The sequence below is a fragment of the Diospyros lotus genome, chromosome 14 (genome assembly GCF_014633365.1).
Source record: "Diospyros lotus cultivar Yz01 chromosome 14, ASM1463336v1, whole genome shotgun sequence".
Taxonomy (NCBI): Eukaryota; Viridiplantae; Streptophyta; class Magnoliopsida; order Ericales; family Ebenaceae; genus Diospyros; species Diospyros lotus.
The window spans coordinates 34,302,261-34,372,630 of NC_068351.1; the positions used below are offsets into that span (position 1 = coordinate 34,302,261).

Below are 70,370 nucleotides of genomic sequence, written 5' to 3' on the forward strand. Positions count from 1 at the left end.
TTGACTTAAAAATGTGAACATAAGAGTGTAATTAAAATAACAAAAAGTTTAGATTGTAAAATAAAAAAAAAGTTAAAATATAAAAGTTAAATTAATTTAAAAATATAAATATAAGAATGTAATCCAAATAATAAAAAATTTAAATAATTAAACAAAAAAATATAAAAGTATTAAGGTAAAAATATAAATTTGGCAGAATTTATTTCCATTTTGGAGTTAGACTAAAAAACCGACGCTCCTCAAACAAAACAAATTCAGGGACTGGACATCCATCCACTGTATAAGACGTTCAAAAGCTTGTCTTCCAAACCCTAACTTCGCTCCTTCGTCATCGTCTTCTCTATCCGAACACCCCCCTCCTTCTCTCTCTCTCTCTGTTCGTCAAACTGTTGTCAAGTTCATCAGTTCTCACATATATGTTGACACTATAGACAAATATACACATACGTCTCCGGGGGAGGAGCAAGGATAAGGATCATAATCCAGTAATCTGGTAAGTTCTATTGAGAATTGCTTTCCTTTTAGTACTGTAATCTGAAATTCGCCATGCTTGATTGAAATATGGCTGATACTTGGACGACCACATCCTTTACTGTGGATAAAGTGTTCTCTTTTGAATTTTATTTCCAAGTGAATTATTGTCTTCTAATGACTTTACCGTGCTAAATTTGGTGCTTAATGTGTTGAATTTTTACATTTTAATTGGACCAGGGAAATGGTTGCGTCTATGGACTAGAGATAATGGCGATGGTTGCCTCTCTGATGCAGGTAAATAATGCGTTACCCTTGGCCTGTCATTTTCCATAAGCAGTTCTCGGTACCGGACCTTTCAGTTTTCCCGTAAACTGTTACTGTATATGCATAGAAGTTATTATTTGAGGAAATTAAGGGAACACTTCTGTATATATGATGATTGCACTCTTGAGTAAATGGGTCATGTCTCTAACCTAATGGGTATAGATTGTAGATCATCATTATAAGCCTTGATTCCAATAGATCAGGTTGCCCATATGAATTTTAACTCTATTCATAGCTATATATGTCGTTCATGTGTAAAGGACTCTCGCTAAGTTTACTATGGTCTTTCTCTTCTTGTTTTGATACAATTTTTTTTTTTTTGTCATTCAATTGGCACCTCATGGGTGTCACGACCCAAATATGGGGGACATGACCAGTGTTGCCCACTAATAGGACCACGGGCCCTATTAGAGTGCGACAAGCCTCAAAAGGAGAGAGGGGAAGATTTTTTTGAAGTTATTCAATTAATATGGAGAAAAGATGATGTGTGAGGGCATCTTTGTAACTTTGGAAAAGATAGGACTTAGATGTTTTTCAGATGTATTTGTCTAAATGAAATAAAACAAGCTATGAAAATGATTGAAAATGGTAAATATTTGGACTAGATAATATCTTGGAACAAACATGGAAATGCATGGGAGAAGAGTTTTCTTTTTTTGTTTAACGAAATTATTTAATGTGTCCTTTAAATTGAAAAGATGTCAAACATGTGGAAAAATAAAAATCTTTAGTGTGTATTTGCCAGAATAAAAGAGATGATTAAAATAGTGAAAATTATAGAGGGAAAAACTTTATGAGCCATGCTACGAAACTTTGAAAGAGAGAAATTTAGCAAGTTAAGGAGAGAAACCAAAGTCTCTTTCAATTTTTTTTATGCCCAGTAGGTCAGTTATGAAGGCTATCTGTCTATTGAGGCATCTAATAGAAAGTTCCAAAGATAAACAACAAGATTTGCACACGATTTTTTTAGACTTGAAAAATGTCTGACTGAGTCCCCAGAGAAGTCTTGTAAGAGGTTTCTGAGAAGAAAACAAAACCAAATTGCATATATATGTTATTAAGAACATGTGTCATCAAGCAGATTTGTGTGTTAGGATTTGTACAAGTGATATTCAGGCCTTTTCAATTATGATTGAATTACATTAGGGATCTGCATTGAGCCCTTTAACTCTTTGCTCTTGTGATGGATGAAATCACTAAGCATTTCTAAGAAAAAATGTTTTGCAATATGTCATTTGTAGATTATGCTGGCCTGATGGGTGAAACAAGAGAAGACATGAATATTAAGTTTTGATTTTGAGGAATGCCTTAGAATGCAAAGGTTTTAACTTGAGTAGGTTGAAAATTAAATATATGGCATTTATGTTTAGTAAAACTAGAAGTGTGGATGATGCCGTTGTGCAACCCAAAAATCAAGTTATTCCAAGAAAAAATTAATTTGGATATCTTGGATCAATTGTTTAAAAAGGATAAGAGATTGTTTAGAATGTTACTCATAGAATAGGATGGTTAAGGTATAGAAGTATGTTCGATATTTTATTTGATTATAACTTTTAAAGCTAAAAGGAAAGTTTGTATTGAACAAATATAAGATCATCTTTTCGTGGCAACATAAGAAAAGACAAAATAAGATATGAGATTATACATAAGGATGGAGTAATGTTTATTAAAGATACAAACACAAGATATACAATTAAGATGGTTTGAACATATGAGAGGAAGACTGGTAAATGCATTTGTGAGGTGAGTGGATGAAATAGAAGAAGTTTGTATCCAAAGAGCCAAAGAAAGATGAGAGAAAACTTGGTGGAAAACTCTTAAATATAAAGTAGGATATAACGGCTTTTTAGAAGATATGGGCATGGATAGAGATGGCTGGAGGTTTATTATGTAGTCGAAACCTCGCCTAATGGCATGAAGTTTATGATTCTTGCTAGTGTCAATCGTTATATAGAAAATTTTTTCCTTGTTTTCATTTTTTATGTACTTGGACTTTAGCAGCTGAACCTAAGGCCATTCTTGTATATGTATATTGCCGAAGCAAGGAACACGCCTCAATCCCTCCCCCACGCCCTTCTATTTTGTATGAAAAGTAGTTATCTTTCCTTTTCATTGTTTGTGCACATTATCCTCCTCAACTCCAGATATTACCATCTTTACTCTAAAGATGTATATCCCACGTGGTTCATTCAAAACTGATTGACATGCTATGTACACATTTCAGACCACTAACATATACATTTATATGTTTATGACCATAGAATTCTGATACTCTATACATCAAGCAATTGAACAATTTGGAGGAATTTGCCTTTGCTTATTAGTTGCATTTCAAGTTTTGCAGGGTTCTTATACAACATCCACTTTGAGGCCAGTATCATGGGACAAAGGGATAGAACTGAAACGATTTGGCAGAACTGTTCACATGTTTGCAGGAACAAATAGGTTTTCTTCGCTAAGCTGTGAGCCTTCTTTTTTAAGGTGAGTTCTGATGTCTTCTTTTCATATTTTCTTTTGGTAGTATTAGATGTACAAAGTATGTGGCCATCTTAGGATTTTGAAGAAAGGACATTACCCATTACATTATTATTATGTTTTAATGGTGATTCTTTAAAACTTGTTAGTTAACCCCACAGTGGGATGAAGGCTTAATATGTTGAATCTTGTAAATTTGCAGTCATCCTTCCAGTCATTTGATTTTTTTACCCCAATAATCACTATGTAGCTGCTTGTCTTTTTGAATGTTGTGAAGAACTGATGGATACGTTAATGTTTGTTTTGGATATTTATTTATACTCTGAAGCATCAACCAGATGAAAATTTGTAGATGTTTTTGTTTTAACTAATAATTGCTTTTACTGTTATGAAAGGATTGAGGGTAATCCTTGGTGGCAACAGTAAGGTTGCTCCATTGTGACTAGAAGATCACAGGTTTGAGTTAAGGTTGCTCCATTGTGACTAGAAGATCACAGATTTAAGTTGTGTAAACAGCCTCTTTGTGGAAAAGCAAGAGGAAGGCTGCGTAGATGACCTTCTCCTGACCCTTGCAAAGCGGGGAACCTTGTACATTGGAGATGTCCTTTACTGTTATGAAAGGAACTTACATGTTTCTTGATGTGGAGTCCTGCTTTTAACTCTTTTTACAGTGCAGGAGCTGCTCCTCTCCAAGGACCAAAGACAAAATCTTTGAGAATTTCTGGCTTTAAAGGTGGGGTACAAAATGAAGAATCAAGAGACAGAGCAAGTGGATCCAAGCTTCCCGAGAATTCTTCCAAATGTTCTTATTTACAGCAAGGGAGTGAAGAAACCTTTATAGAATTTCCGAAAGAGCAGGAAGTTCCACTTTCCTGTGGTTCTGAGGATGGTCAGATGATTGCTGGATCGCTGACTATACGAAAATTAGTTAAGAATTGGTTAACGCTATTCACCACTCGATCACAAAATCAAGCAGCAGATGGCAGTTTGAAGGAACCTGACTTGGGGAAGGAGTTATTACTGCAGAATGGATCACAAAAGATAGAAAGAGGTGAGATTCTAAAGGCGGTTTGGTGCTATTTGTGGAGTTTGGATGTGACAGTAAAGATACCTTTGTTGATATTGTAAGTAACAATATAAACTTGGCTACCTTTGTTTCTTTTTTTTTAACTTTGAGGTTCTTGTCTTGTTCATCTTCTTTTAAATGTTGGGAGGATCTTCTTTCTATTAATTTCTGAAATAAATAACAGGAACAGAGAGATTGGACACCGAATTCCACTGTTTGGCTGAAAAGACACCATTCTTTTGGTTCCCTAGTTCTCGAGTCTCTTCTGGCTGGACTGGTTCTCCTAGATGTGTCTTGTAGTGCTTATTGAATATAATATTCTGGGATGAGGAATTCTCATTTTCTACCTTTCAGTGATTTAGTCTTAGTGGTGACTGTCATTAGTTTGACTTGTGGAAAGTATGTTAGACGACAGAATGTTGCAATTCTATCCCTTTATTATTATTTTTTTTTACTAAAGGGCATTCCCAATGCACAAGGCCTTCCCTATTTGAAGAAATTTTGGAAAACCTTGTAGTCAGTCAGTAGTAGGAGGAAAATTGGTTTGATGAATAGATCTCTACACTGATCTGTATCTTTCTGATTTGTCGCTAACCTCATCCCCTATCCCTCTTAGAGTCTAAGTTGGAGGTTCTACCACTTCACTGTTTATATTGATAGCATAGGCACTACGTATTAATGCTGCAGTTACTTTTATGGCTTCTGATTGTTGTGCATATTTGCAGCATTCCTTTTTACCTGGCAGTTAATGTGGTTTACGGAGCTGAAGTATCGAACGAGTTGATCCCTTTATGGGTACTGGGGCCTCTCATTGTCATGCTCTACGTTAGGGCACTTCGGGCCTTATGTAAACTATATGTTTTTGTGTTTAAGCGTACAGTTGAAATAGTAAAGAACTCACCCAGCTACTATGCGGTGGCACGTAGTTATATTGTTTCTGGAAGGCTCAAAGAAGGCATGCGCATTCTTTTAGGGCATCCTCTGGTGGATATATTGAGCTTGGACTACAAAGATTTGCCGAAAAGAATGACGAACACTTTGCGAGTTTGGGCGGGGGAGAAGTACCTGGACTTTGTGGAGTCAATATGGCCTTTCTACTGCAGATCAATCAGGTTCCTGAAGAGGGCAAATCTGATCTAGTTTCCTCCCAATTTTAGATTCTTTTGGTAGAGAATGAAACGAACGAATGTATCCCCATTCTGGGACTTGGGGGGTTCTTCTCATTCCTCTCAGCAGCTTGATTTCTGTATTCATTCTAATGCATTGTAGTTTTTGGTCACCAGATGAGTTCCCTTTGTGTCTCCTTTCAGTTTAACCATCAACTCATGGCTGACGATGGTTCTGTATTTTCATGAAACTCTTGCCTTTGTTTTGCTACTCATGAAAATGGAGTCTCCCCCAATGTTTTTAGCTTTCTGTGTGCATTCTAAGCAAGGAAATGTGCATCTTTAGTCTCTTGTCTTGTCTCCCTCTCTGTTCCGCTCGGATTGATTTTGAAGTCAATTTGGAGGTCTAGAATTCATGTATCAGACCTTATTTGGTATTATTAAAATTATGTGAATATTGGCCTTTTTGTTCGGCTTGGGTTTAAAGTTTGAATTGCTTGCTTTGAAGGTCTAAAATTTATATATTTGACCTTATTCAGTGGAATTAAAATTTGTGAATATTGCCTTTTTTGTTAGTTCAGCTTTAAAGTTTAAATCTCTATATATAATTGTGGAATAAAAATATGTAAATATTATGGAAATTTTTTTTAATTCTTAATAGCAATATAAAAGTTAACTTTTGTAATTGAAAAGTTACAGTTTTAATTGAGAATTTTTTTCCCCTCTTTTCGGTATAAAAATTTGCCATTATTTTTGAAATTGTACTGAGATTTGAGATTTAAAGTTAGAATAGTGTGTCTATTGATTGAATGATAGTCTATTAAGAAATTAATAATATTATTTTAAATGACTCTAATAAGGGTATTTTTCAAATATTTTGAATAATTAATATACTAACAATTAAATTAAAAGACAATAGGCCACTGATGACTCACTCGAGTTTCTCATTATTTAATTGCAACTTACAATGAAAAATTAAAATTTATTAGCTTATTATTATATATATAAGAAAAAAAAATTATGCATATGAGATTTTTAAAATTTTTAAAAAGGCCAAACCCATATTTTTTTCTCTTGAACTTTACATTACACAAAAAGTCTACCACTCCCTCAATTTTAAATTTGACCTATTTAATACTTAATTTTTATAATTTATATATATTGACTATCTAATTATCTTCAATAGTAAGTGTATAATATTTGTACTATTAAACATATAAAAATAAAACAATAAAACAAAACACTTAAACATCACACCCAACAATCGGACGGAGGATAAAGAAAGGGAAATGATGGATTAGGCTAGTCGAAGCAAAGAAGGGTCGAGATTGGTTGAAACGCCAATAGCTGATAGGAAACTCAGATTTTCTACTTAGATTAATGAGAGATAAAAGTAAAGATGATGATCGAAAGGGAAGAGAAACGCAGAAAGAAGGATCAATTCGGTTGATTCTTTTTATGTTTTTCCTTTCTTCTATTTTTTTTTATTTCTAACTCAAATTGCATGTAATTCACGTATTATTTTAAATTAGATTAAATAATCAATTAATGTAAATCATAAAGATTAAGTATTCAATATGTCATATTTGAAGTTTAGGGTTGATAAACTTTTCATGTAAAGTTAATGGAGGAAAAATATGAGTTTAACCTTTTTAAAAATAATGATTATGATATTATAAATGTCAAATGATTTAAACCGATTTTAGTGATACTAGATACAATTTTCGAACAATTAACATTAAGGCAATGTTTGTTAATTAAGATATAAACTAAAAAAATTAGGATGTAAAAAGTATTGTATACAAAAATATTTTTTATTATATTTATTAAATTTATCGATAACTTTTGAAAAAGAAATTACACGACTTTCTTATCTGAGTATTTTTAGATAATTTATTTATTTTTTTAGATAAATTTATCTTGATTCTTCTAAATAAAAAAATTATGTGAATTCTAGTATATTTCAAAAAATTTAATAAAAATTTAAAAATATTTTTTAATCTTATTTTACTTATTTTAAGAGACCGCTCCATATATATGCTATAGAATATATATAAAATAATAAAATGTTAAAAAAATTCAAAAAATCACCTCCCCCTTTAACCCGCAAATGGCCCAAACAGAAAACGCAACCAAAGCAAACAAAGAAGTCTCTCTCTCTCTCTCTCTCCTCCTAAAGCCCATTACCTCAGAATTTCCGAATACCTCTGTTTTCCTAAATTTGTCTTGAGAAATTCGCCATATGGGCGCCCCTAAATTCCCTCCAAATGAAATGGGTTCTCCATAAAAGCAACTCAAGAACACTTCTCTAGTCTCTTTCCTGGTCTTTTCTGTGAACTTAAGCAGCTATGGCGGTCAGAACTGCTTCATTTTCTTGCGTCACGACCTCACTTTCTTCTCCACTTCAATACAGAAAAAGTTCGCAGGTATTAGGCATTTCAATTTATCTGATTATTTTCCAGTTGCAATTGTTTTTTGCTCCCTGTTATGTTTAAGATATGTTACTGGGTTCAGTGCTTAATTGTCTGTATCATAGGGTTTCCATGAGTAGATGACTTGTAAAGATGATGGTTGGAAGTAATTGCGTATCAGATTCTATGGGTATTTGTATTGCTTAATAATTCTTCAGACTGTATTCATATAGCTGTGGTTGAGTTGGGAAATTTGTAGAGACGCCGTGTTCATGTATCTTAGGGTATTTGTACTTTTTGGCTAAAGTGGCACTTTTATGCTCTTAGAGTGAAATGGAAATCCGGATTTTTATTCAGTATCAGAATTGCAAACTTGTTATAAAATAGTCCCCCCTATTTTTCCATACTGTTGCTTCCTCTCAATTTTCTCCCAATGCAAAAACAACTCTCCCCCGACTCTCACTAATGGGAAGCCTCGTGCCCTGGGGATGCTCTATGCATGGAGCACAGAAATTTATGAGAAGCTATTATGTTTGCATAGAGTATGCTTTGATGCAAATGAAGCATGTTTATGGTTGGGCCTTTTTACTTTTGAGGTTTTTCATGCTTATGTTTGGGCCTTATGAGCCTGATCGTGTCATTTAGGCATGCATAACAGTTCGCCATTTAAAAGAAAAAAACTTGGGAGCCAATTATTGAAATCAAAATAATATGGACTTTTACCAGTTAGTCCTCCTTCATTAGGATTTTAAGTTTAGCAACTTTCAAAACTAAAATTGACAAAATATTTGTAAGCAGAATTTCTATTAAATAGACATGAAGGCTTTTTATTTACACTTCTTTTTCAATATATAAAATGTGATATATTTGATTCAATAAAGCGTAGGTTTTACTTTTTTACATAAAAATGTAATATAATTATTTGGATGGTTATATATAAGCATATGTTTTATTTTTTTGTCATATCATCATCTCTTCTTCCTTGTTTCTTTCTTTTTGCTTCTTTGACAATTTCCGTGCAGGCAAATCAGTATCATATTGATTTTTTTCTCGTGTTGATAAGTTTCTTCATTGATGTAGCGTCTTCAACTTCATCACTATAACACTGTTAACAGTCAATAATGCATTGATCTTGGAATATTAAACCCCCTTGGCTGCATGGTTGAGTGTGCTTCTTTGGAATTTAGAAATAAATAAATAGTAGAACCTCTTATTTTGGACTGTTCTGGTATATGGGAGTTTCTTATTATTTGAGTTAAAAAACAAAATTTCATTTTTCAATTGAAATTATTTTTTTAAATTTCTTGTGTATTTTTAAAACTTGTTTTCGTAATTGTCTTACTCCCTTGTTATTCGCCGGGGTGGGTGGGGGGTGCGGGGGTGGGGGAGGACCTTGCTCCATCCCTACTTGCATCTGACCTTCTCTATCTAGAGATTGACTCTATAGAGATTCTTTTTTGTTCACTCTCAGTCACCCTCACTGGATGTTACATAATAGCATATTATATTATTATTTTAAGAAGAAAAAAGAGGAATTTTGGATTTGATGAATTTATGCACTCATACCTTTTAGCACATGATCAAAATCATGGTGACCTTTCTCAATCATTAAGCTAGATCATTTGTATTTTGAATATATTTCTTATTACAATCCTGTTGTATTTTAGTGTAGAATATGGACATAATTTAAATTTGGTTATAATTATGAATCTATGATGTTTCATGTTCCTTTTGAGTGGCTCTTCAATTCACATGTGTAACGGTCCACTCTCTCAAAGATGTTAGAAGAAGCATCATTAAACCTTTTAGAAACTCACATTGATCCCTGCCAAACCTTTTAGTAGAGGCACTAGGACCAAGCCCAAGCAAGCACTGCTAGTCCCTAGTAAAAAGCACATTCATTTGATGGCTCCTAAGGCATTTGAAAAAGACTATCAAGAAAGTGGATATTGGTTAGCCATCATAGCTAAGGAGTCCACTTTGAGTTCCTCGAAGAGTTTGGAATTTCCATCTAGGATGAAGTAATTATTACAAGAATTTCCTAATATCATGCCTAATGAACTCCCTAGTGACCTACTACCCTATTGCCTATGAGGGATATCCAGCAATGCCATTGATCTAGTTCCCGAGTCTCAATTACCTAGTTTTCCCATTATAAGATGAACCCAAAAGAGCGAGTTGAATTGACTAAAGGATTTATTTGATATAGCCTTAGCCCTTATGCTGTCCCTACCCTTTAACCCCAAAGAAAGATGGATCTTGGTGAATATGTGTGTGGATATTAGAACCATTGATAAAATCACCATCAAATACAGATTTCCCATTTCGAGATTGGAAGATATGTTGGTTGGTTCTAGTTGATTTTCCGAGATAGATTTGTGTAATGGGTATCATCAGATTCGTATCTGGTATGGAGATGAGTGGAAAATTGCCTTTAAGACCCAAGAGGACTTTATGAATGGTTAGTTATGCCCTTTGGCCTGTCTAATGCTCCTAGTGTTGAGCCAAATTGCTCCAATCAACCCATTGTGTGTTTTGATGCTTAACAAAATATAATTTTAGTAAAATTATTTTTGGTATATTTAAAACCCCTAATGGATTTTTGATATGTCTTAAGTATTATAGTATTTTGTGTATCAAAATGAATCAAGAAATGTTATTTCTTTGAGTCTGGAATATTAGCGCATTATAAGGGGACATATAAGAAAATGTTTTTATTTGGGAAAATTATTTCTCGATATTTCGATAACTAATATTCATTATTGTTAAAATGATTTTTAATGAATTTTTCAAGAAATAGAATGTATGTATTTTGGTGGTGGTAAAATTGCCAAATCCCGAATTTGTTCTAAAACCAAAAATCTACTTTATTATTGATTTGGATTTTGATTTTTTAGATATTTTTATTGAATCCAAATGGGGGGGGTACTTTCTTACTTACATTTATGTATTAAAGTAAATAGAAGGTAAAATATGAATAAAATAAAATGAGGACACTTGCTATCTTGTAATGTATACATGCTATATGATTTATGTCTTCAAACAATTGCTATATGTATAAAATCTATTTTTTGTAAAATCTGGCCTCAGAAGTCGACTCTTGTATATCTAGAGTCAACTCCCCTTAAGCTAGAGTCGACTCTTGCAAAGCTAGAGGCGAACCAGCCGAGAGTAGTTTGATACAGAGTCGACCTGGCAGCATTGGTGTTTTTTGAAGAGTCAAACTCTAGCATTAGAGAAGTCGACTCTTGTATAACTAGAGTCAACTCCCACTTAAAATAGGAGTCGACTCCTGTTTTAGAGAAGTCGACTCTCGAGTCCAATGGTCAAATTTTTTTTAGCTGTTACAAATCCGTTGGAAGCTCCACTATATATATCAAGAAGGAATTTTTGGAGAAGACTAATGCTCTATCAAGATCTATCTTCCTAAAGCACATCCAAGCTCTCAAGCAACTCAAGAATAGCAATCCAAGGCTCAAGCTTAACGTTTAATCCATTGGAGCCCAAGGCAAAGGAGAAGACATTCTCTCCATTTGTGGTAACTTGTATTATTTCTATTTTGCCTTGTATATCATTGTTTTTATTTCCATATTAGTCCAAGGTTGTTTGGACATAGGATTTATTTGTATTGGATTGTGGTGTGGCATCCTAAAGCCTATTGTAATCTAGGTGTTGTTGTTGTGTATTGTTGTATTAGTTTCCGGGGTGAGTTAAGGGGAAAATCTCAGTGTTGTGTAAAAGTTCCCTAGGTGAGCTTGTTGAAAACCTAGGTGTGGTTATAGTGGAATCTCAAGTGTCGGGTTGACCTTGAGAGAGTGGAGTAGGTGTTGGAGATACCGAACCACTATATATTCTTGTGTTGTTGTTATTTGCATATTTATATTGCTATCATTCTCAAACAACATATAAATTTATAACAAGTATTTTCTTTGTATAAGAAAATGTCAAGAGTTTTCAAAAGGGAAGAATTTAATTTAATAAGTTTTTAACACTCAATTCACCCCCCTCTTGAGTGGCCATTGTGTGTCAAGGGACCTACACCTAGTACTTTCATCAGAGTTATGATACAAGTACTTAAATCGTTCATAGGGAAATTCTTGGTTGTTTACTTTGACGACATCTTGATTTTTAGTAAGTCCTAAGATGAACATCTAGATCACCTGAAACTAGTTTTCCTAACTCTTAGAATTGCTAAATTGCATGTTAATCTTAAGAAGTGTTCCTTTCTCCAACCTCAAGTGTTCTTCTTTGGCGTCATTATCTCTACCCAGTCCGTAGTTGTTGACCTTGAGAAAGTTCGAACTATTAGAGAGTGGCCTAAACCTAGGATACTGTCAGAGATTTGTAGTTTCCAAGGCTTATCAACTTTTTATAGGAAATTCATTAAGGTATTTAGTATTAGCATGGCTCCAATTACAGATTGTTTAAAGAAAGGAGAGTTTTTGTGCCCTAATTCAGTTGATAAAGCCTTTAAGAAAATTAAAGAAAGGATGGCCACAACACTTGTCTTATGACACCTTGATTTTAGTAAAGTTTTTGAGGTTGTTTGTGATGCATCTGGCATTGGTATTGGCGGTGTTTTTAGCCAAGAGGGTCATCCACTAGCATTCTTTAGTGAGAAACTCAATGAAGCTAAATAGAAATATTTCACTTATGATAAAGAGTTCTATGTAGTTGTCCAATCTCTTCGCTATTGCAAGAATTTGTTCTATATTCTAATCACTAGGCCTTGAAGATGCTTGCAGTCTCAAAAGAAGTTGAACTCTAGGCATGCTAAGTAGGTAGAATTCCTTAGTGGGTACACTTTTGTCCTTAAGCATTGTTCTGAGGTCAATAACAAAGTAGCTGATGCCCTTAATCAGGTAGTTAGTTTTCTTTAGGTGATGAATATAGAGGTTATTGGTTTTGAGAAGGTGAAGGGCACTTACCCTAATTACCCTAATTTTGGCTCTATTTACCTCGAGGTTAGCTAAGATAATCATTGCCCCCTTGTTGATTTTGTCATTTGTGATGTTTATCTTTTTAAAGGAACTAAGATGTGCATTTTGCGAACCTCATTTAGAGACTTTCTCATGTAGGGGGATTAGCTGGTCATTTTGGAAGAGATAAGACTATTGCACTTGTTGAAGATAGATTTTATTGGTTGTCTTTGAAAAGGGATATCTTTAGGATTGTTTCACAGTGTCTCACATGTTAATTGGCTAAAACTAGGAAGAACAACACGGGTTTGTACACTCCTCTTCATAGCCCACATATCCCGTGGCAAGATGTGAGTATGGATTTCAGTTTAGGTTAACCAAGACTCTTAGGGGACATGACTCAATTCTTGTAGTAGTGGATAAGTTTTTTAAAATTGCACGTTTTCTTCCTTGTAGTAAGACAACATATGCGTCCCATGTTGCTAAATTGTTCTTTAGAGAAGTTGTTAAGTTGCATGGTTTACCTTCTTCCATTGTATTTGATAGAGATGTCAAATTTGTTAGTTATTTCTAGAAGACACTATAGAAGTTATTTGGGACAAGTTTAAAGTTCACTTAAGCCTTCCATCCCCAAATTGATGGCCAAACCAAAGTTGTGAATAGTAGTTTAGGAGACTTGCTTAGGTGTCTTGTAGGTGAGAACCTTGGTAATTGGTATTTGATTTTGCCAACTATTGAGGTTGCCTATAACAACTCTATGAATAAGTCCACTAGGAAAAGTCCTTTTGAGATTGTTCATGGTTACTCCCCTCACACTCCTATTGATCTTATACCCTCACCCCCGGAAGCCCAAATTTTCGATTCTGCTGAAAATTTTGCCCAATGCATCCATGACCTACTGCTAAGATTAGAAGGAAAATTGCAACGAGCAACATTGACTATAAACTTGCTGTTGATGTACATCTTAGGGCTCAGGAATTTAACAAAGGTGACTATGTCATGATTTGTATTCACCGTGAGCGTTTCCCTAAACATTCCTTCAAGAAAATACATGCTCAAGCTAGTGGCCCGTTTCCTATCATTCAACAACTTGAACCTAATTCTTATTTAGTCGACTTAATAATATGAACATTAGGCCTGTTTTCAATGTGGCAGATTTAACTCTTTACCAAGGTACATTTGAGCCTTCTCTCTTGCCTATTAGTGTTCTTGCAGGTCACTAGGTTCCTTGTATCTCACGTATACAACAACAGAAGGATGTGATTGATGTTATGCTTGATGATGGGATTGTGGCTTCTTCTTGTGGTGGTGGTTATTGTCGTTTTCTTGTCAAATGGAAAGATTGACCAAATTCCAATAACACTTGGATTATTGAAGAGGATTTTCGAATCCTAGATCCTGAGCTCTTGGGGTGGTATTTATAGTCCAACTTGTCGGTGCCAAGTTCTTTTCAACTGGGACAGAATGGTGAAGATTATAAAGACAAATATTTCGGGAAACAATATTTTAGGCATAAAAGTAGAAATTCATATTGTTTTATTATTTTAATTTGTTTCCCAGTTTCTTTCAATTTCTTTTATGTCCTAGAATCCTAATTAGATTAGGTTTATCTTTATTAGTTTAAATACCAAGGAATCCTAGTTAGAAAGGAATTCTTGTGAGAATATGTTTCTATCTATTAATTGTCTATAAATAATCCTTTAGTGAAGTATTGAAGGACAGATTTTTATGAATAATATTGAATATTGATATTGGTTTTGAGTAATCGGGGTTACTCTTGTTTTTTTGGTTCGAGTTCTGCATCAAGCATATTTCATGCAGGTAGTCTTTATTGAATAATACTTCAATGTTGAATAAATATTTTTTTTTTCTTTTAATCTTTGTGGCTGGTGCTATATTGCACAAATTGTAAGATTTCTATTTTGATGATGGGGCCATGTAATTCTGAGGCTATATGCTGCTGAAGGTGTTCATGTTGTGTCTCATGTCTAACGGGCATGTATTAACCAGGTTGGCTTATCTAAAGAAATAAGGATAATGAGTTTCCTTGAAATATACACTCTCTTTATTAGAAATGTTTATGTGGTTGTATGAATTGAGGTCGGCTGGACGAAGAGACTTCAATGGAGGTGATAGCTGCTAGCTGTAGAAAAAATGAAGATATTGTGTTTGTTATGTAGAAAGGTTACAGGTTGCTGAAAAAGTGTTTGTTGTATACTCCTTTCAATTTCAACTTATCATTACAGCCTGCCTCCCAATTTCTGCATCTAGGAGCTGCTGGATCAAGGTCCAAGAGTCTCTGTGAAATGTTCCAACCTAGGGTTATGGTGTGAAAGTGTCTGCATATATTTATTGTATTATTTGGATATTATCATTTGTTGTTAAAGTGTGAATTCAGGTGTTATTAGTGATGTATATAATCTTGTTATTTGTTTTTACTTCTCTTGGCATTGTCCTTGCATACTTTATTTATGTGTATAATATATACAGCATATGCATAGCTTATAGTATTTTTTTTTTTTTGTGTGGTTAAAATACAAAGAAAACCTCACACCAGGTTGAAATTTTGATCTGCAGATCAGCTTATCAAAGATATTGTTTGACAGGCAGCCATTTGATGCAATGCAGCTAAGAAATGCTAAAGGTACCTTTCGTTACTTGCATAAAACTCGTTTTTTAAATCAGTTTATGGTCTGCAACTTAACCATACCTTTGTGATCCTTTTGTCAAGGATCAAGCACGCAAAGTTTGTTCAAGGGACAAAAGTGATTTGATGCCTTTTTGGATAAGAAAACCACTGATTTCATATGAATTACAGTGATGGGGATAACTTTGGCTAATGTTGACTGTCACTATAAAATGTGATCATGATTTTATTTGTTCTAAAATAGATTATGGTAGCCAAATTGCTTACCATGACTGCAAATAAGTAGATATGTCCTTTTCCCCTTCTATTTTCATGGTTATGTTTCCCATTTTCCATTATTGCAAATAGTGAAGATGTGTCGGTTCATACATGCAGTGTTGAAGGCAAAAGATCTGTCTCCTAGCAGAAGATATATCCTCTATGCCACCTCTGAAGATCAGTTCTTATCCAGTGAGCTTGAACCAGGTGCCTTGCAAGAAGAAAACAGCAATCCTCTATCTGAAGATATGTCCCCTGTAAACAGTTCATATGCTCATGCTGAGGGACTTGGAGGAAGGCCAGGTTTAATCACATTCTATAATCGTTCTCATCATGGAGAAGAGGAAACCCTTTTGTTCATCCCGAAAAGGAATCAGAATGATGTGCTCTGGTTTGTTGGGCCAGCTGTTCTTGTAGCCTCTTTTGTTTTTCCGTCACTTTATTTGCGGAGGATTCTGTCTGCTATATTTGAGGATTCCCTGTTAACAGGTGGGTACGCTTGCTCATGCGGTTCTCAATTCCTAGTTTCCCACAACTTTTCTGGTTCCTGTTCTTCTTTTAATAAGCAAAAGAAAAGAATAATCAGAGGGTAGCACTGGATAGGTGGCTTTGTGGTTGGGGTTAGTTCATCAATTTTCGGTTAGCATGTTGTATCCTCCTCTTCTAATGATACTGGATGGAGGTTTACTAGTAAACATTTTCAACAAATGAAGCCTGCCACCATTCTTTTGATCCACCTTCCAACAGCAGCAACAAACTGTACATGATAAGGTGACCTTGCAGTTCGATTAAGGCACTGTGTGAATGTCAGACAGGGTGAACAATCATAGCTCAGGATAATTGTCTTTGGGTTTAGCGTTTAGGGTTCATCCAAATATTTGAAGAAACTCAAATAGAAAAGAGAGTAGAAAAGAAAGTGGATCCCTTGGAAACAGGAAATTGCATTGCTTTATTGTTTAGATCATTGGAATTGTCTTATTGGTTCAGTGATCCTTTTGTTCTGTATGCGCAGATTTCCTTATATTGTTCTTCACAGAGGCTCTCTTTTATTGTGGGGTCGCCGTGTTCCTTCTGCTGGTAGACCATCTACAAAGGCCAAATGTTCCAGTTTCTGCTGCATATAACAGAAACTGGAACTCTCAGTTGGGGCATCGGATCTCTTCAGTTGCTGTCTTAGTACTCAGTCTCATAATTCCACTAGTGACAATGGGCTTTGTCTGGCCTTGGACTGGCCCGGCTGCTTCAGCTACTCTAGCCCCATACCTTGTTGGTATAGTCGTGCAGTTTGCATTTGAGCAATATTCAAGGTATACGAAGTCACCTTCGTGGCCTGTCATTCCCATTATCTTTCAGGTAACTACTTCACTATTAGTTGAAGTAGTTGAGGTTTTTCATTTCATTTCATTTGCTGCTAAAAATGCCTTTGTTTTGGTTCGCATTAATCAACAGAAAGCCATTTATGATTCTCATCTTTCATCGTAATTTCTTTACCACACACTTCCCACAAATGAAAATGCCCCAAAAACTCAAAAATCATGACAGGATGGGTACTCCATTGGTGATCTAAAGAGAACCTCTTCGATACCTTACAGGTTTACAGATTGCACCAATTGAACCGAGCAGCACAGCTGGTGACAGCCCTCTCATTCACAGTTAGAGGAGCCGAGATGACATCCCACAACTTGGCGATCAACAGTTCATTGGGTACCCTTCTGAACGTCCTCCAGTTCCTTGGCGTGATCTGTATCTGGTCGCTCTCCAGCTTCCTCACGAGGTTCTTCCCTTCTGCCACCATAGCCGAGCGATGACATTTGGCCTCACTGTCATCTCACCTTCTTGTAAGGGCCCTGCTCCTTGGTCTAGTTTTGAGTTACCTGAAACGTATGGTGCATGGATCTTGACTGCAGTTGGCTTAGCCTTTCTTGCTCCTCTATGGCCTGGCTTTCTCCATGGCATTTGTCAAAGCTCTTTCTCTCTCTCTCTCTGCCTTTATATATGCAAAATAGGGAAGAATAAATGTTGAGTTGGTTGATGCTTTGATGTTTCTCACATTGGCATATACTGCTCAACCCTAAGAGGTTTGATCTTTTGGCAGAACCAGAGGGGGCTTCTTGTTAGTGCCATGTTAGCTATCTTTCTCTTCTTCTTCTTCTTCTTCGGCCAATCGGGACAAAATTACCATTTTGCCCCTGAACATTGTGAATGGATTTATAAATTTTTTAAATGGATTAAAATGACTTTACAGCATGCTCTTTCAAACTCTTTTATGTTGATATTTGAATTAAAAAAATTAAAAATTATCATGCCAAATAATGTAAATTGATATTATATACACGGGCAGGGCCATCTCTGTAATTAATGGCTCCTCCTGTGGTCCTCAGCATTAACTGCTATTAGGTCTCCTAGCAGTTCATATAATTATGTCTATTTTTCTTTTTTTAATTGTTTTTGACCTTTTTTTTATTTTTCTTTCTCTTTGCCGCGTATAATATTGGAATGGTAAAAATAATCAATTGATAAAAATATTTTTTACGATATTTAATTTCAAAAATCATATAATTACCAAATATATGTTAAAAAAATTATTTTCCCCTTTTAGGTAAAATATTAAATAAGAATTAAGTAAAATTAAAACTTTATTTAATTTTTAAATAAAATTAATTTAAATGTACAGTGGAGAGCAGCAATGCTATGGCACTATATAATTAAAAGAAAAATATAATAATGTCTTCTATTCGATGTCTTATCTATTTTGTAATGGAAAGCCTTTTTATCATTTTGAGCAAGAATTATTCCATTTATTTGTAGCAATTACATAGCTTTTTTGTGGGAATTGGCATCTTATTCTCATTCTTACTTCCATTCTCTTGGTCTTCATTTTACCCAACTAAAAAGTAACATTTTTATTTGAATATACTTCTGTCAATAATTTATGTTTATTTGATGGATTAGACTTACAATTCACTTAGTTCATTTATTCAGGTGGAGAGCGTGTTTGGTCGTAGATTTTTAGAGAAAGTGGGATGGTTATGTTTTAAAATTGTGTTCACGCGTTTTATATGTTAAAAAAAAAAATATTTTTATCGTAATCACTTTAAAAAAAATTGAAAAGTCAATATAAACCTTATTTGTTTCTTTAAATTATTATTATTAATGGTGAAGATAAATTCTAGAAGAACAAGTTCACCAATCAATGGATTGGTCTAATTTCAAGGTAGAAAACGGCAGTTTTGGCACATTCAATGGGGTTCAACAGATGGGCCAGCACCCAGCGGCGGCTTCATTTTCTCTCCCTCCCAAACAGCTACAGGTACCAGATTCTTCCCATCTTCTCCGATCAATCCGGAGGTAGCTGAGACATCCCATTAATGCCACAGCCGTCTTCATATGTATATATACACACACACACACACATACATATATAGGTATTAAGAGAAGCATATGAAGTGAAGTGCCATGGTGACGGAAGATTTCAGCTTCCCCAGAGTAGCTGACCCTCACCTCACAGTCTTGCCATTTTTATGGGGAGCTCGTAGCGCCGGCAATGGAAGAGAAGATCAGAAGCTGCGGAGGAAGAGCTTCCCCGGGTTGGGCTTGGAAAGCGAATGGAGGAGAGGCGGCGGATCCGGAGATGGGATGAGCGATGATGGGGAGGGCGAGGAGAAGATGGATGTGTTGTGGGAGGACTTCAACCAGGCCGAGCTGCAGTTTAGGGCGGAATCCGGCGGGAAGGCGGAGTTCCGCCGCGTCCAGGAAAGAGCGGACGGCGGCGTGGTGGTGGTGGCTCGCAAGAGGGCCGCCGTGGTTGCGGTGCTCAAGGTCATGAAGAAGCTCTTCTTGCTTCAGAACTCAGTCAGGCTGAGGAAAACCTCATCATTACATCCCTAATTTCTTGAATTTTTGTATTTTGTTATAAGTTAATTATTATATTTTAATTGTTATTATCGCAGTCTTTCAATTTTAATTCACTTTCTCTTTTTTAATTTTTTATTAAATTTTGCTCCGACAAAAAAAAATAAAATATATATATATATTGATACAACGAAAATAAAAACGATACCCTTTTCTCTACCTAGTTCAAATAAGTCGAAGAAAATCAAGAAAATAACCAAGATCGTAAAGGGTGCCTCTACCTTAATTGTCAAAGACAAAGTTTTAAAATTTGAATATTCTTCCCATCATTTTATTTAATATTTTAAATAAAAAAATTATAAGTAATTTCCTTTAAATAAGGGCATTAACTAACAAAATAATCTGTGGCCTTATCCTGTCAAAGGAATCTAAACCAATGGACCGAATAAGTTAAGGACTAATAGGCCAGGTGGCATGACTTCACCTATTGACTCATTTAACAAATACAAGAAATAAAATAAGGATTATATAGCAAGACTATGTGGTAGACACGTAACAATTTCCCTTCTCTTAAATTTTAGCCTTGTCCTCAAGGTTGAGATTAGGAAATTGATTTTTGATAAGGTCTTGATCCTCCCATGTAGCACCAACTAGAGATAATCTTGCCAATGAATTAAAACTTGAGAAATAAAATGTGAAATACAAGATATATCTGAGAATTACTTAGCAAACCTCATAACATTTGATGAATTGCCTTACTCCTTACCTCATTTCTATCCAACAAAAATTAGAGCGTATACATTGCAAGGTTTTAACAAAACCCTCATGTGTGCTTCCATGAAATTACTCGATTATGGTTGGAATAAGGGAAGAGTTAGCTGTAAGATATATTATGTCTTTGAAGAGCAAAAGATTATCTTGTAGCTTCCATGGCCCCACTGCTTCTCCATCTTTCGCTAGTTGTACCAATTGCTACAGTTTAGAATTTGATTGAACTTCTTTTTTAATTACTTTAAGCTAATCAGGCAATGGTTGAGAGATTGCATAATTTTTTCCAGCTTCATCGTCCTCTTTATATCTCCTTGAAAAAGCATTAGCAACAATGTTCTCTTTTCTACTATTGTATTCCACCACAAAGTCAAATCCCATCAACTTGTAAAGCCATCTTTGTTGGGTTATAGTTGTGATTTTCTAAGTCCGGAGATGTCGTAAGCTTTGATGGTCAGTTCGCCCTAACAAGTAAGGTCACCACCTTTGAATTGCCAAAACCAAAGCCAAGATTTCCTTCTCATAAGTGGATAATAGAAGGTGTTTACCTTGGAAAGCATGACTGTAGAAAACAATGGATATGTCTTGCATTAATAATGCTCTGATTCCTACTCCAGAAGCATCGCATTCCACAATGAATTTCTTTAGAAAAAATTGGTAAGGCAACGGGTGTATTTGTCATTGCTTGCTTGAGTTTTGTAAATGCCATCTCCGTCAAATTACTCTAGATAAAAGAGTCATTCTTTAATATCCTTGTGAGAAGAGCAGTAATTTTACTGTAATTCTGAATGAATTTACAGTAATATCCAGTTAGCACAAAAAAAACTCGCAAAGCCTTCGGACTTTGAGGCTTTGGCCATTTGAGCATTGCTTCAATTTTCTTCGGGTCAATAGCTACGTATTGGTAATGAAATGGCCCCAGATACTTAACTTCTTTTTGGCCAAAATGACATTTTTCCAGCTTCACGTGTAACATCCAAGATTTTCAAAGTCAAATATGATATAATAGTTGAGATTATTAGGTTCTAATACTTGAGGAAATAGGTCATTTCAAGGGATTATAGAGGCCTTGAGGCAAGGTTCGGTTTCTGAACCAGTGGCAAAATCGTGAATACTGAAGTTCGGGTAAAAGTATAATTTACCTAAAATCTTTGGGTGCTACGTGTAATTCATCCATTTTTCAGGGACCAAAAAGCGCAATTAAAAATGGCCCGAGGACCAAGTTGCAATGGTCTAAATGCAAACTATCCGAAAAGTTTGGGCCAATTTGTAGTTCTTGAAACCTTAAAAATATCCCCTCAAAATATCATAGATTTCAAATTCAAATCAAATGGAGCTTTGGATTCCAAACTCTATTAAAATTAAGAGGCGAGTGGTGCATTTGGGTTGGATGTACATGGGAGAAATGATGAAGCCTTATCTTCAAAGACACATGGCAATCAACCATTGGTCACTTGGAAGATAAAATAAGGTCACATGATGGCTCATAATGACCCTTTGAGGTGGCATTGCGTGATTGGCTAAGGAAAAGCTTACTTAGCTTTCAAGTTTGCAAAAGTCTCCAAAACTTGATCCCTAAGGACATGTGGCAAGCATTCATTGGCCACTTGGAGATAAGATTTGAAGTGTAATGATGAGAAATGTGAAAAATGCAATTAACCATGTGGGATGTAGTTGTAATGATGGGAAATATAGAAAAATGAATTAACCATGTGGGATGTAAAGATGGGGAATCTTAAAAATCAAATTAAACATGTGATGGCTCATATCTCAAGGGAGACTTGTCGTAAGGGCATGAAAATGCACAAATCTTTAGGGACACATGGCATATTTTAATTGGATGGAATGATGACACGACATGTGGCGTGATTTAGTTCATCGAAGTTTCCTATAAATAAGGGCTTTGGGGTTATTCATTTTGGGCATCGAGCAAGGAGGAAAAGGAAGAGTGTTTGAGAGAGGAAATGTTCTAGAAAAGAAGGAAGAAAGTCGAGGGAGAATAAGCCTTGACAGAATTTTTGGGTCTTTTTCAAAGTTCATGCCAAGCAGTAAGAAAAACTGCGATAAAACCCATTCTGCTCGTTGTAAACTGTGCTTCCTAAGGTAACCGATCAAGGTGAGTGATTCCTGCATGTTTGTGACACTTTGAGCATTTGTTGCTTCACTTGTGTGTGGATGTTGCTTGCATATCATGCCTTTGTGGCTTACATGACATATTTTCCCTTGTTTATGCATATTCCTTCTGCTTTGTCATATATCATGTTTGTGTTGGTGACTGTGGCTAGTTGTTGGGACATCATGGAAGAACTCGTGCTCTTACAGTGAGTCAGGGGTGACTATGATGACCGCGGGGGTGATTGCAACACCTTGACATGATAAAGAGGTGGTGCTTGGTTAGCTTTGGGTTTTATTTCATTATGTACCCTTGTAACCAAGTGATGTATTGTAAATAGCAGCTAGGATACTCAAGGTTGTAAATGGTGTGTGTGGGTGTCCTACAATTGTACCTGCTATGATGTGTTGTGTTTTATGGAGTATTGAAGGTCATATGCATTTCTTATGCCTGTAAAGGAAATCTAGTGGAAACCCCTTTATTTAGCTTTGATTAAGCTTTCAGGTTCGATCCAACGCTTCCGTTGGTAAGGGTTTCAGTAACACCCGCGGCGATGTTAGCTTATATTTTGCATCATTATATATTTGGAAAAGTAGGGCGTTACAACATATAAGCGGTTAATCCTCGAGATAGAAAATACAACATCTAAATGATCCATGTGCTCCTTCCATGATTGACTATAAATTAGGATATCATATAAAAAAACTAAGACAAACTTTCTTAAGAATTTTTTGAATACCTCATTCATAAGAGCTTGGAAGATGGAAAGAACATTGGTGAGACCAAAAGGCATGACTAGGAACTCGTAATGGCCTTGATGTGTTCTGAAAGCTATATTTTCTATATCATTAGAGTTCATGCAAATTTAGTGGTAACCGAAACGAAGATCCAGCTTGGAGAAGAATTATACACCATACAACTCATCTAACAATTCATCAATTATTGGAATTGGAAATTTATCTTTGATGGTGATTTAATTCAAGGCTCGATAGTCAATGCACATTCTCTAGGAACCATCATTTTTCTTCACCATGATTACTGAAGATGAATATGGGTTGTTGCTATGATGAATAACTCTAGAAGCAAGCATATCTATCACCAGTCTTTCTATTTCTACTTCTTGAAAATGGGGGTATCGATACAGCTTGACCAAAACAGGCTCTTGAGGGGGCTGTAACGATATCTTGTGATCACAAAAACGACTTGGTGATAGGCCTTTAGGTTCAGCTAGGACATCACCATATTTTTGTAGCAACTGTAGTATTTGTGGATGTTTGTTTAGGTGGACATCTGGACATCCTTTAGTTGCAATCATTTCTAATAGGATCCTTTGCTTTTTGCCAAGATGCTACCATTTCAAGCTCTCAATAACCTTGGTCTCTGCACTTGAAAGGCCTTGCAAAATAATAGTCTTCCCACCTAATTCAAGCTTCATAAATAATTTAAAAAAGTCCCACAAATTAATCCAAAGGTTCTTAGCCATCAAGTGGCAACAAATAAAAATCCACCAGAATTGGATAGCCTTGTAAGTTGAGTTGAGTTTGAACACACTTACTAGGACTAACCAACCTTTCTCTAGATGCTATCATTACCTCCAAATGGCCAATTTGATTGGGTTGTAGTCCAGCCTTCGTAGCTACCTTTTCACCTACAAAATTGTGGATGATGTCAGAATTGCAAAATTGCCTAGAACTCGCATGGTATCAAGTGTGTGAAACCTAGTGATTGCATGTAATGAAATTTCTAGCTTCTGAATTGATTGTTCTTTGGAACTTGTCTCAATCTCCATTTCAACATCATCATCGCTATCTTCCTAGGTAGCTTGAATTAGGAAAAGCCCTTTGCATACATGCCCATGGCCATATATTTCATTACATTTAAAGCATAGCCCTTTCCATTGCCTTTGTTGGTTTTTTATGGAGAAAGAAGAAAAAAGAAGGGAACATACAAGGAACAAAGAATAGATTGGGAGAAGGGATATTTTTATTGAGCATAAACTTGAAGTATTTATATAGCAAAAAATCAACAGATCTGCAGAACAATCTGCTAATCAAATCAGAAAATATTTTTTCCCTACAAAATAGCATAAATAACAGGTCATAGTCTAACTGACAACTGACTTATCCAAACCAGAATTAGCAGCATTTTAAGTCATAATTCAACACTCCTCATTGACTTTGAGGTTAGAAATGCAAATTTTTAATTTTGGCATGTCTTAGATATATGCATATGGGTATTTTATGGTTTATGATTATAAGGCATAGCCGCATAGGTATGGTTATGGGGCATAGGCATTTTTTTTTTTTTTTTTTTGGGCATAGGCATTTTTTTTTGGCATAAGCATGAATATGATTTTGAATAGAGTTAAAATAAATCCTTCTCTTCCAGTTGGCTATTCATTGCTGCTTTGGCTTCATTTTGTTGTTGATTTTTGCATACCCTCTCCACATGACCCAATTGACTACATTTATTGCATTTGACATCTAGTCTCCACCAACACTTGTTCTTTGGATGATTTGTCTTTTTACAATGAGGACAAGTAGGATGATTGCCCTCATTATTCTTCATTAACTTTGCTTGAAAAGCCCCTTCCACAGAGCCTTCTGTCCTAATCAATCTTCTTTGTTCTTGAACATGTAATGCATTTATTAATTCTGTCATAGATATGCTTGATAAATCCTTAGACTCTTCTAGTGAAGAGATTTAGATTCATATTTTTTCGGCAAACTCACAAGAATTTTTTTGTACAATTCATTCATTAGAGAATTCCTTGCCAAACAACCTCACCTTATTTACAATGCCTAATAGCTTCTCAAAGTAGTCCTTGATGGTTTTCGACTCTTTCATTTTCATCATTTCAAACTCTCTGATTAGGTTCAACATCTGCATATTTTTTGTCCTCTCATTGCCTTGGTATTCCTTCTTGAGATACTCCCAGATATCATTTGCAAATTCTAGATTCATGATTCTGGAGAAAATTGTGCTTGAAACCATTGTTGTTAAAATCCCGATTTTACGCGTACGATTTTACGATTTTACGATTCGAAGACCCCCAAACGATTCAAATCCCATGTAAAATCCAATTTGGGATAAAATCCTATAAAATCTCGATTTTACATGTACGATTTTACGCTTCAAAAATCCCCAAACGATTTTACGGTTCAAAGACCTCCATTGATTTAAGTTGTAATTTATAGGATGTTTCCAATGTCTCAATGTCACATAGCATCTGACATTGGAACTTATGCAATGAATTGTTATATTTTGCCTCTAAATTGGAACTTGATTTAACATTGATTGCATAAGTTCTAATATCACATAGCATCTAACATTAATTGCATAAGTTCCAATTTACTTGATTTAAATTATAATTTTTACTTGATCTAACATTGATTGCATAAGTAAATCAAGACAAACAAGTAATTAATTAATGGACCACCCAACTCCAAATCGGGATATTACTTGATTTAATCAATGCTAAATCAAGAAAAAATTGCAATCTAAATCTAATGGAAGACGTTGGAAGCATCCTATAAATAATTTTAAGCTATATTTTACCTCTAAATTACCTATATTTTGCCTCTAAATTGCTTATACCAACCTGCTAGTTTTTTAGCTATATTTTAAAAGTATCATCTTTTGAATTATAATAAGGAATAATTAGGTTATTAAATGATATTAATTCATTTTCTACAAAATTATGTTATTATATACATATATTTAAAAAAATTAAAGGATATTTTTAATTATCTCTAAAATCTTACGATTTTACGATTCGATTTTACGATACGATTTTATAGACCCTTTGTCGATCCCACTTAAAATCCCGATTTTAACAACCTTGCTTGAAACTACATAGTACAAGCAAACATTTGATTTTGATTTTCTAGTCTTTATCTCTTTATGGTTCTTGATCCGAGCAACTGTTGGATTGTCAGGTAATGCAGGAACTGCGTAGGCATTCTCCACTGCTCCCACAAATCCAAAGCTTCTAGATGAACTGTCATTATGACAGCCTAGGCTTGATAGTTGTCACCATCAAAGAATTGTGGTGCAACTAATGGGAATGATCTCTATGACTCTATTTAATCACAGATTTTGTGTGTTGTGTTTGTGCGGAGGGTTTTGATTTGTGTTTCGAGCCTTTTGGCTCACTCAATCTCACAGCTCCCTCAAGAAGAAAGGCTCTGATACCAAGTTGTTGGTTTTTTATGGAGAAAGAAGAAAAAAGAATGGAACGTACAAAGAACAAAGAATAGATTGGGAGAAGGGATATTTTTATTGAGCATAAACTTAAAGTATTTATACAGCAAAAGATCAACAGATCTACAGAATAATCTGCTAATTGATTAGCAGTTAATTTTGTAAAAATTTTGTTAGAATTTTATCCTTATTTTGATCTTAAAATTAGTTTAAATTGAATATTAATATGCATTTTTTGATTGCGTGCAAGTTTAAAAAATTAATATAAAAAAATATATATAATATATAGAATAAAAATAATAATAATAATAATAAATATAATATATAATACATATATTCAATCCATGCGTGAAGCATATATATATATAATATAAGCATATAATATCATATAATATATAACCATATTAACAGCCAATTAAAGTCCAATGTGAAGCCAAATGAAGACCCAGCCATTGATGGTTTTAAGTGCCAGCCGCAACCCAATTCACGATCAATTAAAGCACAACTAATGCAGCCCAATAGCGTAGAATCAGGAGTAGGGCTGAGCAAAACATCAGTTTAACCGATTAAATCGAACTAAATCGACCGATTTGGTCGGTTTAGTTTGGTTATTAGTGGTGGGCGGTTCGGGTTCGGTTAGTGTTAGGCAAATTTTTCGGGTAATCGGTTCGATTCGGTTATTTGGCCAAAAATACCTGAAAAATTGAACCGACCCGAGCTACCCAATAAGCTCCAACAAAATCGACCCTGATTCATGCATGCTGCTGCTACCCCCTGATCCCATTTTGTCCATTCCTTTCTTCTTCCTTCTTGTGCATCACTCACTTCACCCGATATTGATAACCCGCCCGAGTCGAGACTCGAGTCGAGAGAGATCGCCTCTCACCTATCATCAACCCTCACCTCGCCCTCGCCATCGGAGCCGTCGAACGCCTTCATTGTCGTCGGTTTCTCCCCCACCCAACACCCAACCAGCCCCCTATCACTCGTCATCGAAGCATCAACCCTAGGTTCCTAGCCCTAGGTCATTAGCGGCTAACCCTGAGCTTGCCATCCGGCCATCGTCGTCAGACGACTCAGACCCAAACGCCTTCAACTTTAAGGTTTCAAGCCCCTTCATCGTCGGCTTCTTCAATCTTCCCCACCAAACAACCAGCCTCCCTGGCCCCTACACCTGACCCGATAGCCCGATACGGCGATACCCAGCCACCCCCTTGATCGTCGAAGCATATCGACCCTAGCCCTAGGTCACCGACTAACCCTCACCTCTCCCTCGCCCTCGCCCTCGCCCTCACTGTCAGACCCAAACACCTTCACCTGATAGTCCGAGACCCAGCCCACCCCCACCCTGTTGAACACGACAGCAAACCCTAAGCCTATTTCTGTGATTTCACCCTCCTCAGTCCTCACCTCCTCACTGTCAACATCAAGGACTCAAGGTGTCAACAATCTGGTTGGTTTCGGGCTTTTGGCAACTTAGGAGTGAACAATCTTGCGGGTATCGCTGCCAACGATTTCAGAAGGTAAACGATTTCAGCAACTTAATTGTCGTGTGGTTTTGATTGTAATGTCTGATCTGGTTGGTTTCTTTTACTGTTTGTTTACTCTTTCGATGCTTTGACTTGGCTTTGTGAATTCGTTGTTTCTCTTTTGTGATTTGGTTCGTTGTTTCTGTTTTGTGTTTTATGTTTTATGTTTTGATTTCATCATTTCAGATGTGGTTCTGTTTTGTGATTTGATATCTTGTTTGTTTAACCTATAGATACATTCCCTGTAATGTACATATTGGTTTTCTTCTATTTTTTGCAATTAGAACAAAAAAACCCAAAAAAAGGATGTAATGACTGGGTATTGCTCTTTTTAAGCATTGTTCTTCGATTGTGACTATGACGCCACGTTTTGTTTTTCTAATATTATTGATTGTAATGTAACAGGACACTATGACTTCATTCAAAATGGCGTCAACGTCCTCATCTTGCAATGTAAGTAAATCAAATCATATAGGATTCCTATATGATTTGATTTTCTACAAGTTTGATTGGCAAACTGTAGTTTTTTAAAATGAAATTAAAGGCTGAAAGAGAATGTTACTTAATTGTTAAGATCTTACTTAGATTATCATATATGTTTTATTTATGATTGTGTTGTGTTTATTGTTTGGTTTTGTTTAAATTAGATTTGGGATTTAAGACGAATTTGTTAGGTTTAACAATGACTTAGATGCCCTTTCCAACTATATGTCATCACTTTTTAAATACAAAATTAATTACTTACAATTCTATTAAATTTAGATGGCTAGAGAAGAAAACACCAGTCCCACCACAAACATCCCTATTAATGATGATAATAGTTCAAGGTCTACACCAATAGTATCATCAAGCCAACCTCAAGATGATAGAGGTGCAACATCATTAGAAAAGTTTAAGAGAAAAGCAAAAGATCTAGGTCAGATGTATGGGATCACTTCACCAAATTTGTAAATGATGAGGGTCAGATTAAAGGAAAATGCAACTATTGTTCTAAGGAGTTCAACTGTGATCCCAAAAAAAATAGGACAACATCTTTAAGGAATCATATGAGAACTTGTAAGAAACACCCTTATGCTATCTCGTCAAATGGAATTACATTTGCAATCATCTACAATGGGGGGTGAGAGAGAGGGTGGTGACAGTATTGGTGCAGTGGTGAATTGAAAATTTGATCAAGTGCTCGCAAGAAAAGCTTTAGGTCGTATGCTGATAGTAGATGAGTTGCCTCTCAAGTTTGTTCAGCGTGAAGGTTTTCGACACTTCGTGAATGTTATTTGTCCAAATTTTCGGTTTCCTTCACGTTGGACTATGGCTCGTGATTGTTTTGAGTTTTTCAATGAAGAGAGGTTGAACATGATGAATGAGTTAAAAAATTCTTGTCAAAGAGTCTGCTTAACCACTGACACGTAGACCTCCATTCAAAGAATGAATTATATGTGCTTGTCGACATACTATATTGATAATACTTGGACATTAAAGAAAAAAATCATAAACTTTTATCCAATATGTAGTCATAAGGGTGATGCCATTGCTATGGCAATTGAGAGATGTCTGATGGGATGGAAACTCGATAGATTTTTTACTTTGACAATGGATAATGCTAGTTTAAATGATGTTGTTGTGGGTAATTTCAAGAAAAAAATGGCAAAATGGGATGCTAGCATTATGAATGGACAATATTTGCATATGAGGTGTGTGGCTCACTTAATAAATCTAGTTGTACAACATGGGTTCAAAGATCTAAATGATTCAATAACAAGAGTTAGGGATGCAGTGAGATATGTTAGATAATCTCCATCAAGATTGAGAAAATTCAAACAATGTGCTGAACTAGAAAAAATTGAATATAAGGGCTTGTTATCATTGGATGTTGCAACTAGATGGAATTTCACCTACTTGATGTTAGAAACTGCTCAAAAGTTTGAGAGGGCTTTTGAGAGATTTGATGAGGAAGATCCTTGTTTTCAGCTTAATCTTAGTACAAGTAATTGGAATAATGATTTGCATCAAGTTATTACTATAGATGGGAGACCCAAGGCAAAAGATTGGACAAAGGTTAGAATGTTTGTCAAAGTATTGAAACATTTTTATGAGCTAACTTTGTGAGTATCGAGTAACAAATATGTCACATCCAACACATTTTTCCATGAGCTTAGTAAAATGCATTGTCTCTTACAAGGGTGGCTGGAGAGTGACGATTTTGAAATGGTGGAAATGGCTGTAAAAATGAAAGAAAAATTTGATAAATATTGGGGGGATCCGCACAAAACAAATCACCTAATTTACATTACTGTGGTGCTTGATCCTAGGTACAAGTTAGAGTATATGGAATATGTACTAAAAGAGATGTATCTGGGTGAGAGAGGCGCAGGTGTAGTTTTGTTGTTAAAAAATGCCTTACAAGCTTTGTACGAGGAATATAAGAAATAGTTAGGACCTCAAGGTGATACTAGAGAGTCATCTGGAGTGTCTACTCCAATTGTTGTGGCGGATGACGAGGATGACTCAAAAAACCCATTTTTTTCTCGCTTCAAAAGGCACAAGTGTAGCAGTGGTAGTGGTTCTATAAATGTGCCTTCAGAATTGGATAAGTATTTTGTGAAGTGTGTGAGCCTCCAAGTAAAAACTTTAACATCTTGAACTGGTGGAAAGCAAATTGTCATCGGTTTCCTATTCTATCTTATATGGCTCAAGATGTATTGACAATTTCAGTTTCTACTGTTGCATCCAAGTCTGCATTCAGCACTGGGGGTCGAGTACTTGATCCATTTAGGAGTTCTCTATCTCCTAAAGTGGTTGAAAGTTTGATTTGTATGCAGATTGGCTTCGATCGTCTACCATGCTAATGAGTGTTGAAGAAAATTTGGATCGTGCTGAACAACTTGAAGAAGGTAAACTAAGTTGAGTTTTACTCTTTTTTTAAATTTACTTAAATTTTAGTTTAATACTTTGAAATTAACTAATTCATTTTGCGTATTAATTTTAGAATTGACAAAGATTACCTTAGACAATAACAGTAGCACGACTTCCAAATCCAATATGGAAATATAAATTTTTGAAGATCTCGTGCATTTGTAAGTAATAAGTATTTATATTTTTTACTATCTAGTTTATGTTTTCAATTATTGTTTATGTTATTTTGCATTTTGGTCTGAATTATTGGATTGGATTCTTGTTTCAGCAGCACTATATCTTAGCGATGAGTTTTCAGTTTCAGGCTTCAGCACTATATCTTGGCATTGTGGTCGGAAATGTCTGGTTTGGATTCTTGTTTGTCACTACATCTTTTATTTTTGTATTGCTTTAACTATAAGTGAATGCATATTAATATTTCAGCTAAATTGTGCAGCTGTGCAGTGAATGAATGAATGCATGGTAATGTTTTTGTTGTACTTGAGTCAATAAGCGAATGCATGGTGATGTTTTTGCTGTATTGGAGTGAATGAATGAATGAATGCGATACTGAATTGTTAATTTGTTTTGTTGTGCAGCTCTAATTATGAGTGAATGCATGGTGATGTTTTTGTTGGTGTTATCTTTATTTGTTGGAATTTTCGTTCATGAATTGGTGTTAGCCTTTGTTAGTGTTAATTTGCTGGAATTTTCCTTCATGAATCATTATTAAGTGAATGTTTTTTTTGGAGTATTATAATGTGAAACTATGAATCTGCTCCCATGTACTTGTTATTAGTTTTGTTGTGCAACTCCCATGTATGAACTTTGCAGACACCTTTGTTGGTGTTATTAGTTTTGTTATAATGAATTTGCTCCCATAAATTTGTTAATCCGAATCTCATATTAGAAATATTTGTGTGTCATCTCCCAATCTATTGCCACATTAGTAACTTAGTGTCAGTGTGTCATGCAGACAATTGATGTATTCAGTTCGGTTTTTGTATTATTTCTCGGTTTAATCACTGGTTCGGTTAGTTTAAGTCAAAATCGGTTAATTCGATTTGATTTTTGAGTTATTTTATTGGTTCGGTTAGTTAAAACTCTAAATCGGTTAATTCGGTTTCGGTTAGTGTATTTAGGTGATTTAGTTAAGTTATTTTCATAGGGGCGGTTTGGTTCAATTAGATAAAATGGAACAGTTCGGTTCGATTATAACCTAATGCACACCCCTAATCAGGAGGCACGGTAGCTCCATGCAGTCCCTTCCTTGTAAATTAATGATCAAATCAAGGGCAATTTCAGCGTGTGCCTGATATATATATATACAAACACAGTGCGTGAGAGCAAAAAGCCCCCCAAATCGGCCATTGCAATTAAATTAGAAGGGAGTTTCTCCAGAGAGCAACACGAAGAGAAAGGTTGGAGGAATTTTCGGTGAGCAGAGGGAATTCCGCACAGCAACAAAAGGAACAGCAGCACGACAACACATTTGGATTGGAAAGGTTTTCTGTTCTTTTTAATTTCTGCACAGCAACACTGCGTACGAGGGTGCTTTTAAATTACGCAAAGTAACAAGGACTAGTTTTAAGCTTTCTATTCTATAGTTTTTATTATTAGTTGCTGTATTAAGATTGATGTTCATTTTAATCCTCTGTCTGCAATATTATGATACTGTTTAGCAACTTCATTTCTGCGTCTTTTTATTTTTCTGTTGTCACTTACACTTTATTACAAATTACTGTATTAGAGATATATTGGTGCTTTACGTTCTATTTAGTTGCTATTTCTAATGTTTTCATTTTCTGTTATCTATTAAATGTTGTTATTAATTTCTGTTGATGCTTTACTATTTTAGTTTACTGTAATTAATTTCTGTTCTTTAAATACTGTCATGTAATTCCTGCAATTTAATTTTAGCATCTTTAATTTTGTCATTTAATTTCTGCCATTTAGGGGGTGTTTGGTACAGGAGAAATTTTAAGATTCTTAAGAATGTTAGGTTGAGAATCTATATTCTCATATTTGATACAACTTTTTTATAAATAGAATTCTGGGAAATAGGATTCTCGGGAATGATTTTTAAGCAACTTTCCTACAAAAAGATTTTCATGGGGATTGGGAATTTAAGTTTTCCATGGATTTGAGAATGTTTTTAATAAATAAAAAGACTAAAACATCTCTTACCCTTTTATAATCTCATACAAACATATTATATATATTATGTAATATATTTATATTATTTATTATAAAATATTATATATATTAAAGTAGATATTCATACAAATATATATATTATTATGTATATATATATATATTATATATACACATGCATATAAATACATAATGTGTAAAAAAAATAACATTTTTTTTTTATTTTCTAAAGATATTGTGGGTCCCAATATTTTATATAGTAGAAGAAATTTATCATTTTTAAATAAAAAATTAAATAAGGATAATTTTGAAAAAAAGAATATGAATTCTCAAGAATGTTATATTTAAACCAAATATAGGAATGTAAGATTCTCATAAAAGAATACTCAACATTTCTGAGAATGTTTAAATCTATCCAAACATAGAATTGTATAAATTCTGGGAATCAAAGATTCCCAAGAATCATGAATCCCAGGAATTTAAAAACTTCTCCCATACCAAACGCCCCCTTAGATTTATGTCATTTAATTTCTGTTAGTTAATTTTTAAATAGAGGCGTGTAGCTAAATAAATCTTGGACCGAGGCAAAGACAGTGTCCGATGCCATGAATAACCCAAGTAAGCCGAACTCCATTGCTTAGTTGAGGTTTTGAAATTAGATAAAGAATTTTTGCCAAAACATTTAGATTTGGATTGGGGTACATCCCTAACTCAAAACCCTCATGCCAAGTATGTTGGTTGTCCAAATTGGTAATACTGTCATACCATACCCAAGTCTAAGAGTAATATATTTGCATTTTGGTTTATTGTGGTTACTTAAATTAGATCTCCTCGTGTCATGTATGGAGGATGCTAGAAATAGAACCATCATCATGCCAAAATATAATCAATAGTAAAATTCTGTAATATAATTTTCAAATTTGATAATACTATGATTTTATGCTTGCTTGGAGAATGAATGGATCGGCATTGAAATTGTTTTGTCCCAAGATGTTTTATTTTCAATATTAATTCATTATCTCAATTTTCCTATATCACACCACACTACTTCACAATTTATTTTCATACACTGTCTTTACTTTTCTTTTAATAATTGACTTTCCTGTGGATATGACCTGTACTTACCTGTTTTAAATTTTGTACTACATAAATCTCATACGCTGGCGAGTGTGACCCATTTGTTAGTGTGTCTTTAGGATAATTAATTTTTACGCAAGGGTAGAAGTCGAACATTAATTAAATCAGAAAATATTTTCTCTTACAAAATAACATAAATAACAGGTCATAGTCTAATTGACAACTGACTTAACCAAACCAGAATTAGCAGCATCTTAAGTCATAATTCAACAGCGTTTCATTCAACTCGTCTTTCGTCATCTTCTTAATTGGTAGGGAAGAGTTTGCATTTTGAGGTGGTGGGACAATTCATGGGAAAGATAGATTTATCTTCCGATGATTGTGATCACGAGCCTCAACCTCATATAAACGAGCCACCCCAATTGCTTCTGATAAACTTTGTGGTTTATTAGCTCAGACATTGGTGCAAATAGACTCTCGTAATCCACCCACGAAGCTGTTGACTTGTTGTGCTTGTTCCAAGGGACCAACTTTAGCCAAGAGTTTTTCAAATTGATCTTGGTAGTCTTGCACAGTCCTGTTTGTTGCAATCTTGTGAGTTCCCCCAAAAAATCTAGAAATTGGTTAAGCCCATACCTTGAATTCAAACCTGCCTTGAAGTCTTCCCAAGTGACAACATTCAGCTCTTACTGCAGTAATTGAAACCATAGGTTGGCCTCTCCATCAAGATGAAAAGACGCCAAAGCTACTCGATCAACAGTCAAAATTTCATGAAGTTGGAAAAATTGTTCCGCCTTGCACAACCATGTGGACGGATCACTCTTTCCTTCATAACAAGGAAAGTCAATCTTCACTGTCTTATGTATATATGATCAAGAAGCTTGGTTGTCATTCTATCGAGTAGGTGGTGGATGTCGTGGAACGCGTGTAGCTGCAGAATGTTGGCCCACTTCTTACTGACTCGAATAAGCCACGGAGTTGTCAGCCTTCTCACTTGTCTTGGCAGCGATGTCATCAACTTGTATGCATAGTTGGTTAAGAGTTTCTGTCAAGCCTTGAAGGATGTCCCCATGTTCAGCAACGAAGCTCATGGTCTTCTCTAGTTGTTCCACTCTTTGCTCTATCCCTGAGCTTTGATACCACTTTGGTACAACTGAGCTAGAAATAGTGCTATTTCCTTTGCCTATTTTGAACAAACCAAAGGAAATCAAAGAAATAATTAGGATCGTAAAGGGAACCTGTACCTTAATTGTCAAAGACAATGTTTTGAAATCTAAATATCCCTGTTACCACTTTATTTAATACTTTAAATAGAAAAAAGAATTAAACTGTTTTCCCTTAAATAAGGGCACAAACCAACAAAATAATTTGTGAACTTATTCTACCAACAAATCAACCAAAGGAATCTAAACTAATGGACCAAAGAAGTCTAGACTAACAGGCCAGGTGGCGTGGCCTCATCTATTGACTCATTCAACAAATACAAGAAATAAAATAAGGATTATGTAGCAAGATTATGTGGTAGACACGTAACATATGTATGCATATATTGTTTGGTTTACACAAAAATTTTATATGAATAATGCTATTCAGTTTGAATTATCAAGAGTCACCCCAAACAATCCCGAGACAATATGTTATGTGAACTCCTTGGGGTAATGCAGAAGGTCCTTCGCACACAAGTTCAGGAGGTTGGATATTGCAAGGTTGTAGATTCGAGTCTGAATCCGTGCAAGCAATGTACTATCTGTGTCAATTTGAGGGGTCAGAATCTAAGTTTTGATCCAGACTTACTCATTAGCCCGAGCAAGCAAACTGTGATTTATAGGGAGGATGTGACGGTCTAGACCGAAGACTGTTGTATCTCAAGGACCCTTCGATTTTTATGTTAAAAAAAAAAAAAACATATTATGTGGATTGCAAAACTCAAAAGAGCATTCCAACCAACTCATCCAAACTATCTTATGTTAAACACTATTTTTTGAGGGCCAAATCCATAATGTGATCCATGTAATTTTATGTTTTTTTTTTTTTTGTGTGCAGCCACTTGAATATTTCGTTATTTCGATTATATTTCTGAATAATACATTTTTGAGTAATTTAATCCATCTTCTTTGATTTTTTTTTTTATGTGGCAATTCAAATTTTTTTGTTATTTTAATTGCACCCTTAGACTATGTATTTTCAAGTTAATTACACACATCATCAATGTATGGTCCAATTACATTTTCATTGTTTTAATTACATTTTTTAGGTGTACAATTAACTTAAAAATGCATGATTTAGAGTGTAATTAAAATAACAAAAAATTCAAATTATCACACGAAAAAAGTCAAAATACAGGGGTTAAATTACTCAAAAATATATTATCCAGAAGTGTAATAAAAATAATGAAAAGTTTGAATGACCACCTGAAAAAAATGTGAAAGTGTAGAAGCAAAAAGATAAGTTTGGCCATTTCTCGTGGGTGTTTGTAAGTGTGTCGTTAAGCTCAAGCTTGAGCCAAACTTTAAGCTTCAAGCCTAAAAATTGGTATAGGAGCCGAGCTTGATCTTAGTGAATTTCGGCTCGATTTGGTTCGATTGTAACCCTAATTTTTCATAAAAAAAAATAATGCAAAAATATTATTACCTATAACATTTTCACTTTGCAACGGTTAAAAGGAGCAAGCAAAACAGCCAAACAGGCCTTACGGACTCGCGCCCAAGCACAAGACAAGGAGGCGGCTCTCTCCTCACTTCCAGTGAGCACGCCGTAAATCGCCAACGAACTTAACGGTAAATGTGGCCGTTATCTCGTCTCCTTCTTGCTATAAGCTCACCGTTCCATCTAGGCATTGTTTCTTTTGCAATTCTGTTTTATGGCTTGTGCCCGTAAGCTGTTCGATGAAATGCCCAAGTGATTTTATGGGCTTGAGTTTACTGTCTTTTCAGCAGTTGTATTATCGTCTTTGTTTGAAACTCGTACCGACTGTTCGATGAAATGCTTAACTGAGATTTAAGTGCTCGAGTTTGTTGTGATGGTTATCACCACCTGACGTGATTTGTGCAGGGATAGTTTAGGATGGACGTTGCACATTGCTTCCTTGATGGAAATGCTGATGCGGTGGAGTTCTGTCCGCATGAGTCGCTCCACCATGTCCTTGCTGCTTCAACTTATACGCTGCAAGAGGGTGATAAGCCCAGTCGATCTGGTAGCATATCACTCTTCAACGTGGATGCTGATATGGGACGGCTTGAACTGTTTCATCGTGTGGAAACTGCGGGCATTTTTGATATAAAATGGAGCCCGGATGGAGCCAATATTGGTCCTTTGCTTGCTCAAGCTGATGCGGATGGTTATGTGAGAATTCATTGTCTAGAATGCTGTTCCAATGGATCTGAAGCTAAAGGTGTGGTTACATACATGTAAATGCTTTGTTGTATACTTGACAGTCATTTAATCATAACTATCCTCCTTCAGTGTGAGCTAGTACTAGCCTTTATTGCCTTGCTAGGTTATTGTCTTCTCAAAAGGTAATCTCTCTCTCTCTCTCTCTCTCTCTCTCTCTCTCTCTCTCTCTCTCTCTCTCTCTATGTATATATATATGTGTGTGTGTGTGTGTGTGTGTGTGTGTGAAAATTCCCATTTTTTGAGTATGGAAAATTATCAGGTGTTCAACAAGAACTTGACTATAGTAATAGCTGGAAAATGAAAAAACTTTTGGGGAAAAATTATAGGTGAAGGATTTGCCGAAAACTGTCAGATATGTACCAGAGTCAGTCCCCTACATTAATTTCAAACCATGGATTTAACCTTTCATTAACAGGGTAACAAGGCGCCTGTATCTAGCATGGCGATACATGATAAATTCTTGATAGGTTTTATTTAATTTTTGTGTTCCCCCTTGTTTTCCAATTTACAAGTCCTTGTAACATCAAGCCTAAGTGGAATCACTTATTGAATGAAACGAAATAAACACGTTTTCACTGTTTTTGAAAATTGAAAACTGAAAACGGCCTAAAAATAACAAAGAGAATTGAGCCTTCCTTTTTCTCATTTTTTATGGCTTTTTTTTCCTTGTTATTACATTGTGTATATTGGATTTCCCTCTTCTACAATCCGCGGATCAATTGGATATTTTATATGATGCAGGGAATTTTCTGAGTGAGATTACTGGCGAACAAGTTAGTTCCTCCATGTGCCTGTGCCTGGACTGGAATCCCTCAGCCACATCCATCTCTGTGGGGCTTTCAGATGGTTCGGTATCAATAATCTCCCTGCAGGAGTCTAAACTAGATGTACTGCAAGAATGGAAAGCACATGAATTTGAGCTTTGGGCAACTTCTTTTGATATAGACCAGCCACAGTTGGTTTATACTGGTTCAGACGATTGTAAATTCAGCTGTTGGGACTTGCGGGAGTGCCCTTCAAATTTAGTGTTCCAAAACTCGAAGATCCACAAGATGGGTGTTTGCTGCATCTCAAAAAGTCCAAGTAATCCTCATACCTTACTTACTGGCAGTTACGATGAATTCCTAAGGGCATGGGATGTAAGATCAATCTCAAAGCCTATAAATGAAACATCACTCTGTTTGGGTGGAGGAGTGTGGAGAATTAAGCCCCATCCATCAGTGCCAGCACTAGTATTAGCTGCTTGTATGCACAATGGTTTTGCAGTAGTTAAGATTGAAGGGGAAAAAGCTAACGTGACTGAAATTTTCAGTAAGCACGATTCACTTGCATATGGAGCAGACTGGCAGAGAGGAGAATTTTGCAAAGAAGGCAAAAGGAGTAGCATAATAGCTACTTGTTCGTTTTATGATCGGCTTCTTCGAATATGGATGCCAGAAAGCAATATATTTATGTGAATTGGTGTAAATGGGTGCATTTCCTTGGCATCCAGTGGTAATGCTTTTGGGGATACCGTATTTGCACGCAATTTGAAATGGGTTTGTGACAAATATTGTCACCACTGTACCCTTGCTATTGTTTCTGTGCGGATAAGATTTTTTACTCTTCATTATTAAAAAAATGGAAAAGGTTAGCCTTTTGTTTCTGTGTTGGATCTCATTTCTGAAAGAGTTGGGAAGTGTTGAATCTTTTGGATGAAATCCAGTTTTGATGCTGTTATTTACCTTATTAATGGATGGATATTTCATTGCCACTTATCTTTGAAAATGCTTTAGCAGCAGTTCTATCAACCTGTAGTTTCCTAGGTTTCTAATCAATAAATAAATGTGTCTGTCTGTAAAAAGAAACCAGGAAGAAGAAGAACTGCCCGGTAACTGGGGTTACAATGAGAAAATCTTTGAAGTTAAATACAAGAAAGCATTTGCATTGGACTTATGCTGGTGGTGGTATTGCAATACTCACTAAAAACAGGGAAACAGAGAGACTGTCCAATATTGCAAAAGGACTTTGCATGTAATGTCAGTTACATGACACTGCCATTTGCCTCAGTTTGATATGTATTACTGAGAAGAACACTGGTTCCATTTCTTTGCCTGAAAATCATCTGCTCTCTCAACTAATTTGAATCTAATGCTTGCAGAACCTGACTTTATGCTTAGGCTGTGGCACAGCCTCAAGTGTCCATGGAGGCTTCTGATGCAGGTCTTTATCTCTTCCACTTTCCATCCATACACGGGCATTGCTTTAGGTCCTAATTGAATGTGCAAGTCACTATGCTTACTGCTTATATTTGTCTAGTGCATACAAAAGGAATGTAAAGGGCCTCTTGGTAGTAGTCTTTGAGCTTTTGTTTTCAATTTTTCTGTTTTGGTCTCTGAGCTTTTTGCTTTATTTTTGTTGTTTCCGCAAAACCTAAAAACAGTAAAAATACCATTCTCATCAAAAAATTTTCCATGAAAACAATATCTGGAATTTGCAAAAACAACTTATTTTTTGTTTTCTTAAATTGAATGTCTCCGGACATTTTTTTTGTTTTTTTGCCTTTTTAAACCAGTTCTTGAAGTTAGCTCATCTAAAGCATTCTTCCAAATGTATTTACATTCTGAATCAAGGAATAGTTAGAAAAAAGGGGCTGAAGTTGCTTAGCTCATGTTGGTGTTGCTAGAGGTCTTTTATATTTTCACTTCATTATTACCTTTTAGCACTGATTTGGTAAAGAGACAACCTTTTGAGCCAGCTAGTAGCCCAAGCTATGTCTGTCTTCTGCTGCCCTTTAAGGCAGCTTCATAGAGTTCACTTTTACTCATAGATTCAGTTTACCTCCATAGATGCCAAAATTATTACACTAGAACTCTGGGTGACCACTTTTAGGTGGGGTTAAGTACCGTGAAAGTTGAAATGCTTTAATAATTGTCTTGTGATGGAGTGTCTCTCCTGCTCTCCTGGCAACCTCTTTTTGCTTTTAAAGAATTGGTCACTTGCCCCAAGGGTATCTCAAGTTTAAATGAAAATGGGGGTGACAATGTTATTACTGAAGCTTAATAGATGTATTCTTTTTTCTTTTTCTTTTTTTTTTTTATGACCTAAGTGTTCCAATTTTCACTGAATAATCTTGGAAAGAATGGCCTTTCCTCCTAATTTACCTTTTGGATAAATTCGAATGCGATTACAACTTACACACACTTGAAGTAGATTTTTGAGAAATGACTATTCTCCCCATGGATCTCACCTTTACGTCATGCGAATGGGATTGGGATCCCCGGAAGGGCAACTAGACATACCATAACCCTGCCTCCACATGAGCGACTTGTCTTCCAGCATTACTGCTGCCTTCTAACAATAATTCTACCTTCCAAAACGCCACAAGGATTCAAACCTCCGATGCTCATGTTATCCTCCTTGTGTTTTATCGTTGCGTCATGCTCATGGGGGCTTAATAGATGTATTGTTGGTCTCATGAATGGCAGTTGAATGCAGTAGTAGAAGGTTAATGTAGAATTAATGGCCAAACCTATATTTCTGTTCCTATATTTCTACGTTTTTTTTGGTGTGGCTACTCAAATTTTTTATTATTTCGATTACACCCATAAACTTGCATTTTTTAGTTAATTTAACCCTTGTACTTTGATTCATTTTTTGTTTCATGTGACAACTCATCATTGTTTTGATTACATCAATTGACTTTCATTTTTTAGTCAATTTAATTCTTATACTTTTATGTGTATAGAGCACGATGTTTATTTTGTATTTTATTTTAACTTTTTTTTTTACTCATAAAAGTATAGAAGTTCAATTAACTAAAAAATACAAGTTATGAGTAATTGAAATAACGAAAAATTTGAGTTATTATATAAAAAATATATTAAAATATAAGAGTTAAATTGATTCAAAATTAACTTGAAGAGTATAATGAAATACTACCCAAAAGAAACGTAAAATGACAAGAGCAAAAATCTGTAAACTTTTTGTTATGATCAAATGTTCCATTTATCTGCCTCTTAGTAAACAGAATTCTATTTCACTTGCATCATATTTTTCTCCCCTTTTATTCCCACCTTCTTGTTTTGATGCAAAGCCCAACAAGCTTGTACATTAGAACATCGTTTGGGACACTTAATTATAATATTTTTAGTTATTTATATATTAATATATTATATTTTGTATTGTATCAAATATAAATATTATTATAATTGAATATATAAAAATAACAGTTTTATTTTCTTTTTTTCATTTAAGTTCTTGAGTTGATGAGATGGGTAAAGTGGATAATGCTTGTGAGGCATAGCAGCTCTGGAGCTCTGCTTTCATGGGAATTGTTGCCACGTGGAAGAGAATCGAGGAAAGAATCAATCTTTAAGTACATTCTTGTCCTTTCCTTGCTTTTCCATTATAATTAGGTAAAATGAAGACATACTCCAATCATTCTGTTGGAGAAACTAAAAGTACAACCCATTATATGGTCTAAAAATATCTCTCTGTTTGGACAGATTTATGGTGAGTTAAAATTTAAAATTTAATTTTTTAATAGATATAAATAATTATATAATTTTAAATAAAATAAAATAAAACTTACAAAATTACAGTATCTCTCCCAAACGTGTGCGATTAACAATCTACCTATCTTAAAATATTATAAAAAATATTTTTAATATAATGACTAGTGATATAAGAAAGTCAAATGAATTATCTTTTTAAGTATGGAGTCTTATCGAAAATATTATTTCTATATTCATTAATGATACTCTTATATTAGATATAAATATATAATATAATATATTAATACGAATGTATCGCACTAAGTGTTACTTGTGAAGGTCGGGAAAATATTTCTACCATTTTAAACATATTTTGTGAAAATATTATTTTTATACTTCTTTATACCCCTTTTCTATTATGACTCATCCTTAGTCATATAGGAGTAAAAATTTAAATTTAAGAATTTTTAAGGGTAATTTTATATTAACAAAACATTTTTTTTAAATTGAGGTTAATTATAAAATTAATTATAGATTGTTTGGGCGAATAATTATTCTAATTGTTTTCTTTTACCTCTCTTTCCAATAATAATAATAATCTAGAAAACTGAATGACGTAAACAGTCTTTGAAACTCATTAACATGGATTTGAAATGTTATTTGGGCAATATTTAATATGATATTTATGTATTGATATATTATATTATGTGTTATATCACTCTCGAAGAATTCCAGTCTATGAGTGATTTCATCCTAAAAAATTGAGACTGTGACTAAGTGTTCTCACGTGAAAACCTCTCTTAATACCTTCGAGAGACTTTCTCGATAATTTATGAGTCACTCAACAGTTGTTATTTGAGAGATCGTCTAATATTCTCACTTACAAATCCAAGAGGTCAAAATGATCACCGCAAACTCTCTCTCCACATTTAGTCTTCTCATAAAAATCTTTATAAGTAGGACAATTCTTTTTTAAATTAAGGTATACTCACAACTCTATTAAGATTATAATTTCACTTCGAATACTAAACTAACTTAAATTTCGAAGAATTTGTGTGAGACACTGGCCTGCACACCTAATTGATTTCTTCCTTGTAAGTCGCTCGAAGGTAGATCACTCGTGAAAGGGGTCACTCACCATTACATTCGAGACACTCTCTCACTTAAAAAAATTCAGTGTTATATATTGACAATAATAATATATATGAATAAAACTATTTTCAAAACTAATTATACTTATTTTTTGTAATCTGAATTATAAAATATTTTAAATACCCCTTAATAAAATGTATAGAAACAAATAGTTATTATTATTAGGGATATTTAAAATATTTTATAATTTAAATTACAAAAAATAAATATAATTTAAATTAAAAATTATATATATATATATATGAAGCTGTTGGTGCACGTGAATTAATCACTTTTTGGCTATACTATTCCATAGAGTCTACTTTTGAATTAATCAAAGACGCTATTATTAATTATTTATCGTCTATCGTGGTTGATAGATAGATTGGAGGCATCATCTCTCCTACCCGACAACCGAATCGGGTCGGGCAAACAAATATCCAACTTAAATCACACAAATTTAACTTAATTTGATACACTATCTATATTGTGACGATTACATTTGGGATCAATTATTGTGACTCAGTCTCACATAAGGATGGGCTTATTTCTTCGGTTTAGTCTTTGGTACTCAAATTAGTATAATAAATATGTATGGCGAAGCAAGTCGGGATATTTAAAATTTTATTTTGGAGATTTTTAAATTTGATTATCTTGAAATAGAAGCGAATCTATCATACCATATAAAAATAAACATCGAGCTAGATGAAAATTTTGGAAGTTAGACGCTAGTGTTTGTGTTTTGAATCAACCTTCAATAATAATATTTTTTTAAATATCATATTTTTATTATTTTTATTTTATTTTCAAATAAAAATGTTGTAAAATTATATTTTTTTCCCACGTTCGTGCAAGATTGAAAATAGCCAACGTTTGTTCTTAGGATCAAATCTCGTAAACTATAACCATAATAATTTAAATATATTCGTTAAATTTAAAATTTTAATTATAAAAATATATTCGTTAAATTATGATTGTTATGAAAACTATATCCGTTAAAAAATATAACCATTAAGTTTAATTATATTTTTTAATAACAAATATTAAAATAATATCCCTATTTTGACACTTGTTATTATAATAGATTTATAATTTAGATATATCATAACCTCGTTCAAAATTACAAATAGATAACTTAGCACCCTAAAATGATAATTCTATTTGGAGTTGCTCTAATAATACTTTTTAAAATATCTCATTCTTATCATTTTTATTTTATTAAATGTTTTAAGATTATTATTTTTCCTACATCCATATGCAAGATGGAAAATAGCCAACATTTACTCTTAGGATCGAATCCTATAAACTAGAAACGACAAACAAAAATAAAGTGTGAAAAATATCGATATGTAAAAATTAACGTGTTTTGGTTTAATAATCTAGGACTCTAATTTCACTACAAAAAATAATTTATTAGTTAATCAAACTAACCTAATAGCTTTTGATAATTAGTTACATCATACAATAAAACTCTAATTTTAAAGCCATGAACCACGTGAAACATATAACTACAATAATTTAGATATGTTAGTGAGATTGCAAACATGTAAGAATTTGGTCTATTAAAATATGTTTAATATAATATTTAAACATAAAATAGAAATTTAGAATAGTACTTTATTTGTTTGTAACATTCTATTCCTTTCAATGTTATAGAAAGTGGCTAAAGGCTCTGAGGAGGCCATTCTCACTCGCTAGTGGCTGAATCACAGATGATGTTTCTGTGGCGTCTGTCCACATTCAGTCTTCTTCTTGTTTCCCTTTGGAATCTCTCTCTCTCTCTCTCTCTCTCTCTCTCTCTCTCTTATCTATCTGTCCGTTCCTGCCACTCTGTTTCACTTTCAATCTCATGTGCAATATCCTCTAATCAAAACACAGCCTCCATGAGCCACTGAAACTGCTAATCCATTCCCCCAAAATCTCTCTAACTCCCATCATTACTATGGTTCACTATTAAGATTCTATACTTTTCTGAGTCCCCGTTCTGATCATGAACCATTGAGACAAAGCCCTTCTCTGAAGCTGCTGTCTCTGACATGTAATTTGGGTTCAATCTGGTTTTCTTGAAATGGGGTTGCGGAAAACTTCATGGCTAGCTTTGAGAAGTTGGCTTTTTGTGGGTTTGCTCTTGGCAGCCTGTTGTGGAAGTTCAGAGCTCTATGTGAAGTTCTTGAAGGCCCCCCATGCATTCTCAAATCTGAACTCTGCTACATTTGCTTTTGAAGTTTTGGTGGGTGCTAATGGAGAAGATAATTGCAGAAACTGCACCACCAACTGCAGGGTTTGTAGAATGTTTTCAAATTTCCCCGTCTCTGCGTTTATTTTATGATTGGAATGTTAATGTGGGTCCTAGTTGGCTTTTGTTACTTTCCCTCTGTCTCTGCATTTATTTTATGATTGCTATGTTACTGTGGGTTCCTAGTTGGCCTTTCTTACTTCTAATTGATGCCATGAATCTACCTTGGGGATATTCATTTGGTGATTTTGTAGTTCTTGCAAGTTTTGAATGGGAAATCTAGACCTAAATCACTTGACAAAAACTTCAGAAATTTGGGTTTATTCGATGTGCTATTAATTAAGGTAGCGTTTTAGACTGTCAAGTTCAGCATCTGAACAATTAGGAAACATAGATTGCAACTTTTAGGTATCTATCCAAAAATCAAGTTGCTTGGTGTGAGTGAATTCTAAACTATTGTATTTCTTCTTTCTTGACTTTCTATCCAGATGGGCTAACGTAAAGATGAGAAAGGGTCTTGTCTTGTTGACTTCTTTTGATTGAATTATCGTTATTTTTCCTGAGAATTTAATTTGATACTTTTTTCATTTATTGACATATTTGTAAGTAGTTTATGTGCTTTCGCCATTTATGCAGCTGGATCATAGCATAGCTTCAAGTTGCATGGCCAGAGAAGCTGCTTACATCGGCTTGCAGGATGGGAACCATAAATTTGAGGTCTGCGCCAACGGTTCCGGAAGCATTGGCTGCGCTAGCTATAACTGGACTATTGGTTATAAACCCCACCCTTTATCCTTTATGAGATATTGTTGTCAATTTGCCAACAAGATGTTATTCAAGTTCACTGGAGCTTTTACAACTTAAACTTTCTTAGACATTCATCCAAAAATATGTCATTCCATTTGTAGAAATGCAACAAGATAAAAATTTATTCTCTCTCTCTCTCTCTAAATGTTGTTTAATAAAAAATTGAATTCTTGAATGAACTGTGGTCTCCAACAACATTGGAAAGATGGCTGTATTTCATGTTTTTCCTATGGCTATTAGTTCCAACGGGATTGTTCTAAAGCTTGCTCCAATTTGTTAACATTAGGACATTTGTTAATTATAAGTTCCTGTAGCTGCCCATTGGTTGATAGCTGACCACATTAATCAGAATCATACTCCAATTTCTGTTAATTCTTAAAACACACCTCATCAACTCAGCTAAACTCCAGACCTTTTGGTTTTACATATTGTAAAGTCACCTTAATAACATGAAAGCTAGGGGTTTCCATTGTTAAGGATGATGAAACTTAGTTTTAAAGTATCAAATTTGAGATTACATTTGTCAACATTTACCCATCTTTTTTTTGTTTTTGACTTTTCTGTCTTTGCGGTTTTGTCTTAACAATGCAGATACCATTCCCCCAACAGCATATCTCATGGCAGAGACAGCTTTTACAAATTCTCTTCATGTTCCTGTGAACATATCTTTCAGTGAACCATGTTCAGGTGGAGGTGGTTTTGGATGTTCATCCACAAATTCCTGCAATGTGAGTACGTAACCCCCTGAAAATAAAGCACCCTTGTAGTTTCCTGCACCCTTGTTTGATTGTGTATTCACTGTTACCTTCTTATAAATTGGTCTTGTGCGGCTGGCTTCTTTCATGCTTTTCTTTGTGCATCATAAGCTTCACTCAACTGAACACAACAGCTGAAAATTCTTACAGTGAAAACAATAATTTATAGGACACAAGGTTCTGTTGTGATAACTAAGAAACTTTGATAAAGTATACCTCCACCAACTTCTTCATTTGAATATGATTTCTGTTATTTTCAGTTTATGCATTTATAACAATTCTCTCTGATCAGCGACTTCATTTCTGAGGTTCTCTTCAGTAAGCTTTCCACAGTGACAAGTTGTCCTATCAATGTGGTTAGGCTTATAGCAATTCATGCAGGCCCCTTGCCAATGGATGTCTTACAGACCGGAAAATGAATTGAATTCTAATGGATAAATGTCTCATCCCCTTACAGCTTCTCGTCTATGGTGCCGGACAAGTTATTCCATCCACCCTCAAAATTCTTGAGCCCAACCTCAAATTTTCTCTACTTGTGAATTTGTCCTCAAGTGTTGACTATGGACGAGTCATCTTGGTCATGGATAAAAATTTCTGTACAGATAGTGCTGGGAATAAATTTACAAGAACGGCAAATTCGAGTTTTCTGGTACATTTTGGTGAGTCTGATATTCAATTTGGTAATATTGTAGTATTATTTGTATCTAGTGGTACTTGTATATACCATGTAATCCTTTTAGTGTAACCTTCAGTTTGATGTCAATTGTGTCTGCTTTATCTTTTTAATTATCCATCCTAAAGGGATTCTATGATTAAAAGATTGCTATGTCACCAGTTAGTGCATGAAGATTCCATCATAAACTTTTCTCAGATGTCCCTAGATTATCTACTTTCTGAAAGTAATTTGTTGTTGAAGTAGATTGTGACAGAAGATTGTCAAGCATTTAATTTTTACCAAAAGAAAAAAGAAAAAGAAAGATAGGAGGAAAGATTGTGACTTTTTTTAGTTTTAAAATCTAACTGTATTTGTTTCTATCAACTAATATCTTACTTACATCAAGTTTTGTTCATTGGCTTCTGCAGATAGAAGAAGGGTCTTTGTCAACCTGAGGACTCATGTCCCTGAAAGGCTACTTCAATTTAACAATGAAACTAGAACCGTGCAAGCAACTAATAGTAATAAGAACCTGAAGGTGTATCTGTATTTCTCAGAACCCGTTCTGAATTCATCTGCTGAAATATTGGATTCCCTCCACATGAATGAAGGCTCGTTTCTTCCCATGAATGGAAATAGCTTTGGAAATCGCAGATTTGGCTTTATGGTAGGTTGGCTAATAGCTTTGAACTTAATATTCTAATGTCTGTACTCTATGGAAAATGTCTTTGTCCTTGACTTTATGTGTAATCGTCTTCATCTCAATGTTACCTCTCAGTTGGAAGATATATCAAGAATGTCTATCATCACAATTAGCCTCAACTCAAGTTCAGTAATGACCAGACAGGGGACCGCAGTTTCTCCTGTTGCTCCAGTTACCTTTCTTTATGGTAAGCTTTATGCCTGGATAAAAAATTATGAAGATATCATGTTATTTCTAAGGCAATAAAATAGATTTCTTATTCTTTTCTATTTCAAAGAATATTGTGAATATTGTGGATATTGTCTTTTGGATTGCCTGTGAGATCTAATTATCTTTCTGATTTGGTCATGGATTTAATCTTCAGATTCTCATAGGCCTGCTGTGAGTTTGAGTACCACATCTAGGACAAGGACAAGACAAAACAGTATACCGGTATTAATAAAGTTTGTGAAGCCAGTATTCGACTTCAACTCTTCCCATATATCTATCAGTGGAGGGCATTTGCAGGGGTAAGTGGTTTCTTACCTAAACCATTGGAAAATACATTAAGAATAGTGTCAATAGATTTGTATCATCTTTATAGTTATTGCATCACAAAAAGGCATATTCGTACAAAAAATCCGTGAAATTTTTTTGCAATATACATCCAGTTTCTGGTTACTGAAGGTGGTAACGCTATTTAAACTGCATGAACTACCAGAACATCCAGTGACCATTTTCCTTATGTGAATCCAGCTTTCATGAAGTTAGCAGGAGCATATATGTTGTGGAGACACAGGCACATAATGATACAATATCTATCAGTGTTCCTGAAAATGTAACACATGATGTTGCTGGAAACAAAAATATGGCATCTAATGTTCTACAATTTAGGCACTGTAAGGATTTATGTTTTTTGCTCCAGCTCCTTGTGTGTCTAGACTTGTTTTTTTTTTGATAATTTAGTAATGTTCTGATTTTATTTACTAACAATTTACAGATTCTGTACCTGTAATATCTTTTGTGCTTTCAACATTTGCAACCGCTTCTTTCGTGGTGACGGCATTGGTTGCAGGGGTTCTCACTCTTTCAACTGCTGGCCTTCTATCTGTTGGAGCATTTTCAAGGCCACCTTCTTCTTTGACGTGTGATCCTGCAAGGAATCTTTTTGTAATGAACCTATCCATTCTTGAACACTTCATGTTAATATTTTGAACCATTATCAAGTTTTCTGGACCTTCTGAATTGGATTATTCTGTCCTAAAGATCAAGGCTTCAATTGGTTGTTGAGATTATATGAAACATCTAAGATATCTGAAATCTCATAGCCACTGAGGATTTAAGCATTAGAATGGTAGTCATTGGTCTGAAAATCAAAATAAATATGCAAGAAAAGGGGATAAAGAAAATCTATTTGTTAAGCCTGAAGTATTTTGATCTTTTAGCATATCTTACCTTACATAGAATTATCACATCTCTGCTTCAGAATTCAAGTTATTTCTTTAACTATAATCACCTGAGGGTAATTTACTTACAAGGAAAAAGAAGAGGAACAACAACTCACCTAAAGGTGTTACAATTCCTTTTTCATAAAAAAAAAAAAAAATGACCATCTCTCATTAGAGTGTCCTTGTTTCACTGAAAACATCAGACCCGCTATGCTTTATCATCAAGTATGTCTTCTATTTCATGAGATTAGGCTTCCGACCATGCTTCATTAAACTGTTGCATGTTGTCACAGAAACGTTGAATACAGTACTTTTCCTACAAATGACCATGTAATAAAATGTATATTGGTGCTTTCTAATACAGAGCTGATAGGCCTGTGAATATTTATCCTTAACTGTGAACTGTCCTATATAGAAGTATTTTTTATTATGCAGATTTCAGTTGATAAATTGTTAGAATTACTTAGCTGTCTTGTATTCACTTAGAACTGATTAATTGTCTTCTACTTTGTGTTGTTGCAGCGAATTGCATGCCATATTCAGGTCTTTGCGCTGTCTAGATGGTTGGCGGTCACCCTACCAGTTGAGTACTTTGAATTTGCTAGAGGCCTACAATGGAGTATCCCATACTTCCGTCTTCCATGGGAAACCGGTGATAGTCAGCCAGTCATGGTTGGATCAAGGTCTCCTATAAATCCACATCCTTATGGATCCAAGGTTCACGAGGCAAGAACTTTTCAGAATATACAACCTCAGCAACGGAATCCATACAAGGCCTCTTCAGTTTATGGATTGCCACTTACTCCTATGGAATACAGATCATTTTTTGAGGTAAAAGACCAGCTATTTTCTTGAAACTTGATTTCCATCCTATCATCACTCTCCTGACAGAACAGCTCTATTGGCAGAGCCACAATGTTATGCCGGAGGCTGAATATATTTCAGACCCTCATAACTCAGACGGGTAAGTTTTTGGAATATCTCAATGTTATGTTTGTTTAATAATTCTTCATCTTCTGTATCAGCATGAAGAATGGACAGATGGTAAAACTATTACAAAGGGGAATGAAGGATTGTGATGCTATTTGTTACCCATTAGATAGTTAAGGAGAGGTCTCCAGAAGGTCATGGAGACATATTGCCTGGAACTACATGAAATCCAACATATTTACTATCTCCATTTCCAAGTTATTTTCAATCAAATACATCACTGTTTTTTGGTAGAATTAATCAAAAACATTTGTCAACCCTGTTGCATTGTAGTTGTTCACAACTCGGAATAAATATTTTACAAAATCTCGTTATATATATATATATATATCATTGTTGCATCCACGTGTCAAGGAAGATTCATTTTCAATTTCTGGATAAAAGGGTCAAGGAACGGGCGACCAGGTTAGCTTGAGGCAACTGGGGTAGCTTGCTACCACCAGGGCGTGACAGGAAGATTCTTTTTTAATATTATCATAATAATTTCTTCTTGCAGGTGGAGGGATTTCCACAGAACCGTGTTTTGGTTAGCTGTCGTTAGTGGCTGCTTGGTACTCTTGCATGCTGCACTCCTGTTTATCTTAAAATTGAAGAAGAAACACTCAGAAAAACAAGGCAGCTATGGAGCACTGATTTTTCCAAGATTTGAAATATTTCTCATAATCCTCGCACTACCTTGTATTTGTGAAGCCTCGGCAGATCTAATTAGAGGTATACGGAATGAATGATTTCTATATATTCCTTGAGCCATTCAGCAAATTTCTCCATATGTTGAACTCATAGTTAATACAGCGTTATCTATTTTATCTATAAACCATGTATGGACCATGAAGTAATAAAGTTAAAAATGTTGGATGCCACTGACAGACATGGGTCAAGTTCAAGCCATCGGATCTTTGACATATCTCTACTTTGATTGAATAATTTTGGTATTCATGAGAGTTACTTAGAATTGTTTCCCATTTTGCCAAATCAACATCTTTCAGCAGCTATCTTGACTTTACTTTATGGAATGTTAGGTTTCTGCACTGTCATTTAACCTTAGGTACTCCGAATTGTGTCACGGAGCATGCTAATTTGACATCAGACTTGCATGCCAGCCCTTACCTGACATGATTTTTTATGGTAAATGGTAACTAATTGGGCTCAAATACATAATGCTTTTTTCTGTAGGTCTTTTTCTGGCCTCAACTATTCTTCTTTGAATTCATTTAGCTAGACTGCTGTTTCCGTGTAAAATTTCAGTTGCTACCATTGCCCTTTCATACTGAATCAAATTGCACATGATAGAGATACCTGTGTTATCTTAAAAGCTGCATTCATCAACATTAAGCGAAACTTTTCTGTGTGGAAGGAATACTACTTTATGTGCTTCTGAATAATCACTAACACAATTTGACTGCTGCTCAAGTTATCTACGTTCATATTTGTCCTGTGACCACTAGTTTTATCTTGCCTTTCTTCTCTGTGATTCAAGGGGGAGCATCTTCAGGGATTATACTCGGCATTTTCCTATTGGGTTTTGTGTGTTTCCTATTGCTGTCCTTATGCTTGTTCCTCTCCATTGGAATTACATTTGGGAAGTTACTTCAATATAAGGAAATACATCAAGTGGGGCGTAAATATCACTGGTATCAAGAGATTATCCGCGTGACTCTAGGTCCAGGTAAAAGAGGCCAGTGGACATGGAAGAACCAGCCCAACTCTACTTATCTAACGATGCTAGGCCCTCTATTTGAAGATCTAAGAGGCCCCCCAAAGTACATGCTGTCTCAGATTTCGGTGGGACATACACGCAAGCGGGATAACAGAATTATCGCTTCTGATGATGAAACAGAAGATGCAGAAGCGCCTTTTATTCAAAAGCTGTTTGGTATACTCAGAATATACTACACGTTGCTTGAATCAGTGAGGCGGGTTTGTCTAGGAATTCTTGCCGGTGCGTTTTCAGAGAACTGGTATGCTAGAACTCCAACAATTACCTTGCTCTCCATCACCTCTTTTCAGCTGTTTTTCCTGGTGCTGAAGAAGCCTTTCATCAAGAAGAAGGTTCAGCTGGTGGAGATCATCTCAGTTTCAAGCCAAGTTGGTATATTTGCCACTTGTTTTGTGCTCTTAGAAACGGAATCCTCAACTGGGAATGAAACCAAAATTGGGATCTTCATGCTCTCACTGTTCTTAGTAGCTTTCTTGGCACAAATGATCAATGAATGGCATGCTTTGTACTGGCAGATAAAAGAGCTGGATCCTGCTGAACACAAATTCTTACTAGGCTTGAGAACTGCTGCAGTTGGATTGCTCTTGTTCTTCACTCCACAGAAAATGACGGAAAATCTGATGAACAAGTTCCGGCCCAGTCAACCAGGGGAAGGCGAACTGGCTGATACCACATTCCCAGTCGGCAGGCGCGGGAGCTCAGGAAGTAGTGGGAGCTCGGGTACAACTGATAAGCCATGGCTGAAACAGCTAAGGGAGCTGGCAAAGGCAAGCTTTAGCAAAGATGGGATCGCAAATCCAGCCGATCCATCCTCCAGTAGCGTCAGATGGAGCGGCTTCTGGAGTGGCAAGAGCAGTGGCAGCCCATCAGTAACTCCGGTAGCAGATTCTTCCAAGTCAAAAGCAAGAGGTTTGTACAAAGATTTAGAAACCATTTTTTCTTCCAGGTGAAACAGAAAGGATTCAAGCAACTGGCCATTCTCTGAAGCATCGTCTTCGATCGATGTCTGATCATCGACTCGCCTGCCAACTCTGACTATACTGACACGGCGACTCGTCGCAGATTGCAGTGCCCGCTAGACTTCATTGAGTTTGTGCCAAAGGAATGTCATAGATCATGTTAATAGGCTTCATATATGCAAATTAGAGAGGCATATGTATTGACATTACTGCACTGAATAATAAGATCATTGAAAGGTTGGAACTTGCCTTCCCTTGTATAGTCTAGCTGAGCTGAAACATTGTCATCACCATCATTTTTTGTCTTTCTTGAATCAAAATGTATACAACTATTCATCTCTCTCTCTCATTTTCTCAGTTCACTCTGCCTCCTTGTTTTGTGAGAGTCTACGAAGAGTCATTTATCAAGTTTAGTTCATCAATTGCATGACCAATTTGAAAATAAAGAAGAAGAAAGTCACTTGGGCATTTTTGTTCTTTCATCCATACCAAATTTTTACTCAAAACATTACTTGATGGGAGTTAAGTATGTACTTATAAAATAAAAACATATGATAAGAGTGAGTCAATTATAACGTTAATTATGTAGAAAATCATATCAAGTGACTCAAAGTAAAAAAAAGCAATGGTTATAATGGTAAACAATATCAAAAGGCTCTTCTTCCTTTCTTCTTTCTTTTCGGTTATCAATTCTCTCTTTGAATAATTTGTTAACTGATTCCAGTATCAAAAGTTTTTCAGTCAAATTTATATTTTTGTCCTTTTAATTTTATATTTTTTGATATAGTAATTTAAACTTTTCATTATTTTAATTACACCCTTGAACTTAATTTTTGAGTCAATTAATTTCCATATTTTGATTTTTTTTTTTTTGTGATCACTTAAATTTTTTATTGCTTCAATTGTATCCCTAAATCTACATTTTCAAATCAATCTAATCCATGTATTTTTATGTGATAAAATAAAATAAAATAAGATAATAAAATATAAAGATTAAATTAACTCAAAAATATAAATTCATGATATAATCGAAAAAAATGAAAATTTTGACATGCCATATGAAAAAAATGTTAAAATATAAAAATTAAATTAATTTATAAATATAAATTTAATAATGTAATTAAAATAATAAAAAAAATTAAATGGTCACATAAAAAAATATAAAAATATAAATACAAAAATATAAGTTTAGTGTATTCAAAAGACTTAATAGCCCACCAAATAAGAAGGATGGATGTTGCCAAAAAAATCGATTGCCGCCACCGTGAAATCTCAGGGGTCGCTCCACATACAAGTTGTAGTCGTTGTCACATGATCAAGATCATTATTATAGTACTGTTACTATTCATTGTTACAGTGGAAGAATAAAGGACGAATATCGTATCCACACTTGGGAGTTGCGTACAATTGCATTGAAAGCGGAAGGGGAAGAATAGCATAATCTGGTGGTGGCCGGCCCGCCGGCCGCTTTACCCTTTTGTTTGATTTACACACACACACACACAGATATATATATATTGCAGTCTTCTGTCTCCCGGACAAGAAGAAGAAAGAAGGAGGAGGAAGAAGAGCTACAGCTATGGGTTCGGTGTTGGGTTCGAGCTCAAAGACCAAAGGGGAAACGCAAACGGCTACGGGTATGTCCAAGGTCCAGGGCATCGTTGTCTCTACCCCAGTCGTCGTCTTCAGGTTCTCTCTCTCTCTGTGCCAATTTCCCTCTTTTTAAGACTAATTCTGTATTTCTGTATATCTTATGGATCGATCTGTGCTCGAAGAAGCCGATGAAAGAGCATAGCCATATTCAGGGGTTGCTTGTTTATTTAATTGAGTCAAGCTCACCTCCAATTGGTAGCCCAAGTGATTAATGGTGGGTGGTAAGTTCTCAAGGACGAGTGTTTAAATTTTGTGCCATTTTCACTACTTTTGTGGATTGGCGGTGCACCAACCATGTAGAACACAAGTTTAAGGGGGGGAGCTTATGATGCTACTAAGAAGACTCTTGCAAAAGGGTTTTATTTAGGAGCAATGGACAATTAGGTATCTAGATCGATCTATCTATGATGCACTAAGAAGACTCTAGCAAAAGGGTTTTATTTAGGAGCAATGGGCAATTACATATCTAGATTGATCTATGTATGATGCACTATGAAGACTCTAGCAAAAGGGTTTTATTTAGGAGGAATGGCAAATTAGGTATCTAGATCGATCTATGTATGATGCTACTAGGAAGACTCTAGCAAAAGGGTTTTACATAGGATCAATGGACAATTAGGTATAGCACAGAGTCTTTGAGCAGTTGATCGGTCCATGAGTAGTCGATGTACCTACCCTCTCAGGTAGGGTTTTGGGTTCATCAAGAGCTATAGTGAGAGTACGAGACATGATGCCTTGTGCTCGGGGTACAAAAAGGTGGTATGGTTGTAGTAGAAGTCTGTACCAGAGTCTTCGGCAAAGATGCTTCTATTTTAGACATGATAAACATCACCCTTTCATTATCATGCTTTGGGCCTGAGAGTCTAGTTGCTTTGTTATCCAAACTTATGTTGGCGGTTGGGGTAGGTAAGGTGACCACTTTTAATATCCCCCTCAATGTTAAGGGGGGCCCATGAGTCGTAGTGCTGGGTAGAAGCATGCAACCTATGTGTCATGATACTGCCTACATGTGAGATTCCCTATTGGGGAAATTTTATGTTGAATTCTATATAATGCGACTTTGAACGTGATCAATCACTACCTTTAATATTTTATTTGCCCCCACTAGAATTCTTGCAGGGTCAACAGCAAAAACCCCAAGATCTATTAAAAAGTCACAAAAATTTGCAACCAACAATTTTTGAAGATCTCCCTTTAGAGTAACTCATTATATTTTTGAGGGAAGGATACAGAGAGAATAGTCAACATTTCTATTGACATAAAGTCACCTATTTATAATAGGTGAGAAGAAATGTCCCTTTGTCTAATGATCATACCTTTTTTACTCGTGTTTTGCTAACCCAGATCTTTTTACTTTAAACCAAAGGACTCGTTGCTTTATAAATAAGTTGTGTCCCTTTGTGACATGAATAGTCATATCTGTTGACTTTTAAACCCAAAGGTATCTCCCGTGGATGTGAAACCAAAACCATGCCTCCTGACAACGTACATGTCTCTTGACACACAACTAAATGCTAAAGTCGTATCTCTTTGTAAATAGTATACAACTTTTTCAAAACAGTTATTTCTATGGATAAAAAATCACGTCTCCCAAAACATAGCTAATATTCTAGACAAATTTCCTGAAATACAGTCCCTTCTCCTATTTAATAGTGCAAAGTATTCCAACATTTCCTGGTGTGTCTAAGATGAACTAGTCTTCCACATGTTAGGATGTTAGTGGTTTCGAATTTCTGGCTCTTGTTCATCAATAACCTATGGCCTATTTTTGTATTTTTTTTATTGTCCTCCAGAGGGTAATATTTTTCAGAAGGTTTGAAGCTTTTTACACATTTCCAATCAATTTCACGTTTCGATATGTCTAGTCTCTGAGTAATTGTATCATTTCTCTGCCTTGATCTGTACTCTTTGTTCTGATTAGTTCTTCATGTTCATTACTTCCAATGAACATAGAACAATTTCAACAGAATGGTAAAAAATCTCAATGTTGATTTTATATTTCCTCTGCATGAGTTTCTAGGTTGCATATTCTGCTTATAAACTTGTTTAGGACATGTTAACCTCCTTATACACCTGTGTCTATTATCTGTCCTGTAATGGGCATTCTTGGAAGACTAGTAAGGGCAATGTCGCAGTCTATTTTGATGTAACATGCACACCCCCCCCCCCCCAAAAAAAAAAAAAAAAAAAAACACACACACACACAAAACAGGAAAACAAAATAAAAATTGGGGGGGAGGGGGAGAGAGAGAGAGATTGTAATAATTTGCAAATTCATCTTGCATATTGCTATTGTGAGGCTGCTTCATGTGTTTGTTTACTTTTATGTTGTTTTCCCCACTGAAAATAGAATATTTCCTTTCAATTTTTGGTTCATTGATTAACTGTTAATGCCTGATAACTCTTAGGCTCTGGTTGTTCAATGTAAAATATTCTATATTTGAAAATACTTTACGTATGAAAATATTTTGCACAACAAATAAAAAAAAAAAAAAAGCATCTTATTTTCTAGTGTTGGTTTGCATGTGAAAATATTTTTCAAAAATCAAATATATGTGTATACATATATGTATGTATGAATATATGTGCATGTATGCATATATATATATATGTGTGTGTGTGTGTGTGTATCTACATAACATGCATATATGTAAAAGTTTTTTGTGGGCAAAAAGAGAGTTTGATGGTGTTGGAGATTTATGATTTGCTAGATATTTATCTCTTTTATTGTCTGCATTTTTGTATTAAAGTGATTAGATTAGGTTTGTCAGAGGAAAAGATAAGGAGATAAGATAGGTTTGTTCAGAGAAGATAAGAAATAAGAATCTCCTTGATTATAGGAGATAGAGATAAGATAGGTTTGTCAGGAGAAGATAAAAATAAGAATCTCCTTGATTATAGGAAATAGATTTTTCCTTGTTTTAAATTTTTCCTTGTATACATATATTTATCTCTTTTAAATCCTTGATTATATATATACATGTGATCAGCTCAAATGAAAAAATCAAGAGAGAAGAATTCATCCTTGAATAAAACATGCCAAAACTAAATTGGTAAGTCATTTTTCCCCGTTTGAGGTAAAATGTTTTTGTTACAAAAATGTTCTTCACAACTTCGGTCATTCAAACACTAGAGAATGAGTAAAACATTTTCCTTGAAACAAACGTGCCCTTAATATCAGTTTAATAAAACAATTAATAGGCTGTATGAGAATTTCTTAGATTCTAAGTGAAAAGGCTTGTGTTTCAATTGAGGAATTCATTTTTTTTAACTCTTTTATGGGATTTACAAATTGGTTTTCATAATTGTGCACTGCTGTACTTTGCTCTCCCAAAGCAAATTTCTCATCTCATCCCCATTAATACAGATGTTGATGCAGGATTAAAGGGATGATAGCAAGATTCTGCTGAAGCTAAAAGAAAATTTTAATAGAACAGATGTAAGACTAGCTTTGTTGTATGGCTAAGAATGTTAGGTAATAAACACTAGTATATACAAAATATGAGTGGAATAGAGGTCGGGATGCTAAAATGGATGTTCGACCATACAAGAAAACTTGCCATGTAGTAATTGTTTCGCTATCTGTTTAACTAATTTGCAAGGTCCCTTCAACTTTATATTTACGTTAATTCTCTTATGTCTAGATCATGTGTTCTAAATTAGGTTTGCCGTTCCAATGGAATGATTTATCTGAGATTCCAATGCCCTTCTACTTGCAGTAAAACTTACTGTGCTTATAGCAAGAAGGTCAAGCAAGTGCTCTCCGAGCTAGGCGCTAGTTATAAGGCCATTGAATTGGACAAGGAAAGTGAGTGTATACTCATCTCAGCAATATTTAACATTTTGTTCCATACCCTCACCATGAAACTCAATTTAATTTCTCAATTAAGGAGTTTCTTGACGTGGTTGATACTTTTTTCTTTTTCTCAAATAGAAGAAGCTCTCTTCTGTCAATAGTCAAACTCTTTGTTAACCTTGTAACCTTTGTTAACTGTGATGAGGAATTTGTTGATCCTTCTTTTAAGGTGATGGAAGCGAAATGCAATCTGCTCTAGCAGAGTGGACTGGGCAGAAGACTGTGCCCAACGTCTTCATCGGTGGAAAACACATTGGTGGCTGTGACAGTAAGGCCATCAACCACTCCTGGGTTCCATTCTTTTATCCGTTTACTAAAAGTGAAGGCTATATACAAAGACAACTCTCTCCCAGTCCTCACACAATTTCTGTCTTGTGATTGCAGTGGTTTTGGAGAAGCAAAAAGGAGGTCAGCTCGTTCCCCTTCTCACCGATGCTGGTGCTATCAGGAAATAGCTCCGTTTGATATAAGAAACAAGGTCTTGTGCACATGAACTGAATATGAAGTTCACAACCTATGCTACATATGCAGTGTATAAATTGTGTAAGAAGTTGATTAAGTGATGGTGGTGATTTGAAACTTTAAACATATGATTTGATTTTGATCTGGTCTTATGATTTCCATTATGCTGTTACCCAACCCAATTTGGAAGTTGATTTTACTTGTTACATGCATCTGCTTAACAACCATACTGCTCTTTTTTTTTTTTTTTTGTCGGTTTTTTTGCCAATGTCTCTAATAATAGTAGTAGTCATTTCAATCCACATTTGGATAGTTTCTCATTCTATAGTCTATTCTCTTCTTTCAATACACTTTCCTTGAAAATGCCTCGTTTTTCACTTTTTAAATCCCATGGTGTGGTAGACGAGATTGAAATATAGAACGGGAGACTAGCCAAATGTGGATTGAAATGGCTACTACTATTTGGAGTACCACAAGAATATGGTTCTATGGGTTATGTTTACCACAGTAGGATCTGATCTACCAACTTCGCTGTGACGGCTGGAAACTATTGATTTATACTTTGCTTGGAATGAGACACTCAACATGTTTGGGTGAACTTTTAGACATATTTTTTATTAAAATAATATAATTTATTAATATCCATATTGACATCCTTCAAAAAAGGAAATGATACAAATTTTATTTCAGAAATTTTAATACAACATTTTATTTTAGGTGGAGATTTTCAGGTATAAGAATTTTCTTTTAAAAAATAGAATCTTCGTAATAAAATAATTGAGAATATAAAGTCCATAAAAGGAAAATAACAAGGAGATATAGAATTGTCAAATGATAAATTACATTATTAGTTCTGAACTTAATAATGAGTAACAAACTAGTTACTATACTTTAATTATTGTCACTATAGTCACTATATTAAGATTTTTGTTAAAACTTAGTCTCTTTTACTTTTTGTTAGTGAAAACTATTGCGAAATACATTAATGTAACCTCTAAAATCTCTTGATTGTGGGATTTAAATCAACTTTAATATTAAGTGATTTTAAGGTTTATCTTAAATAATATCATGTTAGTTTTTATTAACAAAATTAAAAAAGATTAAAGATAGACTGAATTCTAACAAAAATTAAAGATTCATGGCTGTGATGAGAAAAATTACAATAAAATAACTAATTTGTTACAAAATGTAAAATTTAAAGACTAACAATGTAATTTAATGAGTGTAAAAAGTAAAAGGATTTCTGTATATTTTTTCTCCTTCCATGGCTGTATACGTACAGTAATATTTTCATTCCACTTATATATGAACAGAACAAAAATGATTTCAAAGTATAACTGTTTGCAAATATTTTTAATCAAAATTTAGTAACTTCTGTTTTCTTCTTCTTCTTCTTCTTCTTCTTCTTCTTCTTCTCTGCCTGTGTATGGAAATTTTCAGCTGTTTGGAGGGCCCGAAAACCGGACCGGGTCGAACCCGGTTCACCTTGGACACTGGTAGGACTGAGGGAACCACTTTGAGAGCAGAAAGTGCTTCATCTTCACCACCAGAACAAAGATTCCATAGCATGGAATGTGCATCAAAGCCACAGATGAATACCTGTTCATCCCATTTCAGTATCTTATCAGTAAGTTAAGTTCTAGAGCTTTTATGCCAAAAATCCTTCATTGCATGCTTACAACTTGAACTGTTTTTCAAATGAATCGGTAGATACAAGAAGTTATTTGAAGAAGAAGAAGAAGAAGAAAATTGATCGATAAGAGGAGATGACATACCAGAGAGGAGCAAATGAAGATGACAAATCAAGAAATGGATATGGCCACCTGTGTTGCAAAAAGAAGCCATTGTTACAAGAAGATCCAAAAGCAGAGTTCTATTATGCATGGTGCAGAGGCAAAGAACGAAGAATGGTTTACCAGAGCGCGAAGCAGGCATGGATGATCCACAGGAAGATGACATAAACAGCCGTCCAGAGGAAGAAGTATGCAATTCGAAACCAAGGGAAGCGCTGCCCGTGGAAGGAGATTCAAGAACTCAACCGAATGGGAAACTGAAGTCGATTGATCAAAGCCAACAGAGTTTAGAGTTTAGAGTACTTACCAGACAGTTCAAAGCAGTGTCACCGAGGAGGAAAACAGCGTTGATCGTGTGCATGTCGATTATCAGCTGGATTTCGAAACATTCAAAGACTTCCATTAGAGAATGTATAAGAAACACAAGTGGAAGTACATATCTAGAGACTCTGCCTCAGTTTGACAGTACTGTGTAATACAACATTATATTGTGCAAAGAAAGGATTTTGGATTCAGATTCCAGATATATGTAGTTTTGAAGAGGCAAAGATTGTTGATCACTTACAAAGTTCAAGTTGTAATCTTTGATTACCAAGAATGGTACTATAATGAACCAGAAAACACAGTCGGTGAGGACCACAGCACCTGCATTCATCTATCAAGAAACCAGGATGAAGATTAGATAGAACTAACTCGAACAAATCGAATCTTTCCCAAAAAAATGACTAGTTTCAGGCTGCGAAAAAGCAGAAGAATCATATCAGGGGAGTCTTCTACTGGGATTAGTAGTTATGCAAATTCACCTGGAAAATGATCTGAAAAACATAGCTCCAGAACCCTGCAACTCGCCGAGCACTGGTTTGTCGACTGGGTTCCAAGTGTTTTGCGCCGTTGGGATTTGGCAGACGCCTAGAAGCTGCAGTGCTTCCATGCTCGGCATCAAGCTCCCGGTTGTTGGTTCCATCACCAACCGCGTTATTGCGGTGGTGTCGGTAGCATCCATACATGGACAGCAATGATCCAAGCTACAAATGCAGCAAAATATGAATTGAGGAAATGTGCCAAGAGGAAGCAACAGATGCAAGTAGAGATTTGAAAAGAAAATTTATCACACAAAAGGATGCTTAAGGATCAGTAACATACCCCGAAATAAATCGTTATTAGTGCAAACGTCCACCTGTCCAACATCAAATTTCAGTTAGAACACAAGAAAGGAGGGTCCCAAATGCACGAGGCTCCCTTTACGTTTTGTAAAGAGACTATTTCAATAACGATGAAAGAAATCATGCTTTGTATGACGATGAAATGATGAACTTCCATGGACCCTTCTTCTGCACGATGAGGGAGAGAAAAAGAGAAATCTTGTTTAATTTCTTTCAAGGACAGACGCAAATTTGTGGCCAAGAACCCAACTCAAATTGGCTTCATATCATAATTTTAGGTTTCTTTTTGGAGATCCTTTAATCAGAGGAGTCTGAATCAAGAACTGAGCTTGAACAGGAAGAAATTGGTTACCCAGAAAGGCATGAAATATGTAAGAAAAAGTTGGGATGAAATTTGGATGCATCTGTAATGGAGAAATGGACAGTTTCTTTCCAATCATGTTATCTCGTGTGATTTGTTAAGCAACAAAATCATCTATATTCAGGCATTTCGACATGGATGAGCTTGTGGTGAATGAGAGAGAAAATCACAGAGAAGAGTCACTTACTGAGTGTAGAAGTAAAATATGCTACCCCCATCAACAGCAATATTAAGGATCAGTAGGATCAAGAGCGTGAAGAAGGCGAGAACCCGAAAAGCCAGCAACCAAGCAGGATGAATCCCTTTCAAACATGGCTTCCAAACTTCATCCTCATACAGAATTCCAGCAGGCTCTTCTTCTTCCTCTGCTCCTCCATCTCCATTACCCGAATCTCTCGCTCGATTTTCGTACTTGGAGATGAGACAGGATGCAAAAACCATTGACATTAATACCCAAATGGCACAGAGCAAGACCCTCCAGTTGAGCCAGTAGCTTGGAGTGGTGGTATTGCCAGTCATTATTGGCTGCCAAGAATTTCTTGAAGATCCTGATAGGAAACTCATTTTGTTACTTTCTAAAATGATTGTGTGCGTTTGTTGAATGGGAAAATGAATTTGGGATCCCAGAAGATGTAGCTGCAAAATTTTCTGACTACTTTCCTGCTAGTGATTTGCACAGAAGATGAATGAAGGAAGGAAAGAATGAATGAATGAATAACTGGCTTTGCTATTCTACAGCTAGAAGGGAACGACAGAAACCCAAGTAAGGCAAAGAAAGAAAGGATCCTCCTGATATAAGAAACAGTACGGATTTCGGCATTAAATAAATAAGGCGTGGAGATGAAGTAATCAAATCAAGAGCCAAACCCCCACGTAAAGGCCCATCACAAATCTCGCAGAAATGAATGAGAAAGAGGGTCCACTCTATCTATCTATCCATATAATAGAAATGGTGAAGAAATGAAAGAGACTGAAAGACAAGAATAACAACCCCAAAAACCCACAAAGAAAATTGGGTTCTGAATTTGACCCCCCATTAATGGAAGCGGTTCCAATCTTTTACTTGGGTACTTGCAGAGAAAGTTATGTATAAGCTTCCCAAAACAGGGCAATAATAAATAAATAAATAAAGAATGGGAGGGGGGGGGGGGGGGGAGGAAAAAGAGGGCAAGTTGTTAAGTGGAAGCCAAGAAAGGGAGGGATTCTTTGCTTCTCTGCTTTGGAATTAGAAGCATACTTTTATCACAAACCAAAATAATTCAAAAGGGTTGTGTGCTTTGAGAATATTAAGCTTCTCCACTCTCTCCTTTGTCCCCATGACATCTTCCAACAACCTCTTCTCAAAATCATGGCCATGAAATTATGATTAATTAAATTTAATATTCGTTCGTAAATACTAAACTTAAGTATTCGTATCTTCACACAAGAAAAAAGAAAAATACACGACACAATATAATTTTATTATCAATCCGCATTGATAGATAAAGATAAAAAAAGTAATTTTTTTTAACACTTTTAAAGCTAAAAAGTAAGCAGGGACCCATTACATGTAAGTATTTCCTAATAGGAAAATGTTTTTACCGACATAATGGTCTGATAAGGCATTTGATTTCCTTCTTTGCAAGAAAGGGAAATGATAGCGTGTGGCCTGGAGCAGCATGGATTGGGGTTTGCAGCCACGTGTCAGCCGGCAAGGAGTTCCACAACTTTAACATCCTCTCAAATCATTGAGTAAGAGGATAGATTGATGATTATTAGTTGAGTTTGGTTGAAATTCCATTAATAGACAGAGTTTTAGATTTAGAAGTGACTTAATCATGAAGTACCAACTGAATTAACCGAATTTAAGTTAAATTAGGTCATGTTTGACTAATCAAATAAATTTGACCAAAAATTGACTTCAAATTAGTGGAAATTGACGGAGTGTGATTCGACCCAATAAAATTGAACCAAAATAAAATTAGATGACAGAACTGTGAATCGAACTAATTCAATTATATTAACTTAATTAAAATTTATTTTCAAATATATGAATATCTTGAAAAATAATTTGATTTTTGTTAAAAAAACGAACTAATCGTGAAAATAATCCAGTCCTTTTTTGAGTTTATAATTTTATTTAATTTTGACAATTAAGTGCGAGTTTACTCAATTAATTATAATTTTATCCATCGATTTAGAGATAATGTGTTCAAACTTGACATATCAGATATCATATTATAATAATATTTGTAAGATTCACGTATACACATAAGTTAAAAAAATAATTTGTTGCACATAATTTGTTTATCTTTTTTATAAATTATATATATATATTTTTTATTTATGTGTCCATGTGGGTCTTACAAATATTATTATTATATAACACCTGACATATTAAATCAACATGGACACTTTTTTTTTAAATTAATTTTATATATTAAATAAAATTACATCCAATTGAACTAATTTAGACATAATTGTCAAAATTAAAAGAATTAAATAAAATTACAAATTCACAAAAAAGATATTAAATTATTTTCATAATTAACCTTTAAAAAATTATATATTCACAATTAAGGGTATTCAATGGGGGATGAGAATTGCCCCTCCTCGAAGCAAATCAGAACGAGAATTAACAAAAAATTGAGATCGAATAAAGGTAAAAACAGTTTAATAAATATTCGTCCACTACTCTACTTATCTAACAATATATATAACATTATTCGTATTATTGCCTTTATTAAGTTTTTGATTCAAAATTAAAAATTGAATCGAAAACAAATTTTTAAGATAAAAACAAGTGAACCAAACTCAATTCAATTTTTAGACCAAATTAAAATTTTAAATTGAAACCTAAATTTGAAGCCCTTTTATTCCAACAATGACGGAGTCGGTGTCAACCGTGTCATAACTGTTCCAAGCGTTGGGGCGAAGTAAGGTGGTCCTTCGGCTATACTCTACAAAATGTTAGGGCGGTGGTGGTGGTGGTGGGCCCAGGTCCTGTGTGTTTGGGAGCTTGGAAAAAGTTTCCAGGAAAGTGGGTCGCGAGGAAAGACAAGAGGGTTTTTTTTTGCCATCAATCAGGACAACATGCCAAGAAGAACAAAAAGAAGAGTTTTAATTTGAAAACGGATAGGTTAAGGAAAATTCTATTCAGAACTCAAAAATTTACTCTTCAAAACTCACGTCCTATCAAAATTTTTAATAATTTTAATATACCTCTTTTATCCCCACAACCCACAGCAAACTCTCTCTTCCGATCACCTCTCATCCCCAACCATCACCTAAATATATAAATACACACTCACACACACGTGTATATATATATATATACACAGCATGACCGCGACCATGTAACCCAGCACACACACATATACACTCACACACCAATACACTCAGACACCTATATAAATATATATATATACACACTCACACACTTATATATATATATATATAAGCCACGGCCATGGAAACCCCCCGCACCTCACGGTGCGAGGGTTTTTGCAATCCCCACAGCGCGAGGTACGGGAGTTTTTGAAATCCCCACACCTCATGGTGCGGGGGTTTCAGCAACCCCCGCACCGTGAGGTGCGAGAATTTCTAAAATCTCCGCACCTCGCGGTGCGAGGAATCAAGCCTTCCCCGATTGCTGGGAAGACTTGATTAAATTTGTTTTATTTTAATTAAATTTGTTTTATTATAATAAAATAAAATAAATAAATAAATTCTAAATATCTATATTTTAAGTAATTATAAATTAACTAATTTTAAATTTTAAATCATTGTAATTAAGTGTTGAATTTTTAATACTTAAAAAAATTTAAAATTTATTTTATTGATATCTAAAAATCCTATCATCATTTAAAATATTTTTTTTTAAATATGTATATCTTTACCTAATTCAATAAGATAAATTTAAAAATCCTATCATCATTTAAAATATATTCTTTTTAAATATATGTAATTATAAAAAAAATTTAAATGATGATAGAATTTTTAGATATGTGTATTTTCAAGTAATTTAATAAGATAAATTAATTAATTTTAAATTCTTTTAAGTATTAAAAATTCAACACCATGATTTAAAATTTAAAATTAGTTAAATTATAATTACTTAAAATGCAGAAATTTAAAAATTATTTATTTGTATTATTTTTTAATTTTATTTTATTATAATAAAAATTTTAATAAAAATAAAAATATAAAAATATAAAAAGTCTTCCCGACTGCTGACAGTCGGGGAAACCTGGCTTTCCCAACTGCTGGCAATCGAGGATTTCAACAATCCCCGCACCTCGCGGTGCGGGGGTTGCTAAAAACCTCCACACCGCGAGGTGCGGAGGTTTTCATGGCCGCAGTCATACTTTTGTATGTGTGTATATATATATTTGTGTGTGCTGAGTTACTGTGTGTATATATATATATATGGGTGTGTGTGAGTTTACTAGTTGCATGGCCGCGGCCATGCTCTATATATATATGTGTGTGTGTGTGTTTGTGTGTGTATATGATGTAGGAGAAAAAGAGAGATGCGAGATGATGATCGGCGATGAGAGGTGATCGGAGAATAGGGTTGGCTGTTGGTTGTGGGGGGATAAAATAGGTATTTTAAAATTATTAAAAATTTTGATGGGACGAGAATAATTTTTCGAGTTCGCGATAGAATTTCCCATAGGTTAATTGTATTCAACTCTCAATTCGTCGTTAACCCGTTTGAGAATTTTTGATATAAACTCTCAAATATCTCCACTCACTTTGTTAATAAATAATCTAACTCCGATCGATAGTGTAAAAATTATTTGTCGTGGCTCATATCATTATTAAAATATAAAATAAAATAAAATAAAATTGAGATTTCATCAAGCTTTTGCAATATTAAGTTTCCTGAACAAATATCTCAGCATCATATAAAACAAACGAAAATGTTATATTTCCTATATGTTAGGCAACATAACGTTTGCCTGGTGCGGGTAAAATGAAAGATGGGATATGGACTCTACCCCCACCTCACCCAAGCATAACATCACAATCCAAATAAATCTGATCCAAATAAAAGAATAAATATAATAAAATAAATGGCATCTCAATCATTCAGCATCCTCAAAATGTGCCCAAAAAGAATATATAACTGTAAAACCAAACCACCTTTTCATTCCTTTTATCTTGTTAAAGTTATTGTCTAATATTGTGGGGGATATGCCTCTCAATTGTACACATGGGATGAAGCTCAATTGACTCTTTTTTTTTCTTTTTTTTATCTTTTCACATGTACTAAGCCTTATTATTGCTTAAATATAATAATAATTTTTTTTTTACCTAAGAGAGAGTCTCAATCAAGATTTACAAGTAACCTACAAATAAGAAACCGATTAGGGGCATAAATGAGACTAATTAATTTTTTTCTTGCAAATCACTCACAGATTCTAATCAAGATATTTCTCTGTACAAAATAAAAATATATATTATTGTATCTTAAGAACAACAAAACCCAATGATACTATTGTTTTCCAAGCCTTTAGTGAGTTATATACATAATTGGAAAAGGTTAAATCTTTCAAATAGATACAAATACTAATTTTATCTTTGTAATGGTATATTAAATATTGCTTCAAAAATTGTTTATATTTAAATATATTTTATATTAAAAAAGACAAATACTAAAAAAAATTAAGACCCTTTTATGTGTACAAATGTGATGTCTCATCCAAGTAATGAAGTTTAGGTTCAGTTTAAACTTATCAATTAAGGAAGTAAGCATCATAATAATCAAGTTATAACATTGATAAGCCTAACTTCTAGAATTCAATCACAAAGGTTTACTTTACTTGACTGATGCCATGATGAAATGACGTAGTAATAAAACAGCTAGGGTTTGGTAGTAGATTGGATTGGTAAGTTCCAAGACTTCCCCCATCAAATTTAATTAACCCTTCATTACCCTTTTTGCAACATATTGCTTTTATTCTTTATTAATTTCATCCAATCCACTTGACCTCAAAAACCACAAAAATACAAATAAATAAAAATATAAAAATAAAAAATATTATTCAAACACTCTTCTGGTGAGCATCCGTCTAGACATGCCCTAAGCCTCCAAACAAACCCACATGTGACATGACATTTGACTCTCTCTTTTTCTTTTGGTAAAACATATATTTTTCTTTTATGCTTTTATGTTTTTTTAGGGTAATCATTTAATTTTTTTATTATTTTAATTACATCCATATACATATATTTTCGAATCGACTTAACTCTTATACTTTGATTTGTTTTCATGTGACAAATTAATTTTTTTATTACTTTAATTATACCCTTAAATTAATATTTTTTAATCAATTTAATCCTTATACTCTTATGTAAATAAAATGCAACATATACTTTATTATCTTATTTTATATTTTTTTTATACATAAAAGTGCATAAGTTAAATTGACTAAAAAATACAAATATAAAAATGTAATCGAAACAAAAAAAAAAGTTTGAGTTATCAAAAAAAAATTAAAATATAAAAATTAAATTTAAATATATAATAAAAAAAATTGAGTAGCCTAATAAAAAAAATTGTAAAAGTACAAGAGCAAAAAATATGAATTTAACTTTTTTTTTTTTCCTTTTTTATGGGACCACATGACATTGATGATATGGGAAGATTTGTCACAAGTCACCCCAGAATCACGGGAATAACTCTCATTTTATCAGCAAGGAGGAAGGAAGGGCATGAAAGAGCGAATCAGAGTCCTACACGGAAGCCAACCTCACCCAATGCATGAACCATACTAATCTGAAACATTGACACAACAAGAAGTTTCTTCTCTGGTACGCGTAGTGTGCAAGCTATTTGTGCGTGTCTCGTAAATTTACCTAGTGTACGCTCAAGTGGTTTTCTTCACAAGGGAGGGGCACTTTCTACCTATGATTTGAATACAGTAAAGTGACCCCAGAAAAACTCCTATGACAGCTGAAAACGGACGGAAACTGCAAGATCAGAGCTTCACCATCTTGAATGCAGTACATCAAAGGTGCATGCATGAGCTAACCCTAAACAGTTGCCTTTCGTGAAGTTGTTATTAACAACTGCAACGCAGATTCGGGGGGTCCATCCAGATGGATGTTACGCGACAAAGAGTGTCCAAAGGTTCCAGCAACTTGAAAATATGTAAAAACTTCAGGAAATAAGCTTAAAATTGCATCTATTTGGGGGAAGATCTAAAAGCGTCTCCAATCCTATTTTGTGGAGCGCAGGACCATACAGGAAAACTCCTATGATTTATTTTTACACCACATAGACGCAAACAAAAAGTCGGCTAAATTCTTGAAATATCATAATATGTGCAGCAGCCCATATCAGAGTGAAAGAAACAGAGTCTTCAATCATTGTTAGATATGCTTCCACAACCCTACATGTTAAACTTGACTCCTACTTTTTCCCAAGTTAATAAAAGTCACAGCCACATGATGTGGACATGAATTGAAAACTCGGAAAATATGTCCAGAAATTTTACCAATTCTATACAAGTTAATCACAAATGATGTGAAATTTATATGTACCCAAGAATATCAATAGAAAGTATATGGTTAAGGAAG

The 70,370-nt window shown here is 34.7% G+C and overlaps 6 protein-coding genes across 10 annotated transcripts; 5 read left to right on the forward strand and 1 right to left on the reverse strand.

Moving 5' to 3' along the window:
• Window positions 1-241: 241 nt before the first annotated feature.
• LOC127791088 (uncharacterized) lies at window positions 242-5,931 on the forward strand. 2 transcript variants are annotated; one of them, XM_052320858.1, is made up of 5 exons: window positions 242-493; window positions 712-768; window positions 3,143-3,279; window positions 3,945-4,324; window positions 5,065-5,214. In XM_052320858.1, the coding sequence occupies exons 2-5, from the start codon at window positions 742-744 to the stop codon at window positions 5,121-5,123; spliced, it is 603 nt and encodes a 200-aa protein (XP_052176818.1). In that variant the 5' UTR covers window positions 242-493; window positions 712-741; the 3' UTR covers window positions 5,124-5,214. The 2 variants fall into 2 exon arrangements, with proteins under 2 accessions (XP_052176818.1, XP_052176817.1); XM_052320857.1 differs by having other exon boundaries at window positions 245-493; window positions 3,945-4,397; window positions 5,065-5,931.
• A 1,642-nt stretch (window positions 5,932-7,573) lies between these two features.
• Window positions 7,574-17,927, forward strand: LOC127789535 (uncharacterized). Its single transcript, XM_052318427.1, has 5 exons — window positions 7,574-7,871; window positions 15,353-15,419; window positions 15,798-16,169; window positions 16,693-17,033; window positions 17,273-17,927. Exons 1-5 carry the CDS (start codon window positions 7,794-7,796, stop codon window positions 17,486-17,488), a joined length of 1,074 nt encoding a protein of 357 aa, XP_052174387.1. The 5' UTR covers window positions 7,574-7,793; the 3' UTR covers window positions 17,489-17,927.
• Window positions 17,928-32,394: 14,467 nt separating this feature from the next.
• LOC127789760 (uncharacterized) lies at window positions 32,395-39,409 on the forward strand. Of its 2 annotated transcripts, none has more exons than XM_052318732.1 (3): window positions 32,395-32,542; window positions 37,320-37,659; window positions 38,403-39,409. In XM_052318732.1, exons 2-3 carry the CDS (start codon window positions 37,332-37,334, stop codon window positions 39,116-39,118), a joined length of 1,044 nt encoding a protein of 347 aa, XP_052174692.1. In that variant the 5' UTR covers window positions 32,395-32,542; window positions 37,320-37,331; the 3' UTR covers window positions 39,119-39,409. The 2 variants fall into 2 exon arrangements, with proteins under 2 accessions (XP_052174692.1, XP_052174691.1); XM_052318731.1 differs by lacking the exon at window positions 32,395-32,542 and adding an exon at window positions 36,729-37,045.
• A 5,553-nt stretch (window positions 39,410-44,962) lies between these two features.
• LOC127791218 (uncharacterized) lies at window positions 44,963-53,778 on the forward strand. Of its 3 annotated transcripts, XM_052321070.1 has the most exons (13): window positions 44,963-45,548; window positions 46,140-46,275; window positions 46,902-47,038; window positions 47,523-47,724; window positions 48,149-48,387; window positions 48,499-48,610; window positions 48,788-48,932; window positions 49,159-49,301; window positions 49,403-49,572; window positions 50,373-50,681; window positions 50,759-50,814; window positions 51,337-51,551; window positions 52,318-53,778. In XM_052321070.1, exons 1-13 carry the CDS (start codon window positions 45,336-45,338, stop codon window positions 53,505-53,507), a joined length of 3,267 nt encoding a protein of 1,088 aa, XP_052177030.1. In that variant the 5' UTR covers window positions 44,963-45,335; the 3' UTR covers window positions 53,508-53,778. The 3 variants fall into 3 exon arrangements, with proteins under 3 accessions (XP_052177030.1, XP_052177032.1, XP_052177031.1); XM_052321072.1 differs by lacking the exons at window positions 44,963-45,548; window positions 47,523-47,724; XM_052321071.1 differs by lacking the exons at window positions 44,963-45,548; window positions 46,140-46,275 and having other exon boundaries at window positions 46,912-47,042.
• A 1,099-nt stretch (window positions 53,779-54,877) lies between these two features.
• LOC127791221 (glutaredoxin) lies at window positions 54,878-59,627 on the forward strand. Its single transcript, XM_052321074.1, has 4 exons — window positions 54,878-55,205; window positions 58,889-58,977; window positions 59,195-59,293; window positions 59,410-59,627. The coding sequence occupies exons 1-4, from the start codon at window positions 55,096-55,098 to the stop codon at window positions 59,478-59,480; spliced, it is 369 nt and encodes a 122-aa protein (XP_052177034.1). The 5' UTR covers window positions 54,878-55,095; the 3' UTR covers window positions 59,481-59,627.
• A 976-nt stretch (window positions 59,628-60,603) lies between these two features.
• Window positions 60,604-63,869, reverse strand: LOC127791220 (uncharacterized). The gene is made up of 8 exons (XM_052321073.1): window positions 62,992-63,869; window positions 62,424-62,457; window positions 62,084-62,305; window positions 61,846-61,935; window positions 61,588-61,653; window positions 61,404-61,495; window positions 61,263-61,310; window positions 60,604-61,086 (listed from the first exon to the last, which is right to left on the reverse strand). Exons 1-8 carry the CDS (start codon window positions 63,366-63,368, stop codon window positions 60,969-60,971), a joined length of 1,047 nt encoding a protein of 348 aa, XP_052177033.1. The 5' UTR covers window positions 63,369-63,869; the 3' UTR covers window positions 60,604-60,968.
• Between the last annotated feature and the right edge of the window lie 6,501 nt (window positions 63,870-70,370).

Excerpts from the sequence above, each read along its gene's own strand:
- LOC127791218 (XM_052321070.1), top strand. The coding sequence starts at position 45,336 with ATGGGGTTGCGGAAAACTTCATGGCTAGCTTTGAGAAGTTGGCTTTTT. Across the intron at positions 48,933-49,158 it reads AGTGGAGGGCATTTGCAGGG|CTTTCATGAAGTTAGCAGGA; the intron begins GTAAGTGGTTTC and ends ATGTGAATCCAG. Across the intron at positions 50,682-50,758 it reads AATACAGATCATTTTTTGAG|AGCCACAATGTTATGCCGGA; the intron begins GTAAAAGACCAG and ends CTCTATTGGCAG.
- LOC127789760 (XM_052318732.1), top strand. The coding sequence starts at position 37,332 with ATGGACGTTGCACATTGCTTCCTTGATGGAAATGCTGATGCGGTGGAG. Across the intron at positions 37,660-38,402 it reads CAATGGATCTGAAGCTAAAG|GGAATTTTCTGAGTGAGATT; the intron begins GTGTGGTTACAT and ends TATATGATGCAG.
- LOC127789535 (XM_052318427.1), top strand. The coding sequence starts at position 7,794 with ATGGCGGTCAGAACTGCTTCATTTTCTTGCGTCACGACCTCACTTTCT. Across the intron at positions 7,872-15,352 it reads AATACAGAAAAAGTTCGCAG|ATCAGCTTATCAAAGATATT; the intron begins GTATTAGGCATT and ends TTTGATCTGCAG. Across the intron at positions 15,420-15,797 it reads GCAGCTAAGAAATGCTAAAG|TGTTGAAGGCAAAAGATCTG; the intron begins GTACCTTTCGTT and ends TCATACATGCAG.
- LOC127791220 (XM_052321073.1), bottom strand. The coding sequence starts at position 63,368 with ATGAGTTTCCTATCAGGATCTTCAAGAAATTCTTGGCAGCCAATAATG. Across the intron at positions 62,306-62,423 it reads TAATAACGATTTATTTCGGG|CTTGGATCATTGCTGTCCAT; the intron begins GTATGTTACTGA and ends CTGCATTTGTAG. Across the intron at positions 61,311-61,403 it reads CATGCCTGCTTCGCGCTCTG|GTGGCCATATCCATTTCTTG; the intron begins GTAAACCATTCT and ends TTTGCAACACAG.
- LOC127791221 (XM_052321074.1), top strand. The coding sequence starts at position 55,096 with ATGGGTTCGGTGTTGGGTTCGAGCTCAAAGACCAAAGGGGAAACGCAA. Across the intron at positions 58,978-59,194 it reads CATTGAATTGGACAAGGAAA|GTGATGGAAGCGAAATGCAA; the intron begins GTGAGTGTATAC and ends CCTTCTTTTAAG. Across the intron at positions 59,294-59,409 it reads ACACATTGGTGGCTGTGACA|TGGTTTTGGAGAAGCAAAAA; the intron begins GTAAGGCCATCA and ends TTGTGATTGCAG.
- LOC127791088 (XM_052320857.1), top strand. The coding sequence starts at position 742 with ATGGCGATGGTTGCCTCTCTGATGCAG. Across the intron at positions 769-3,142 it reads TGGTTGCCTCTCTGATGCAG|GGTTCTTATACAACATCCAC; the intron begins GTAAATAATGCG and ends CAAGTTTTGCAG. Across the intron at positions 4,398-5,064 it reads AAGATACCTTTGTTGATATT|CATTCCTTTTTACCTGGCAG; the intron begins GTAAGTAACAAT and ends GCATATTTGCAG.